Raw genomic sequence first — 72089 nt, 5'->3', positions numbered from 1 at the left:
TTGCTTTATAATGTTGTGTTAGTTTCTGGTGTAGAGCAAAGTGATTCAGTTATATATGTGTGTGTGTGTGTGTGTATATATATATATATATATATATATATATATATATATATATATATTCTTTTCCATTATGGTTTATTATAAGATATTGAATATAATTCCCTGTGCAATACAGTAGGACCTTGTTGTTTACCTAATTTATGTACAGTAGTTTGTATCTGCTAAACCCAGACTCCTAATTTATCCCCCACCTCCCCTTTCCCCTTTGGTAACCACAAGTTTGCTTTCTATGTTTGTGATTCTGTTTCTGTTTTGTAAATAAGTTCATTTTGTATCATATTTTGGATTCCACATATAAGTGATATCATATGATATATGTCTTTCTCTGACTGACTTACTTCACTTAGTATGGTCATCTCTAGGTCCGTCCATGTTGTTGCAAATGGCAATATTTCATTCTTTTTAATGGCTGAGTAATAGTCCACATTATATATATATATATATATATATATATATATATATATATATATATATATATATATATATCTCACATATTCTTTTCTTCTTTATCCATTCATCTGTTGGTGGACATTTAGGTTACTTCTTTGTCTTGGCTATTGTAAATAGTGCTGCTATGAACATTGGGATGCATGTATCTTTTTGAATTATAGTTTTCTCCAGATATATGCCCAGGACTGGGATAGCTGGTAACTCTATATGGTAACTCTATTTTTAGTTTTTAAAGGAACATCCATACTGTTTACCATAGTGGCTGTACCAATCTACATTCCCAACAACAGTGTAGGAGGGTTTGCTTTTCTCTACACCTTCTCTAGTATTTATTGATTTATTTATTTAAAGAATTAATTATTTTTTTTGATTAATTTTATTGTTTTATTTATTTACCTTTTGGCTGCGTTGGTTCTTTGTTGCTGCATGCGGGCTTTCTCGAGCTGTGGTGAGTGGGTGCTACTCTTTGTTTTGGTGCACAGGCTTCTCATTGTAGTGGCCTCTCTTGTTGCAGAGCATGGGTTCTAGGTGCGCGGGATTCAGTAGTTGTGGCACGTGGGCTCAGTAGTTGTGTCTCACATGCTCTAGAGCACAGGCTCAGTAGTTGTGGCATGTGGGTTTAATTGCTCTGTGGCATGTGGGATCTTCCCAGACCAGGGCTTGAACCTGTGTCCCATGCATTTGCAGGCAGATTCTTAACCACTGCACCACCAGAGAAGTCCTCTCCAGTATTTATTATTTGTAGACTTTTTAATAATGGCCATTCTGACTGGTGTGAGGTTATACCTCACTGATGCTTTGATTTGCATTTCTCTAATAATTAGCAACATTGAGCATCTTTTTGTGTGCCTGTTGGCCATCTGGATGTCTTCTTTGGAGAAATGTCTATTTAGGTCTATTTAGGCCCATTTTTTGATTGGGTTGTTTGGTTTTTTGTTATTGAGTTGTATGAGCTGTTTGTCTATTTTGAAAATTAAACACTTGTTGGTCACATCACTGGCAAATATTTTCTCCCAGTTTTATGGTTTCCTTTGCTGTGCAAAAGCTTTCAGTTTGATCAGGTTCCTTTTGTTTATTTTTGCTTTTATTTTTATTGTCTTGAGAGACTGATCTAAGAAAACATTGCTATGATTTATGTCAGAGAATGTTTTGCTTGTGTTGTCTTCTATATTTTTCTGTTTTTCCTAATCTCTTATGTGTCTGCTGGCAAAAATCTGAGGAGAACAGCACATGAGCATTTTAACTGGACCCTTGGTTCTGAGCAAAGTTGGCTTCCCCATGCACTAATCTCTGTACTTTAGCCCACAGAGACCAGCATTAGGCATGGCTTTGAATTCTGGTAATGACATATTTCAGCTGATTTGTCAACCAGAACTGTTTGTCAGTGGCCAGCCTCTGTAAGTGGCATAAGGAATCCAGTAAAACAGAACCTTAAATCAGAACGGTAATGATTCATGAAATGTAAAACAAACCTTAAATCTAAAGGGTACTTGAGTACCATCTCTTGGCCATGAGGCCACATACTACAAACTAAGGCAAAAACTGAAAACCTGGAGCGGCCTGATGTATGAGAATAGGAAAGTTGTCCACAGCCCCAAATAAATGGCAGACCACACAATTCTGCCTCCAGAATGGTTAATAAAGGTGTGTGGAGGCTCTTCTCCAAAGATGGCCTTCCAATGAGGCATGCCTCCCTTGACAGACTTTCTGGCAGGTGGGTGTGCCAACAGATGGGTGTTCAGGCACACAGATGTCCAGATGTTACTGGCAATCTTGGATCTACATGCCCTCCATGTAGCAAAGACAATCTACTGACACTGGTTGTAGTGAAGGAAAGTAAAGTGCTTATTGCAAGGCACCAAGCAAAGACAAAGGACAGTTCTTGCTCAAAAGACCAGAACTCCCTAATGGCATTCAGGGAAGTGTTTTTAAAGGCAACATTAGGGTTGTGGGTTTCAGGGTGTCTGATCAGCTCATGGACACTCTTCTGACTGGTTGGTGGTGAGGTAACAGGGTGAAGTTTCAAGAATCTGAATCATCAACCTCTGGTCCCAATGAGTTCAGAGTCTGTGTACTTGTGGTCAGCAGTTTCCATCTGGTGGGAATCTGGTTTCTGTAAAAACAACTTAGGAATGTGCGTCAGACATTATTATCTATGTCTTTCAGTGAGAAATGGAAGGTCTGGTGGCTCTGCTATATGGCTGATCTATTGTTTAAATTTTTACCAGTTTCCCTGCCTGACAGCTATTCTTTGTTTCTACATGTTCACATTTTCCTAATCATTAACTCTTGAGCCAGCTTTTGAGACTCAGGGGAGCCTGAAGCAAAGCCTTTTACTTAAGAGAGCCGGAGCACGGGGTGGTGGGCTTGTATACCTGAGAGGGTCCTAAAGAGTCCTGCTTGGTATAACAGACAGACAGATGTTCAGACTGATTTCAACAGATTGACAGATGTTCCGACACACAAGTTTTGGACACACGGACATTCAGAAACACGATTATCAGACACATGGACAGGGGTTCAGACTGACGTTTAAACAGACTCACATTCAGAAAAGTGAACAGATGTTCAGACAGATGGTTGGTTGGACAGATGGATAGATGTTCGGACAGAGAGCCATTTTTGCAGATAAGCATGCAGACAGATGGATGTTCGCACAGACAGACTGAGGTTCGGACAGTGGGTGTTCAGAACAGATGGACATAAGTTAAGAAAGATGGACATACAAACAGATGGACATTGGAACAGATTGATACACATTCAGACAGATGGGCATTCTTAGAGATGGGTGTTCTGACACACAGATGTTCTGAGATGGACTTTCTGAAAAATGGATATTCTGATAGATTCATATTTAGACAGATTAATATTCAGAAAGACATTTTTACAGATGGACATTCAAACACATGGACACACATTCTGACAGAGAACCTTTCTGGCAGACAGACTTTCTGACAGATGGGCATGTGGACAGATGGGTGTTCAGACAGACCAGTGTTCAGATGGATGGATGTCCCCACTAATGGACAGTTAGGCAGATGAACAGTTATTCACAGAGAGGGAAGTTCAGACAAACAATTCTTCTGACAGACATTTCAGCAGACAGGTGTGCTGACAGATGTTTTGTGGCAACCCTGCATGAAGTGAGTCTATCTATGCCATTTTTTCCAATACCAGTTGCTCACTCGGTGTCTCTGTATCACATTTTGCTAATTCTGGCAATATTTCAAACTTTTTCATTATCATTTAATTTGTTATGGTGATCTGTCATCAGTGATCTTTGATATTACTATTGTAATTGTTTTGGGGTGCCAAGAATGGCACCCATACAAGATGGTGAACTTAATTAATAAATGTGTGTGTTCTGACTGATTCACTGACAGGCTGCTCCCCCATCTCTTTCCCTCTCCTTGGGCCTTTCTCTACCTTAAGACACAACAATATTTAAATTAGGTCAATCTAGAGGCCTACAATGACCTCTAAATATTCGAGTGAAAGGAAGAATCACATGTGCCTCACTTTAAATCAAAAGCTAGAAATGATTAAACTTAGGGAGGAAGGCCTATCAAAAGCTCAAATAGGCCAAAATCTAGGCCTCTTATGCCAAACAATTAGCCAAGTAGTGAATGCAAAGGAAAAGTTCTTGAAGGAAAGTAAAAGTGCTACTCCTTTGAACACATGAATGATAAGAAAGTGAAACAAACTTATTGCTGATATGAAAAGAGTGTTAGTGGTCTGGATAGAAGATTAAGCCAGCCACAACTTTGCCTTAAGCCAAAGCCTAGTCCAGAGCAAGGTCCTAACTCTCTTCAATTCTATGAGGGCTTTGAGTAGTGAGGAAGCTACAGAAGAAAAGTCTGAAGCTAGCATAGGTTGATTCATGAGTTTACGGAAAGTAGCTATCTCTACAACATCAAAGTGCAGGGGCTGATGTAGAAGATACAGCAAGTAATCTAGGACATCTAGCTAAGATAATTAATGAAGGTGGCTATATCAAACAACAGATTTTTAATATAGCCTCATACTGGAAGATGATGTCATCTAGGACTTGCATAGCTAGAAAGAAGTCAATGCTTGGCTTTAAGTCTTCAAATGACAGGCTGACTCTCTTATTAGGGGTTAATGCAGCTGGTGATTTGAAGTTGAAGCCAATGCTTAGTTACCATTCTGAAAATCCTAGGGATCTTAGGAATTATGCTATATCTACTCTGCCTGTGTTCTATAAATGAAACAACAAAGCCTGGATGACAGCGCATCTGTTTTCAAATGATTTACTGAATATTCTAAGCCCACTGTTCAGATCTTTCACTCAGAAAAAAAGACTCCTTTCAAAATATTACTGCTCACTGACAATGCACCTGATTACCCAAGAGCTCTGATGGAGATGTACAACAAGATTAATGTTTTCATGGCTGCAACCATTCTGGGTCAAGGAGTAATTTTGACTTTCAAGTCTTCTTATTTAAGAAATACATTTTGGGAATTCCCTGGTGGTCAGTGGTTAGGACTCCATGCTCTCATTGCCAAGGGCCTGGGTTCAGTCCCTTTTTGGGGAACTAAAATCCCACAAGCCATGCAGCACAACAAAAAAAAAGGAAAGAAAGAAACACATTTTGTAAGGCTATAGATGCCATCGGTAGTGATTCCTCTGATGGATCTTGGTGAAGTAAATTTAAGGACATTCGTGATTCATGGGAAGAGGTCAAAATATAAACATTAACAGGAATTTGGAAGAAGCTGATTCTAACCCTCGTGGACGACTTTTTGAGAGGTTCAAGACCTCAGTGGAAGAAGTAACTGCGGATGTGGTGGAAATAGCAAGAAAACTAGCACTACAAGTGGAGCCTGAAGATGTGATCGAATCGCTGCAATCTCATGATAAAACTTAGTGGAGGAGTTGTTTCATACAGATGAGCAAGAAAAGTGGTTTCTTGAGATAGAATCTACTCCTAGTAAAGATGCTATGAAGATTGTTGACATGAAAACAAAGGATTAAGAATATTTCATAAACTTAGTTGATAAAGCAGTGGCAGGGTTTAGAGGATTGACTACAATTTTGAAAGAAGTTCTACTCTTGGTAAAATGCTACCGAAGAGCATTGTATGTTACAGAGAAATCATTCGTGAAAGGAAGTCAATCGATGCCACAAACTTCATTATTATCTTATTTTAAGAAATTGCCACAGCCACCCCAGTCACCTTCAGCAACCACCATGCTGATCAGTCAGCAGCCATCAACAGTGAGGCAAGACCCTCCACCAGCACAAAGATTACAACTAACTTGCTGAAGGCTCAGATGATGGTTAGCAATTTTTAGCAAGAAAGTACATTTAAATTAAGGTATATACATTATTTTTAGACATAATTCTATTACACATTTAATATACTACAGTACAATGTGAATGTCATTTTATATGCACAGGAAAACCAAAAACTTCATGTGACTCTCCTGCATTGTCTGCTTTATTGTGGTGGCCTGGAACTGAACCTACAGTATCTCCACGGTATGCTTGTATTCAGATACAGAGACCTATGTTGAGGCAGATGAATGTTCCAAACGGTGGACAGACATACTAACAGATGGCTGTCCTGACACATGGATGATCAGACAGAAGGACAAACCTCAGATGACTGGATGTTTGGACAGATGGACAGAAGATGTTCTGCCAGACAGATATTCTGCCAGAAAGGCCAAATTACAACTATTTACAGAGAATCGATTGATGAGAATGACCTAAAGACTAGCCAAAAATGATATTCCATAACAAAATATATAAAGAAGGAACCACGATGTGATGGGTAGGAGAGGTGGAGACAAGGTATGGTCAAGATCCACAACCAACAAACTGGAGGATAATCATAATTGCAGAGGGTCTCTCAAAGGAGTGAGGGGTCCAAGCCCCACATTAGGCTCTTTAGCCTAGGGGTCCTACACCAGGATGATGAGCCCCTAGAATGCCTGACATGGAAGGCCAGTGAGGCTTGTGTATGGAAGAGTTGGAGAGCTGTAGGAAACAGAGACTCTGTTCTTATACAGCGCATGAAAAATCTCACATGCTTCAAGACTAAGTGTGGAGGCAGTAATTTGAAAGGAGAGTGGGTTAAATCCACTTGTTGATATTTGAGAGCCTCCTGGAGAGGCAAGAGGCAACTGGGACTCCCTCGGGGGACACAGACACAGGTGAGAGCCATTTATGGAAGTTCGTTCTACCATGAGGACACTGGTGCAGGCAAACCCCATTTGGAGTCCTCCCTCAGGCCTAATAGTGCTGGGAGCTTACCTGTCCACCAACTGGTTGGCACCAGTCCCAGGACTCCCCAGGCTCAGAATTCAGCCATAAGGGACACAGCCCTGCTCACCAGTGGGCCAGCACCAGTCCTGGGCCTTGTCCCCCAAGGCTCACAGCCAGCTGCTGGGACCCAGCCCCTTCCACCAGTGGGTCACCACAACTCTAGGTCCCCTAGGCCATGCAGCCAGGCACACTGTGAACTGATGCCACCCATCAGCAAGCTGGCGCCTACACACAAAGCAGGGCCTAATAGCTAAGTAAGCCCAGGGGCTAGCCCTGCCTACCAGCATGCCCACAGTTGTCAGCCCCATTACAATAGAAGGGCCCATGCAGCCCACATAGGGGGCACCCCTAGAGCATATAGATCTGATGTCCAGAGGGGAGGGTGCTGCTGGACCCCATAGGACATCTCCTACATAAGGCCACTTCTTCAAGATTGGGAAACATAACTGAACTGCCTAATACACAGAAATAAACACAGAGAATTCAGCAAAATGAGGAGATAGAGGAATGTGTTGTAAACAAAGGAACAAGGCTAAACTGCAGAAGAAGAACTAAGTGAGGTGGAGATAAGCCGTCTACCCAATAAAGAGTTCAAGGAAATAATCCTAAAGATGCTCAACGAACTTGGGAGAAGAATGGAAGAACACAGTGAGAATTTAACAAAGAGTTAGAAAATATAAAGAACCAAATGGAGCTGAATAATACAACAATCAATAAAAAATACACTAGAAGGAAGCAACAATAGATTAGATGATACAGAAGAATGAAGCAGTGAATGGAAGTCAGAATAGTGGAAATCACCCAAGCTGAACAGAAAAAAAGAATTAAAAGAAATAAGGATAGTTTAAGAGACCTCTGAAACAATGTCACATATACTAACATTCACATCATAGGGGTCGTAGAAGGAGAAGAGAGAGAGAAAGGGACTGATAACATATTTGAAGACAAAATAGTTGAAAACTTCCCTAACCTTGGAAAGACAACAGACATCCAGGTCCAGGAAGCACAGAGTTGCAAACAAGATGAACCCAAAGAGAGCCACACCAAGACACTGTAATTAACATGGCAAAAATTAAAGATGAAGAGAGAATCAAGAAAAGCAACTAGATAGCTACAAGGGAACTCCTGTAAGACCACAAGCTGACTTTTCAGCAGAAAGTTTGCAGGGCAGAAAGGAGTGGCATGATATATTTAAGGTGATGAAAGGAAAAAGCCTGTAACCAAGAATACTCTACTTGGCAAGGCTATCATTTAGATTTGAAGGAAAGATAAAGCATATTACAGATGAGCAAAAGCTCAAAGAATTCAGCACCACTAAACTGATTGATAACAATTATTAAAGGGATTTCTCTAAGTGGAAAAGTAAAGATCACAACTAGAAATATTAAAATTATAAAAGGAAAAACCACATTGGTAAAGGCAATATACAGTAAAGGTGTAGATCAACCACTTATAAGGCTAGTAGAAAGGTTAAAAGACAAAAGTAGTAAAATCATCTATACCTATAATAAGTAGTTAAGGGGTACACAAAACAAAATGATGTAAAATATGATGCAGAGAACAGTACATATGGACGAGGGGAGTAAAAATTCAGCATTGTTAAATGTGTTCGAATGTAAGAGATTTTAAGCTTAAAATAATCATATATATATATATATATATATATATATATATATATATATATATATATATATATGTTGTTACATATAAACCTCATGGTAACCACAAACCAAGAATCTATAATAGATACACACACACAAAAGAGAAAGGAATCCAAACATAACACCAAAGATAGTCATCAAATCACAAGGGAAGTGAGGGAAAGAAGAAATAAATGAAAAAGGACTACAAAACAACCCCAAAACAATTAAAATGGCAATGAGTATATACCTATCAATAATTACTTTAAATGTAAATGAATTTTTGCTCCAATCAAAAGACATAGAGTGGCTTGAATGGATAAAAAACAAGACCCATAAATATGCTTCCTACAAGACATTCACTTCAGATCTAAAGTCACACATAGACTAAAAGTGAGAGGATGGAAAAGAGTATTCCTTGCAAATGGAAATGAAAAGAAAGCTGTTGTAGCAATACTTATATAATAAAAATAGAATTTAGAACAAAGACTGTAATCAGAGACAAAGATATTATAAAGATCAGAGCAGAAATAAATGAAATAGAGACTAAAAGACCAGAACAAAACAAAACAAAAAATCAATGAAATGAGAGCTGGTTCTTCAAAAAGATAAGCAAAACTGATAAACCTTTAGCCAGACTCATCAAGAAAAAAAGAGAGAGGATTCAAATTAATAAAATCAGAAATAGAAAAGAAGTTAAAACTGAAACCACAGAAATACGAAGGATCATAATTAACTGCTATGAAAAACTATATGCCAATAAAACGGAAAACCTAGAAGAAAGGGACAAATTACCAAAATGTACAATGTGAAACAGAAAGAAATAGAAAATGTGAACAGACAAATTACTATTAATGAAATTGAAAAAATAAAGAAAAATTAAAAAAACTCCCAACAGGGACTTCCCTGGTGGTGCAGTGGTTAAGAATCCACCTGCCATTGCAGGGGACACAGGTTTGAGCCCTTGTCCAGGAAGATCCCACATGCCGCAGGGCAACTAAACCCGTGTGCCACAACTACTGAGCTTATGCTCTAGAGCCTGGGAAGCACAACTACTGAGCCCACGTACCACAACTACTGAAGCCCATGTGCCTAGAGCCCATGCTCTGCAACAAGAGAAGCCACTGCAATGAGAAGCCCATGCACTGCAATGAAGAGTAGCTCGTGCTCGTCACAACTAGAGAAAGCCCGCGTGAACCAACGAAGACCCAACACAACTAAGAATAAATAAATAAATAAATAAATAAATAAATAAATAAATAAAGTTTTTTTTTTTAAAAAAACTTCCGACAAACAAATTCTAGGACCAGACGGCTTCACAGGTGAATTCTATGAACCATTTAGAGAAGAGTTAGCACCCATCCTTCTCAAACTATTCCAAAAACCTGCAGAGAAAGGAATTCTTCCAAACCTATTCTATGAGGCCAGCATCACCCTGATACCAAAACAGAAAAAGGTATCACACACAAAAAAAGAAAATTAGAGGCCAGTATCACTGATAAACATAGATGCAAAAATACTCAAAAAATATTAGCAAGCTAAATCCAACAATACATCAGATGGATCATACACCATAATCAAGTGGGATTTATCCCAGGGATACAAGGATTTTTAACATCCACAAATCAATGTGATGTACCACATTAACAAGCTGAAGAATAAAGAACTCATGATCATCTCAATAGATGCAGGTATAGCTTTTGACAAAATTCAAAATCTGTGTATTATAAAAACTCCCCACAAAGTGGGTATAGAGGGAATATAATTCAACATAATAAAGGCCATACTTAAAAATTATGTATTATATAACATACTACTCAAGGGTGAAAAACTGAAAGCATTTCCTCTAAGGTCAGGAATAAGACAAGGATGTCCACTCTCACCACTTTATTCAACATAGTTTTGGAAGTCCTAGCCACAGCAATCAGAGAAGAAAAAGAAATAAAAGGAATACAAACTGGAAAGGAAGAAGTCAAACTGTCACTGTTTGCAGATGACATGATACTAAACATAGAAAATCCTAAAGAAGGCAGCAGAAAACTACTAGAGCTCATCAATGAATTCGGTAAAGTTGCAGGATACAAAATTAACATACAGATATCTCTTGCATTCTTACGCACTAACAATGAAAGATCACAAAGAGAAATTAAAGAAACAATCCTATTTACCATTGCATCAAAAAGAATAAAATACCTAGGAATAAACCTACCTCAGGAGGCAAAAGACCTGCACTCAGAAAACTATAAGATGAAAGGAATCAAAGATGACACAAACAGATGGAGAGATATACCATGTTTTTGGGTCGGAAGAATCAACATTGTGAAAATGACTACACTACCCAACACAATCTACAGATTCAATGCAATACCTATCAAATTATCAATGGCATTTTTTACAGAATTAGAACAAAAACTTTTACAATTTTTAATGGAAACACAAAAGACCCTGAATAGCCAAAGCAATCTTGAGAAAGAAAAACGGAGCTGGAGGAATCAGGCTCCCTGACTTCAGACTATACTACAAAGCTACAGTAATCAAGACAGTATGGTACTGGCACAAAAACAGAAATATAGATCAATGGAACAGGATAGAAAGCCCAGAGATAAACTCACACACATATGGCCACCTTATCTTTGATAAAGGAGTCAAGAATACACAATGGAGAAAAGACTCCTCTTCAATAAGTGGTGCTGGGGAAACTGGACAGCTACATGTAAAAGAATGGAATTAGAACATTTTCTCACACCATGCACAAAAATAAACTCAAAATGGATTAGAGACCTAAATATAAGGCTATAAAACTCTTAGAGGAAAACATAGGCAGAACACTCTCTGACATAAATTGCAGCAATATCTTTCTTGATCCACCTCCTAGAGTAGTGAAAATAAAAACAAAAATAAACAAAGGGGACCTAATTAAACTTAAAAGCTTTAGCACAGCAAAGGAAACCATAAACAAAATGAAAAGATAACCCACAGAATGGGAGAAAATATTTGCTAATGAAGTGACTGTCAAGGGATTAATCTCCAAAATATACAAACAGCTCATGCAGGTCTATGTCAAAAAAACAAACAACCCAATCACAAAATAGGCAGAAGTCGTAAATAGACATTTCTCCAAAGAAGACATACAGGTGGCCAAAAACCACATGAAAAGATGTTCAACGTCACTAATTCTAAGAGAAATGCAAGTCAAAACTACAATGAGGAACTAATGAGAACCTGCAGTAAAGCACAGGGAACTCTACACTTCTACTGTGTACAGTAGAAACTAACACAACATTGTAAAACAACTATACCCCAATTGAGAAAGAAAGCTACAATGGGGTGTCCTCTCACACCAGTCAGAATTGCCATCATCAAAAAGTCTACAAACAACAAATGCTGGAAAGGTTGTGGAGAAAAGGGCACCCTCCTACACTGTTGGTGGGAATGTAAAGTGGTACAACCATTATGGAGAACAGTATGGAGGTTCTTTAAAAAACTAAATATAGAACTACCATATGATCCAGAAATCCCACCCCTGGGCATATATCTGGAGAAAACCATAATTTGAAATGTTACATGCACCCCAATATTCATTGTAGCACTATTTACAATAGCCAAGACATGGAAGCAATCTAAATGTCCATCGACAGAGGAGTGCATAAGAAGATAGGGTATGTGTATATATATATATATATATATATATATATATATATATATATACACAATGGAATATTACTCAGCCATGAAAAAGAATAAAATAATGTCTTTTGCAGCAACATGGATGGACTTCGAGATTGTCATACTGAGTGAAGTAAGTCAGAGAGAGAAAGACAAATATCATATGATAGTGCTTATATGTGGATCTAAAAAATGGTACAAAGGAACTCATTTACAAAACAGAAATAGAGTCACAGATGTAGAAAACAAACATATGGTTACCAGGGGGAAATGGGGGAGGGGACAAATTGGGAATTGGGATCGACACATACATAGTACTATATATAAAATAGATAACTAATAAGGGCCTACTATATAGCACAGAGAACTCTACTCAGTACTCTGTTATGACCTATATGGGAAAAGAATCTAAAAAAGAGCAGATATATGTGTAACTGATTCACTTTGCTGTACAGCAGAAAGTAACACAACATTTTACGTCAACTATACGCCAATAAAAAATTTAAAAAAAACAAACAAATTGACAAAAAAAGTTTCTTGTTGGAGAACATTCCAAGGACAGGTGGTGCCTAGGTCCTGAAGTGGTATGAAGATGATCTGTTCAATGTATAGAAAGAAACCTAGAGGCAAAGGGCAATGAGGATTTAAAAAAATTAGAGTTATGTCTTATTTTTTCCCTGAATTCTGTTAAAAGATGGACAAATAAATTATTTCCCCAAGTTCAATGGTTGTTTTGGGGGCTCACCATATATAAAGGTTCATGATGACAACCTTCTTCCTCTGAGCTATTATACATGAATTTTTAAAAAATAATTAAAATCGACAGCATTTGTCCCAGTTCAAAAATAAAATCCTTCAGTTCCAACAATAACAAGAATAAATTAATCAATAGAAGCATATCCAGAGAAGACACTGATGACCAAATTAGACAAGAGCCTTATATATCAGTTATAAATATACTATTTCCTTTGTACAAGATAGAGGAAATTATGAGCATAAGTCAGGTGCTCCTGAGACACATCCTAGAATCTAGGGCATCTTGACTCCCCTGACTGGTTTCTGGGGGAATGTGGGGTAAGAGGTGCCCTTGGCTTCTGGGTCATCATGCCAACAGGGCATCATGGTATTCCACTGAGACTCCTGGAGACTTCCATGCCCTCAAACAGTGTGAAGTTGTTGCTAGCATCCTGTGGCAGATGGGGAACAGGGAGAGGGGGGATGAGGGTTAGGGTCATTCCGTCCCAGGAAGCTCCCTGCCCATAGATGAAAACCCCAGTGGCAGCCCCCAGAGCCCTTGGTGAGCCTGGGTCTGCTTCTTCGGTCTGCTCTCTGGAGGAGAGCCACTGAAGGTCTTGGCATCCTTGGGGGATCTGGAGCTCTTGGGAATCTTCCTCAGGGCACAATGGCTCCCTTCAGCACCAAGAGTTAGTCCCATGGGGAAGGGCCACTGAGCCCAGGTTGGAGTGCTACAACCACATCCTGGTATGCCAGTGACTACACCTTCCTAAGTGGCCTATCAACGTGTCCTTGGTACACACCCAAGGGACCTGGCAGAGCCCCAGCAATCACCTGGGATTTCCCAAACAAGCCCAAAGTCTCGACCTCCTCGAAGGATTTTTCACCTTCAGGACTAGTGAATGGAGCCCTATAGTTGGCCACACATTCAAGTGAAGTTCTCACAAAGCTCATAATCTCCCCCTGAAAAGCAATATTGGACCAGTGATACAATTCTCATATATTTTTTGCCTTATATTCTTTATTGTTAGGAAAGTGAAAATCAAGTGACATGTTTGTGTGTGTGCATGTGTGTGTGTGTGAATGACAGTAAAAGTTGTTTAAGAGGAAGACTTGTGAAAGTGGGATCGACACAGAGGAGAAGTGTTTTGTTTTTGACAAATATCTCCTACGACATGTGCAGAAAGCAATGAAGGAGACACAGAGATAATAACATATATCTATGTTATGATGGTCAAAGAAACTGAAGGAAGAAGCACCTGCTGCAACTTTGCCAGGAGGGACAGGACGCCCAGTAATGCTCAATCAAAGGACGATGATGCCTGTAAAAATTAATAAACAGGGGAATTCCCTAATGGTCCAGTGGTAAAGAATCCCCCTTGCAATGAAGGGGACACAGGTTTGATCCCTGCTTGAGGAACTGGGATCCCAGACACTGCGTGGCAACTAAGCCTGCATGCCACAACTACTGAGCTCGTGCACCTCAACGAGAGCCAGCATGCCGCAAACTACAGAGCCCACATTCCCTGGAGCCCAACTAGAGAGAGAAAACCCGCACCCCACAACTAGAGAGAAACCTGCGCACCACAACGAAGAGCCCGTACACCACGTCGAAAGATCCCGCGTGCCCCAAGCAAAGATCCCACGTGCCACAACTAAGGCCCAACGTAGCCAAAAATAAACAAATCTTAAAAAAAATTAATAAACAGAAACCTCAACTAAAATAGAGCCAGGAGGCCAGAAGGGGAAGCTCTCACACTCTACAACCATAGTGGAACCCCAAAGGAAGAAGACTTCCTCCTCTTGTCTGGCAAGAGCTCAGCCAACGAACGATTGTCACAATTCAGTAAATGAGAAGCCACTAGACTCTTAATTCTCAATTCCTCTAAGGAACTCTTTGTTTACTAAAACCCTCCCAACTTCCTTTCCCCCTCTCTCCTTATGTGAAAGACTTGCATGTGACTTGCCATGGTTGCAGACGCCAAATTGCAGTTCTTTGATGATCATGAGTAAACCCATTTTTGCTGGAGAAATAACTTGCCGTCTATTTTAGGTCAACAATTTTGGCCCACACAGGGACCCAGAGAAGACCCCCGACAACTGGAAGGTGGGCAAGCAAACAAGTGTGATACCAACACTAACCTCATTGATGCTTGCTGGGACCCTGGGGTTTGAGGGTAAGTCTTTCTCCTGGATCTGAGCTTCTGCCCTCTTTACTTTGAGGATCTCCAGGTTTTATTCAGGATCTATATTAAGGCTTTGTCCTCTCTGATTAAAGCCTTGTTTATTTGGCACATTGACCCGGCTCTTTTGCAATCAGGCTGCTCCAACTGGAATTCCCTTGCCTTCAGCCTGATTCCCATTGGAACAGGGGCTCTTCTGTTGGATCTGTGCTGTTAAGCAGTTGGCCTGAGTCTTTCAGAGCTAGGCCGTGCCCTTGGAACTGGCTGGTGTTAGGCCTACAGGCTGTTTGAGCTGTTAGGGTTTTTTGTAATTTATCCTTCTATTCTAGAGAAAGACCTCTGGGAAATAGGATCCCAGTTATCTAAACATTTTGAAGGAGCATTCCCCCCCACCCCTCAACCACAGGGGCCCTGGCTGATTTTATGTTTAAAATCTGTGGTCCTTCCTCATGTGCATTTCTAGGTGGACCTGAGGCAGGAGATAGATGGGCCCCAGGCCACACATTTACAACTAGCCTCCTGTACATATTTCTTGAGGCAGGGTAGAGATGGGCTCCAGATTAGACATTTACAGCCAGCCTCCTGTTTATACTTCAAGATAGAAATAACAACAGGAATAGGCTAAGCACTGCCTGGGCAAAAGATCAAGAGGTCACATATTTCTCATCCTTGGGGTCAGGGAGATCTTGACTGCACATGCGCAGATAGGATCCTCGGGGGTCAAAAAGGGAGGGGACACAAGACTATACTAAGTTTTACTAACTTCCCAAAGGTCCTTGTGCTAAAATCCATCTTGGCTAAAGTATGCGTGTGCACATAGGGGTGCACATAGGGGTGGGCCCTGAGTCAAAGGACAAAGCAAGATGATTGGCCAGAGAAAAACAAAGACCTGGAAGACTGCCCCCTTACAAATGATTTAAACTTCCCAGAGGCGTGACTTTTCTCTGAACTCAACCTGGCCTGTGTTGGCATGTACTCTGCTTTTCTAATATATGCCTACTTTCCTCTCTACCTTCTGTCTCCTTGTCAAAATTTTTTTCAAGGCAGACAAGAAATGGGGCTCAGAAGTTATCCGCTGGCCCTCCTGATCTAGTGCTTAAGATCTGGCACTCTCACTGCTGCAATCAGGGTTCAATCATGGTCTTGCTTCCAGCTGCTGCTCACTGCACTCTGAAATTAGACTAACCTAACCAAAGGCAATTACGGGAAACCTTTGAAATCCCCAAACTTACCTTTCTTAAAACCCCACTGAACAACCTTACCTATAAAACTTCTAAAACTGAACAAAACACTTATTTTTATTGGTATTTTGAGGCTTCCAAATGTTAGCAGGAGCCTAAAATTGCCTCTCTGCAAAATAAGATTTTAAGGTTAATTGAGGCAAACAAATGATTAAAGAAGGAAAAAATAGCTTCTGAAGCCTCACGTTCTTCTTCTGCAGCCTCTTTGTCTCAGGCTCTGCCTTTAGCGCCATCTTGTTTCCCTCCTCTGGGACCTTGTGCTCAGGCCCTGCCTTCAGGGCCATCTTTTTCCTTCCCCTTTATACTGCCTATTCCTCCTCTGTACCCTCAGTTCCTCCACACTAACTCCCTCGCTGAACTTCCCTTTCCCCCTGAAAATCTCCTCACCCCATTTTCCTCTGAATCTATCAGAACCTGTCCCTTTAGAATTGAGCTTTCTGAGGATCCAGAGGTTAAACCCTTAACTTTAAATATTCCTTGGGCTAAAACTGAACTGCGAGCCATAGTTAAAGAGTGTCCCAAAGTAACCAAAGATCCTCACAGATTTGCTGAGGAATTTCATATAACAATCTTACCAATCTTGTGCTCTGACTTACATCAGCTAGGTCATATGCTTGTTGGTGAAGGCCAGGCCCAGCATTGGATGAAAATTGCTGACTGGGAAAGTCCTGAAAGGTCTCTAGAATTAAAAGCAGGAGAGCAACCTGCTAACTTATATGCTCAGGCCAAGGCAATTTCTAGGTGACTTCATTGGGCAATTCCTAGGGCTTTTCCAAAGCCTATTGATTGGAATAAAATGCAGGCTTACACACACAAATCTGATGAATCTGTTCATAGCTATTACAATCAACTTCAGATTATTTTAAAGAAAATTCTGGTCTTCCTTCTGATGTTGATCCCACCCAGGTAGATTTAACTCTGTTTATTAATGGTCTGAACCAGGGTCTTTCCTTTCTAGTAAAAAAGAACAGGATGGAATAGGAAATGATGTCCACTCCAGATTTAGTTAATCTTACAAACCAGCTCTCTCACACTCTAGATGAGTCACCTAAAAGGAAAACTGCCAAAATTCTTAATCGTAAACTTCAGCAAATAAAGTTCCCTAAATGAAACAAAAACCCTCCTAGTTTCTGCTATTAGAGCAAAGAGCCAGGGCACTGGAAAAGAGATTGTTACACATACAAGCCCTTCAGTCACCATCAGCCCTCTAACCAGGCTTTCCAACTTCCTCCCAATTCCCAGTTGTGGGGCTCCAAGGAACTACAGGGGCTCTTCCCAATCCTCCCTCTTAATCAGCTTGGAGAAACATTCCTTCAGATTTGGGATGGGTCTCTTCTCATCCTAACTGACACTGCAGCCACCCTCTCGGTGCTCAACCCCACTACTATAAAGCAGCCCCTGCCTCGGAGTACTAATACAGTTCAAACAGTGGGCATCTTTAATGAACCTCAAGAGGTTCCTGCCTGTGAACTGATTCCCTTTCGTTTAGGCCCTTTGAGAAACGCACACTCTTTTCTCCTTAGTTCCTCTGCCGCTATCCATTTATATTAGGCTGAGACTTCTTACAGAAGCATCATGCTAAAATTTCTCTCCCCTGAAAGGGGAAAATAATTTTGGAATTTGATAGTAGTTATCAAAGCAGCCAACCAGATGAATTAAATGACTCTGACATCTTTTATCAGCTCTGTCTCTGAGCTGATTCTGGAAACTCTGATCCTTTGTCCCTATTGAATCCACAACCACCTCCCTTATAGGCAAAATCTCCAGCTGATATTGGCAAAATTCACAGTGCATCAATTCAAATAGATCCCTCAAAACCTCTTCCAGAATTAATCAACATGCTATAAGTAAAGAAGCCTTTCATGGCATAAAACCCATAATAGGACATTACAAGTCTCAAAGACTCTATTTCTTGTAAGAGTTCCTGCAATACCCTTATTTTACTAATGAAGAAACCCAAGGGCCGAGGGTGGAGGTTTGTTCAGGACTTCAGAGCAATAAACAACATTGTCATCCCTCCACACCCTGTTGCTCCTAATCCTCATATTTCACTAACATCCATTCCCACTGGATGTAAATTTTTTATTGTCATTTGATTTATGAAGTACATTCTTTAGTATTCCAGTTGATGAAGATGGACTATTGTCTATCGTTTTTGCCTTCACTTGGAAGAAAAACAATTCACCGTGACAGTAATGACTCAGGGTTTTACTGAGCTCTTATTTCTCAAAACTTCTCAAGGCTGATCTGGATAATGTAAAGTTCCCAGAAGTTCTATTTTGTTGCAACATGTGGATGATTTGCTTCTTTGCTCTCCTCAGACCGCTTCACAGGAAGACAGCACCCACTTCCTAAAGCTTTTAGTCTTAAAGGGACACAAGGTTGCCAAGGAAATATTGCCATTTGCCCAAACCCAGGTTTGAGATTTAGGGCATCTGATATCAGAACAAAAGCTATACCTAGTTCCAGATAGCTTTCATGGTGTCCTGAGTTTCCCAAAACCCCAATCTAAGCATTGACTGCAAGGTTTTCTCAGGCTAGTCAGTTATTGCTGAAAGTCTATTCCAAAGTTCTCTATTTTTTAAATTAAATTTAATTAGTTATTTTATACAGCAGGTTCTTAGTAGTCAAATTTCTCTCTTAAAGCCAAACCTCTGTGTGTCTTACTCAACAACAACAACTCTGACCCAGTTTTATGGGAAGAGCCAAACAGCATAAACAAACTTTCAGGCCTTAAATGAGAGCTTGAGAAACCCACCTGCCCTTGGGAATCCCAGTTATCAGATCCTCTTTTCCTTTTTTGTATATGAAAAGGAAGGGAATGCCCTTGGGATACCACTGACCCATAGGGTATTATAGCCAGCAGGTGGACCCTGTGGCACACCTTAGAGCCATTACAGCCACTGCCCTTTTGGTTGAGGCCGCCAAGAAAATCATTGTGGGATTCCCTTTAATCATCCTTGTACCTCATGCAGTAGAAACCCTCCTGAATTCTCATCACACTCAACATTTCTCAGTTAGCCACCTCACCTCCTATGAAGTCCTTTTGTTAACTGCTCCTCATATAACTCTTTTATGTTGTAATAACCTTAGCACTACTACTCTTTTCCCGTCCATCACCAATGAAGTCCCTCACAACTGCTTAACGCTGAAGGATCTCCTCTTTCTCTTTTTTTAGAAATTTATTTTATTTATTTATTTATTTTTGGCTGCATTGGGTCTTCGTTGTTGTGAAAGGGCTTTCTCTAGTTGCGGCGAGCGGGGGCTATTCTTTGATGCGGTGCACGGGCTTATCATTGTGCTGGCTTCTCTTGTGAAGCACGGGCTCTAGGAGCATGGGCTTCAGTAGTTGTGGCACACGGGCTCAGTAGTTGTGGCTCGCTGGCTCTAAAGCACAGGCTCAGTAGTTGTGGCACACAGGCTTAGCTGCTCTGTGGCATGTGGGATCTTCCTGGACCAGGGCTCGAACCCATGTTGCCTGCATTGGCAGGCAGCCTCTTAACTACTGCACCACCAGGGAAGCCCTGAAGAACCTCCTCTTGACTTCACTTGATGATTTGCAGGAAATTCCTTTGGGTAACAGTGGTTTCTCATGGTTCACCCATGGTTCTTATTTAAAAGGTGACAGTGGCAAATATCGTGCTGGGTATTCTACTGCAACTTCCTTTGAGGTGGTTGAGGCAGCATCTTTACTTATGGGTAATTCAGCCTAATAGGCCTACACAGGCTTGAGCTCTTACCCAGGCCTGTACTTTAGCCAAGGGCAAAACTGCCAATACTTATACTGATAGTAGATATGCTTTTGGTGTAGCTCATGCTTTTGGAATGTGGTAGAAGCAACATGGTTGCCTTACTTCCAGCTGAAATAAAATTGAAAATGGCCCCTATGTTTAGGTGTTATTGGATGCAACACTTTTACCTGCCACTTTAGCCATTAAGATTTCAGGACATTCTAAACTTGACTCTCTAGAAGCTAAGGGAAATTTATCTTACTGACATTTCCACAAGGAATGCTGCTATTAAAGGGACCAAAAACAGCCAAACCTCTGTCATGGTCCAAAGGGATAGTTCCCCAAATGATAACTGAGGAAAACTGGACCAGAGAATTTCAACAATTGGCCTGAAAAAAGGAAAAACAAGACTGGAAATTCAATATTTTTTTTTTTTTGATAACAAGAGAATGCTCTGGTTTGGACCAAATAACAACCCACTCTTACTGAAGACTCTAAAATTCCCACCCTGACTGGACCTGTACATCATCTGGTGACCTGAAAATAAAGATTTCCCAGAATTGAAGCAGATGATGTCTGAGTTCTACTTCTCTCACTATTTGGGGAACTTGCATGTGACTTGCCATGGTTGCAGACTCTGAACTGTAATTCTCTGCTGAATAAACCTATTTTTTTTCTGGAGAAATATCTGGCAGTCTATTTGTTTTCAGTCAACACAATTTGGTGACATTTAGTACAATCACTTTTGCACAACCCTCACCGCTATGTAGCCCCAGAACATTTTCATCATCCCCCAAAGAAAACCCTGTACCAATGAAGCAATCACTCCTCATTCATCTGTTCCCCAGCACTGGAAACCATTAATCTACTGTCTCTTGGATTTGCCTATTCTGGATATTTCACATAAATGGAATCATACGTGGTCTTGTGTCTGGCTTCCTTCACTTAGCATAATGTTTACAAGATTCATCCATGTTGTGGCATGTATCAGCATTTTATTCCTTTTTCTTGCTGAATAATATTTCATTGTATGGATATACTACCTTTTGTTTATCCATTCATTGAGTGATGGATACTGCATTATTTCCATCCTTTGGCTATTGTGAATAGTGCTTCTATGAACAGTAGTGAACAGGTTTTTATGTGAACAAATGTTTTCAATTCTCTTGGGTATATACCTAGGAGTTGAATTTCTTGGTCTATGGTAATTCTGTATTTAACACCACCAAACTGTTTCCCACAGCAGCTGCACCATTTAACATTCCCACCATTAATGCCGAAGGGTTCATATATCCTTACCAAGGTTCTCCATATCCTTACCAACATTTGTTATTAAAAATAATAGCCATCCTAATGGGTGTGATATGATATCTCGTTGTGGTTTTGATTTGCATTTCTTGCATTATGACTAATGATGTCAGACATCTTTTCATTTGGTTATTAGCTATTTGTATATCTTCCTTAGGAAAATGTCTATTCAATTACTTTGCCCCTTTTTAATTGGATTATGTTTTTTACTTGGATTGTGTCAAATTATGAGTTAAAAAAATATTTCAGACATGAGGCTTTTAGAAAATATTTGCAAATATCTTCTTCCATTCTGTGAGTTGTCTTTTAATTCTGTTGATAGTGTCTTTTGATACACAAAATTTTAATTTTTCTTTTTAAGTTTTAATTTTGATTGAATTTGTTTGCTTGTGTTTTGTGTCATATCTATGAAAATGTTGCCCTATTCAAGCTCATGCAGAGTTTCACCTATGTTTCCTTCTAAGAATTTTATAGTTTTTAAAATAGTTTTAGCACTTACATTTAGGTTTTGATTCATTTGGAGTTAATTTTTGTATGTGTTGTGAGGTATGGGTCAGATACGTTCTTTTGCATGTGGATATCCAGTAGTCTCAGCACGAGTCATTGAAGAGACTATATTTTCCCCCATTGAATGGTCTTTTTAGTCTTGTCAAAAATCTATTGACCATAGATACGTAGGCTCTCAATTTGATTTCACTGAGCTATACGTTTTTCTATATGCCAATACCACATTGTTTTGATTCCTGTAGCTTTGTAGTAAGTTTTGAACTTGGGAAGTGTTCTTCTTCCAAATGTGTTCTTCTTCTAAATTATTTCCACTATGTGGGATCCCTTGCAATTGCATATGAATTTTAGGATCTGCTTTTCCACTTCTGCAAAAACGCTATTGGAATTTTGATAGTGATTTGCATTGAATTTGTAAATCATTTTGGTAGTATTGTCATTTTAACTATGTCTTCCAATCCATGACTATCAAATATCTTCCCATTTATTTAGGTCTAGGTCTAAGTCTTCTTTAATATATTTCAACATTGCTTTGTAGTTTTCAGTGTGCAAGTCTTGGACCTAATTGGTTAAATTTCTCCTTAAGTATGTTATCATTTTTGATGCTATTATACATGAAATTGCTTTAATTTCCTTTTAAATTTTCTATTATTAGCATATAGAAATAAAACTGATTTTTACATGTTGACCTTATATCCTGAAATACTGCTAAACTCATTTATGAATTCTAATTGAATTTTGGTAGTTGTTCAGCTTTTCTATATATAAAGTCATGTCATTTGCAAATTGAGAAATTCTTCCTTTCTAATTGGGATGCCTTTTATTTCTTTTCCTTGCCTAACTGCTCTGACTACAACTTCCAGTACAGTGTTGAATAGAAGTGGCAAAATCAGGCACCCTTCTCTTGCTCCTAATCTTAGGGGGAAAGCTGTCAGTGTTTCACTATTCAATATGATGTTAGCTGTGGATTTTTCATCACTGTACTTTATCATGTTAAGGAAATTCCCTTCTATTCCTGAATTGTTCAGTAATTTTACATGACTGGATTTTGCATTTTGTGAAATGTTTTTCCTGCATCAAGATGGTTGTGTGTGTGTGTGTGTGTGTGTTTTGCTCTCATTCTACTAATGCAATGTATTATATTGATTGCTTTTTTTATGCTGTACACATCTTCAATTTCTGGGATAAAGCCCACATGGTCATGGTGCTTTATCCCGCTAGATTTATGTTAATTTGGCTAGGAGTTAGGCAGCCATAGGTGCCAGAGACTTCAAATTCCTCTAGTATCCTTGTTTTTGTCTCCACTATTGACAAAACACTAAACACTCCCTAAACACTCCTCCTCAAGGAGAGTCTGTATCTCTCTTTCTGCTGTAATCCAGTGTTGTTGGTATGTTGGCAAGCTGTGGGGTAAGGGTGGGAGTAGGGATGGGGGAGGAGGATTCTATAATCTTCCAATTAAATCTCAGTCTTAGTAGGCCTATGTCTAGGGCAAATGTTTATCGGGTGGTATAGCTTTTTCCCAAGTTCCTTGCCCTATACTCCCTCCTCTAGTTGCAGCATTCCCAATCTTTTTCCTTGAATCCCCCCCAACCCCATCTATTTGACTGTTTTCTCCTCCTTAGTGAGACAGGAAGGTTAAAGGGGGCTAAAGTGGGAGGAGTGTCCTTACCTCAGCTACCATAAGACTCTAGAAACTCTTTTCCCCAGGAGAGTAGGCATTTTTGGTGGAGAAGACTCTGGGTGTATTTTACAATGGTTATTCTTCTTCCACCAGAGCCCTGAGGGAATATTTCTCAGGTTGCCACCATGCAAATCCAACCGGGTTTCTGGATCTAATGACAATGGAAATGTGGGGGACTCTTAAGGCTGTGGCCCCCCAGGAGTTTCTCACTCTCAAGACAGTCCACACAACCTTCAGCAATTTATCAAAATGAGCATTTAAATCTTTCTACCAGTTTATGGCTTCAGTAATTTCTGTTCCAGGTAAGCAGATCTTGGATGTATCTTTCTGGATATGCCTGTCTCTCCAGATTTCAGTGTTGCAATTTGCCCACCAACCTCAGTTCTCAGGAAGATAAAAGAAAAGTCACTGATTTTCAGCCTGCCCCAATTTTTCTTCTTGTAAGGATACAAGCGATCACTTGCAAGCTGTTTACATGTCATAGCTGAAACAGGAATTCCAAACAAGTTTTGGAATGCTAGAAAGTTGAAGATTATGAAATGCAAACAAAATCACAAAAATTCTTTAACTGCTCAAATGTTTAAATGCTGAAGTAATGCAACAGCTTCACAATAAGTACTCCAGTGTCAACAGAAAGAATATCAGGTGTTGTCTGTGCAGAATTATGCAGAAATGTTGAGTATGGGCAAGATAGCCAACACCCTGCATAGAATCCATTGCACTTTGATTCAACTTTGAATAAATTGTTTGCACTTTTGCACATCCACCATAATTTGCATTTGTATTATCTCTATGGAAAGCAGTACACTTCTCATGAACTCAATAAGCGAGCAGCAGCCTTCTAAGCAAGCCTTTTTCACGACAAAAACATACAAGCAAAGGGATTTATTTTTCAGTATTGTGATTACTTGCAACTTGGGCTGTGTTGTAAAAAGACAAGGCATTTTAGATCTTTAATAATCTCTGTAATAGTAAATAGAGCTATTACATTGTTTTATTGTTACAGCATTTTATCCTGGCACTTAAAATTTTTTTGCAATTTTAGGATCAGAAAATACTCCTGATATGTTTGATCAGTCATTTGTGCTGAAAAGATTGATAATGATGATACACAAGGTGGACGGTCATTACAACTTCTGCTGTGATTATTTTATTTTCATCCGAATTTGTTTTAATTAGAAAATGTATTTTATCTGTTTATAGCTGAGATAATCCTATATCTCTTAGGTTTAGCTGTTAATAGATACTGGTTTATAAATGACTTTCTATCACTTTTTCATATTGAATGAACAGTTTCATGCTGTGGAAAAGGTTTCAAAAGGATTTTTTCCCTCATTTAGTACATAACCAATGTTCTGAAAATGAATCATGAATTTACATTTGCATTTGGGATTCAAATACTAGATGATAGCAAACACCACAGAAATTGAAAATATTGAATTTGATAGTCTCATGGCATCATGATTATGTTTGTCACTCACGAGGCTAAAGTTATAACAGTAAATTGGGGTTGAACTGTAGAAGTTGTTACCAACTAACAATAAACTGAACTTTGAGATGTGATGCGGAAAAGCTGGACATCATGTATGGCTGCAAGCGAGAGCTGTATTCGCAAGGAAGAACCTTCCCAAAGAAAGCCACAGCTCATCTCATACAAGGTTTTGGGAAGCTTCGTTCAAGGATTGGTGGATTTTCAGAAGCAGGGGTGTGTATTGATTGACAGACTTTCAATTATGTTAGTGTGATCACTGAAATAAGGCTGTTATTGACTGGCAAACTTTCAGAAGTATGGTCACTAGACTGAGGTATCTGCTGACTGACTTGTCTACAGGCACGGGATAGTAACAAATTGGCTGACTTTCAGAAGCTGCAGTCTCTTTAACTTGCTAACTGTCAGAAGCATGGCCACTGTTGATTTTCAGAGCATGTGTACTGATCCAAAGTAATCTCTAATTAATGGTGATTACTTGCTTACAACTTGAGACTGTGACAAAAAGAAGTCTTTTCCTTTCTTTAATATGGAAAAGAAGACTCTCAATTCTTATTTACCTTCTCCTACACCCACCCCGCCCCCCCAACTTTGGTCTTTCCTCCGCCAAAAATATGAGAGAGACTATAAGGGATTGTTTCGGTCTTTGTGGAGATACAATTTTCAGCTAGCATTGCCACCTAAGTCATTTAAGTGCCAATTACTGAAGCAGAAAAATAGTTTCAACTGCTCGATTTTCATTACTGGGAAAAAGCACAACTTATTACAATAAGGGTGACCTGACAAAATCAATACAGGATGCAGTTCAAAGTCATTCAATACGAGACATATCCAGTATACACAGGATACCTGGCAACCCTACCTTCGAGTCAGCTTAGCCTTCTCATTCACCAACCTCATCTCTTTGCTTGTGAACACCATGTCTGGTTTCTAATCCATTATCTTGTCTCCTGTTCTCCATATATGCTATCCCTGCTTGAGTTTGGACTCTCATTCACCTATCACTTGAATTACCATAGCCCAGATTTCTAGGCATCAGTCTATACAGCTTTAATACATACTAAACACACCCTCTATACATCGTTGCCAGAACAATGTTCCTTACTTAACATTTTTAACTGACTCCATCAATTTCAGGATAAAATCCAAACTTCTTTTCATGGCAAATAGGCCCTTTGTGTTCTGGCCTCTGCCTTCTACTCAGACTTTAACATCTGCCATTCTCCTGCTCATTAGTTCTATACTTGAGTTTCCATAAAGGTGTCATGCTATTACTCACCTCTACCTCTCCTATTTGGAATGCTTATCTCATCCTCTGGAGAGTTCTTATTATTCTTTCAAAACCTGGCTCAGGCATCATTGCCTCTGGAAAGCTTTCTCTGATGTCACCACGTTTCCTTGGTTACATTCAGTCTCTCCTTCATCACGTCCACATCTCTACAACTTTCTTGCACTGCAACATATTGTCACAACCTATCTATCTGCCTGTTAAAACAACCACACTTACATACAGTGACATAATAATTTGCTTTACTCATCTGATAGTCCTCCATCCCCTTTCCTCCATTCATGGCTTCTTGAAGGCCTGTGACTTTTTTCTTAAAATTCCCAGTGTGCAGCATAGTACATGTCCCAAAGCTGGGACTCAAACAACCAACCAACCAAACTACTGAGTTGCTTATAAATTACTCCTTTTGTTTTCTTAAAATTGTTTGACACTAGAGAACACCAAGTAGGAAAAACATACTCTTTATTTCATGAAGTGATTGATGTACCTTCCAATATTTTGGCACATATGCTAGATTCATTAAACTACTTTTGACAGCCCCTTCTGCTGTGAATTTAGAATATATGTTATTAAATATATATGTATAATATATATTAAATATAATTTAATAGCTTTAAACTTGAAAACTGCTTCTTTTTCCATTTAATATACTTAAGATGACAGCTCACAGTATATAGCATGTATAATTTCATAATAAATGACTTCAGAGCAAAAAAAATAATTCTGAGAACAGAATTAAAAATTGTGTAGAAAATTTCCAATTCACAGCAATTACTAGAAGAACAAAGGAAGAGAACAGACTTTTATTTCTACTTTTAAATGAAATCCAGGCACAAAGTTTGACATCAAGTCAGGAAAAGGACAAACCCCAGAAAGTCAGAGGTAGTTTACAATTCATTTGTAACTTTCATTTGGTCCTTTTCTCTAAAAATGTATAATTTCTTTGACCACATCTTTTATATACTATTACAATGTCAGTTATTTTTAAAAAAGTATTAAGTTTACAGTTTAACAGGAAATCCAGTGCACACTTCCCCTCATCACCCAGATGTTTACAACAATGACATATGATATGCAGCATGCGATGCTCTAGAGAAAACAATTACTTTACAAATGCCCAAAGTCAAGGTCTCCAGTCCGGAATTCTTCATTTTAGGTTATTATAAAGTGTCTGATAGGACTGAACAATTTCCACTTTTCTCATTATCTATTACATAGGTTTATCCTTGGAATTTATTATTTGATGACTAAATCATAGAATGGCTTTTCATATCCATTACATTTATTACATCACTTTCATGTATTCTGATGAGCTTTGGTTTCAGAATGTCACACATGCAAACCTACTTTCTAGGGCTTCTCTTCAATATGAATTTTATGATGATTAGTAAGAGATGACCTGTGATTGAAAAGTTTCCCACATGTATTACATTCATAGGGTTTCTCTCCAGTATGAATTCTCTGATGGGCAATACGTGATGAGCTTTGTCTAAAAGTTTTCCCGCATGTATTACATTTGAAGGGTTTCTCTCCTGTATGAATCCTTCGATGTTGAATAAGAGCTGATCTTTGGCCAAAAGATATCCCACATTCTTCACATCGATATGGTTTCTCTCCTGTGTGAATTCTCTGATGATTACTAAGGGATGAGTTACACCTGGATGTTTTCCCACACTCATTACATTTATAGGGTCTTTCTCCAGTATGCATTCTCTGATGTTGAATGAGAGCTGAACTTTGTCTGAAGGCTTTCCCACACACTTTACATTTACATGGTTTCTCTCCAGTATGAATTCTTTCATGAATAATAAGTGTTGAGTGGGAACTTAAGGCTTTACCACATTCATTACAATTATAAAACTTCTCACCAGGAAGAATTAGTCAGTGTCTGTTAAGTCGTGAAATAGAAGTGAAACCTTTTCCACATTCATTACATCTATAAGGCTTTTCTCCAGTGTGAATTCTTTCCTGTTGAATAAGAGATGCACTCTGACTGAAGGCTCTCCCACATTCACTACATTTAAAAGGTTTCTCTCCTGTGTGTATCCTCTGATGATAACGAAGGGATGAACTAGACTTAAAGGTATTGCCACATTCATTACATAAATAGGACTTCTTTCTGGAATTCATTCTCTGACATCCAGGAAGGGATGTGTTGCAACTAGATGCCTTCCTACCTGGATTATATTTATAGAGGTTTTCTCCAGCATGGATTTTTTGATGTATAAAAAGGCCTGACCTTCTGCTCAAGGATTTACCACATTCTTTACATCTATAGGATTTCTCCACAGTGTGTGTTCTTAGGGGTTTATAAAGGGATGTACTGAGAGTGAAGGCTTTCCCACATTCTTTACATATATAGGGTTTCTCTCCAGTATGAGTTATTGGATGTTGAATAAGAGCTGAACTTTCGTTAAAGGCTTTCGAACAGTCTTTACATTTAAACAATTTCTCTCCACTATGGTTTATCTCATGTTTATGAAGGGATGAAGTATTAATGAAAGTTTTCTCACACATACTACATTTATAATGTTTCCCGGCTGTGTTGATTTTTTGTTGATTAAATAAATTGGAATTCTGTTTGAAGCTGTTTCCTTGTATTTCACATTTTGGTGGGGTGTTTTCTCTGGGAACCATCTGTTGCCTAACAAGGACTGACTTTGGGCTGAAGTTTTGGCCAAATTCAGTATTTTTATGTTTTCTTTCTACAGTGAGGATTTTTTTGTGAGCGACTGAAACTATCTGAACACTTTCTTTTTTCTTCTGCTTTTTCTCCAATCTGTCTTCATATTTGCAGGGGTTTTCTAATTTGAAGTCCCAGGGTCCATTCCTTTTGGATCTTTTCATTATCAGCTCCTGAAATGAAGAACCTTGTGTTTGAGTTGACTTTGTGGTTTTATAACTGTTCTTCCATCCTGGAAGGGAAAGAAAAAACTGAAGATGTTCCATGTGATACAGCATTTGGCTACTGAGACTAAATGTATAGACTGAATATTGATGGTATTTAAATAAGGTCTTGGTATATGGCCAAAAACAGTAAGAAGAAAAACTTAGGAGATTTAAGCAGTACAGAGAATCAATCAACATGAGTTGAGAACAACAGGGTGGAGAAAAGATTAAACAAACCCATTTAAAGAGGGTGAGTGTAAGAGTGATCAGAAGAATTGGCTAATGGAAAATGGAGAAGAGGGATTCAAAGGGGAGCCATGAATTGGAAAAGGCAGCCTGGGATCAGAGTCCAAAGCCTATGATAGAATCCTAAATTATCTTCATGACATTTTTCTTCTTTGTGTAATCATTCCTAATCTGGAAAGTCTTCATCCCTTTTCCCTCATGCCAAATTCCTTTGTATCCTTCAGATTCAGTTCAAAAGTTAACTCTGAGTCCCTTCTTGACTGTGAGTTTCCACAGAGCATTCCTGTTATTATAGGCACTCACCACAGTGTTAAAAATATATATCTATATATTCTATATATGTAATTATATTTATCTATATCTAAATATTTTCACTTTCCTTTTCTACCCTAATGTTCTCTGCAAGCAGATTAGCATGCCCTATCCACCTACAGATCCTCCTAATGGCATCTGAATTATACACAAAATGTTTGTTTTGTTAACCTTCCTTAATAACTTATATATACCTAATTTGAACAATGTCAAATAATCTCAATTATTTATATATTAATTTCATACACACACACACACACACACACACACACACAGAGGATTCAAGACTTGCATGAGAAGTTGCCTTCCAGGACAGTACATTATACAAGCAGAGGGAGGGTTTCAGAGCCAGTTCAAACAGGAAGTAATTACTGAATTAATCTACAGAGGTGCCAACAGGTAGGCATGAAGCCAAAAGTTGCAAGATAAGAAAGCAGCCTTGCTCATTTATCAAGCAGGAGATGCTATGCAAGCAGCATAGAAAAGAGTCAAAGATCAATAAGACAGGAATAAACATAAAATGGTAAAAAGGGCTAACATGATAAGGTGGTAAAAAACAGAATTAAATTCAATAAATTTTAAAGTTGGGTAAGGACACAATTCATTGAATATTAAATTCTGGTGGGGAATAGGTATACATATATTTTGGCATTTTCTCCTGGGCTAGAGTAACCATTTAAAGGGCTCCTTTGCAACTCACTGTATTTTGAGATTCCTATCTGACATTCACTTTCTCACCTGTTTACAGATTCTCTCTGCTTGGTGAACATAATATATTCTGCTTTTCTCTTTTCTTCTACCAGTGTTAACTTCTCAGTTTCCTTCATGGGTAACTTTCTATTTCCACTTTAAAACTGCTTTCCCTAGGGTTTGGGATTTTTTCCCCCATTCTACACACCCTCTCTGACTAATTTTAAATGCACCCATCTTTACTATTTTTTTAAGGCACTGATATTTGCCAAGCCGAGCAAGTGAGAATAACACTCATTTTAAAATACATATATAGGTAAGTATCAATAAATCACTCATTAAATTAGGAACCACATCTTCTGGAAGAGACCATAATGTGCATTTTGGGTAATAGCTCTTTTTCACTTAGCCAATCACAAAACCTATCTGCTCTCTAATCTTTACTATTTGTTGTAACAGAAAGAGGAGTTTTTTTTTTTTATTTTCTGTTCAACACCTTTCAATTTCCTTATCCATCTAAGTCTTGCTTAAGTGATCCAAATTTCAATAACATTATTTGGGCACAAGTGTGGGAGGCAGTGGTAAAAATGGAGTACTTTCCCTGTGAACATCAGTCATTGGTTCTAGGTTACTACACAAGCTGGAAAGAAAATAGCAAGATTCCAAAATTTTGGATTGTAGTTTATAAGGCAAAGTTAGAGACCCTGCCTTAGGTCTGTATGTAAAGACTGCAGTTTTACAACCAACAACTTTACTAGAGCCCTGAGCACTGGGCTCGGGTACCTAAATGGTACTCTGTTTCTTATGCTTTACTGTTCCACCACAGACTCCTAACTAGTCTCCCCACCTCAAATCTTGCTGTCAATTCAGTCTCCACACTGTAGCCACAGTAATCTTTCTAAAATCCACATCTTACCATGTTGCAAACTTCTGTAAGATCCTCCAAATTATCTTCAATGATTTGTATATAAGTACGGTCCAGAGTACTTAACATGGTCAACAAGGTGTTTCATGATCTGACCTTCATTCACCTCGGTACTCATCTCCCTCCCCTGGTTTCTTGCCATGTATACTGAACTACATGCAGTTTCTGGAGCACTACATGTTTTTTTTCTTATTTTGTTATATTTGCATATGCTGGAGACATCCTTTCCATTCACAAATATTTATTAACTGCCTACTATGGACCAGGTAATGATCCACAACTGCTGAGCCTGTGCACCTGGAGCCCGTGCTCCACAACAAGGGAAGACATCACAATGAGAAGTCCGCGCACCGCAACAAAGAACCCCCGCTTGCTGCAACTAGAGAAAGCCCGTGCGCAGCAATGAAGACCCAACACAGCCAAAAAAGAAAAAGAAGCTGAAGAACTGAAAAAATCACTTAGGCATTGTAATACTAGAGGGCAAGAAAAGGAAGAAAAGCAGAAGAGTATGGTGGTCCAGAAGCCAAAGGAAGAAAGTACTCCAGTGAGGAGGCAATGATCAACTTTGTTAAACAATTTAAGAATTAAAAACTTAACCCTGGTTGTGCCAAGATGGAGACTGTCTGGGATTTAATAACTGCTTTTCATGGACTAGTAAGGAAGAAAGCCCTACTGGAGTGCACAGAAGAAACAATGGGAGGTGAGAACATGGAGACATCAAGTATAGAAATGCTTTTGAAAAGTTCTGTTTAAAGGAGAATAGAGAAACAGGACATGGGGAGTTTTTATTTTTTAATGCAAGTAATTATAGCTACAAGGGTCCATACCAATACTGGGAAACTCACCTCAACTCTACTTCAAGTGCCAATGCCTTAGTCCAGAATGGGACTAATAACTTAAAACAGTCATGTTTCCCAAGGAAGGGGACATCAGTCCTGGATTATGGACATCCTAACTGTTCTTTATGGTCTGCTTAAAGTTTTCTGTAGGTCTAAGATATGTCTCCTGAAGTGCAGTTCAACTTTTGCTCTCTCCCAGAATCAAGCCTGGGCCTGAGCTAACTCATGAACAAGGTTATGACTTAGGTCAGAAGTTTAGAGAACAGGTGATTTTGCCAATGACCACCACCCTGACTAGTTCCTGTCATTAGGTCTAGTTTCTCCTCCCTTGGTGCTTATGAAACTCTGTGAGTCTCTCTTCAACCTTCTCTCCCTAGATGATTTCATCCACTCCCACACCTCCTATTTGAATGACTATCCTGAGCCTCAAAACACTTTACAGAGGTATTTCCAGCTGCCTGCTAGACTCTTCATTGGAGGATTTTTCTTCAAATTCAGCTTGTCCAAATCCGAATCCAGTGCATTCCTTTCAAACTCTTTTTGTGTTTCCAAGTTCTGAATTATATCATAACTTCTTCAGCTCCTTTGCCATCAATTCTTAGTTTCATCTCAGAAGCTTCTCTCCCCTGCATTCCAAGTCTAGTCAGTCATCAAATTCCCTTGAATCTCTTCACTAAGATGTCTCTAACAACCATCATTAATACATCCAAGTTCAGGATCTCCTTACTCAATAGTGACTATTGCTATTGACCTTCAAGTTGATCCTCTGACCTGTTTCTCACCTTTCAAGTATTACTTCCCACTGAACTTATTAACCTTCTTACTATATAGAACTCCTCTTATTATTTCAAAAAGCACTGACTGCTCCTTATTTAATTCATTCATCAAATACTTAAAAAGCACCTACAACATGTCAGGCTCTATCTTAGGCATGTGATCCACAAGACATTCCAGATCTGGTAATGAAAAGAAACAGTTAACTTCTTTAAGGAGCTCCCAGTTTGGCATTAGAGACAAAAAAGGAGAAGTGTGGTAATTTATACAACAAAAACACAAGACAGAAATGGATGAAAATGTGAGCTTACAACAACATCCAAACTACCCTCAGATAGTACCAAGTACAAGCTGGGAAGGCGTACTAGTGGTGGCCAGAATTTGGGGGAAGAAATGTCTAAAATGGGATTTTAAAGGATTAGCCATAGATTAGATGGAGGGATAGTGTGAGGGCTAAAGGCAGCATCAAAATCTTTGAACCCAAGCCAACTTTCCAGACCTATATCCTTCCCACCTTATCCTTCAGGTGGTCAGATTCAAAATTATTCCTATAAAAATGTCACATGCATTTGCAGTCTCGTAAGGTTTTCTAGAGTCAGAGAATTGAGGGAGCTATATGCTGAGAATTACACACAACACCACGATGGGGGCAGAACTACACATCTGTAAATGTATTCCAGAATGCCTGTGTTGGTGAAAAAGAGAAATGCTGTTTTAGAAATTCTGTTGTTGGTAATTCTGATTTTTAAAGCTTTTTATTATGGAAGATGTTCAGCATGTACAAAAGTGGAGTGAATTGTACAATGAATTGCCAAGCCAGCATCAACAATCACTAATGCTGTTTCATCTATTACCTTATTATGGGTTGAATTGCATCACCCAAAAAAGATATGTTGAAGTCCTAATTTCCAATAACTCAGAATATAACCTTATTTGGTAAGGTTAAGTAACTTTGCAGATTCAATCAAGTTGAGATGAGGTGATTAGGGTAGGTTCTAATATGACTGGTGTCTTTATAAAAGGGAAATTTGGACACAGGCAAGCACAGAAAGACCATGTCAAGATACCCCAGGGGAACACCAAGTGACAAGAGAAGCAGAGACTGGAGTGATGCAGCTGCAAGCCAAGGAACAAGGACCACTGGCCACATCCAGAAGGTAGGGAGAGGCAAGGAAGGATTCTACCTGGACTTTCAGAGGGAGAATCGCCCCACAAAACTGTGAGACAATAAATTTCTGTTGTTTAAAGCCACACAGTTTGTGGCACTTTGTTGGAGCAGGCTGAGAAAATTAATACAACTCCCTTACGTCTCTTTCATTAGCATATGCTAAAGTACGCTAATTCTGTATTATATCATTTCATCAATAATACTTCAGAACACATTTCTCAAAGATAAGAACTCTATTTGTAAACATAAACACATATTTTTATTATAACCACCAAAATCAACATTATTGTTTGAAGTTATTTTTGCCTGTAAGGTATTAATTACATGTTCTTCACCCAATTCCAATGTGGTGGTGGGGGGGGCGGTTTCCACATCAATAATAAGCAATTCTTGGATACCAACTGGGTGTCCTCAATTCAGCTCAACTCTGACATTATCTATCTGGAGATAGCATCATATCCCACAGGTTAAGGGTTCAGTCCTACAAGACTGCCCCCTGCCTCCCTCAGACACCAGTTACAAACCCAGGTTATCATCTGTACTTCTGACCAACTGGCTATAAATCAGAGGTTCCCACGACCCCCTTCTTACGTTTGGTTAATTTGCTACAGTGGCTCATGGAACTCAGAGAAACATTCTGCTTACTAGATCACCAGTTAATTATAAGAGGATATAACTTGGGAACAGCCAGATGGAAGAGATGCACAGGTCAATGTATGGGGAAAGGGAATGGAATTTCTAAGCCCTCTCTAAGTACACCACACTCCCCAGATCTCCACATATTCACCAACCCAGAAGCTTTCTGAATCTGTCCTTTTGGGTTTTTATGGAGGCGCCATTATACAGGCATGATTGATTAAATCATTGGCCACTGGCAACTAATTCAACCTCCAGTCCCCCTCCCCTCCCTGGAGGTCAACTTTCAAACCTCTAATCACATGATTGGTTATGGCAACCAGGCCCCATCTTAAGATAGGGTCCAAAAGAAACCGCATTAACATAACAAAGACACCTTTGTGGCTCTCATCACCTAGGAATTCCCAGGGTTTTAGGAGCTCTGTACCAAATATATATTACTTATTATAAACCACAATATTTATATAAATCACTAAGGATCTTTATTCAAGCTGCTGTGATTTAAAAGCATTTGAGATAATTTTTCTCTGTGACTAAGCCAACAACCTGAAACACAATTAGGCTCATTTGTTTCATTTTGCTTTCAATATTTATGGAACACTTTTTCATTTTTGTTTAATCTTGTTTTATAATTTAAATTTTTTTTTTTTTTTTGCGGTACTTGGGCCTCTCACTGTTTTGGCCTCTCCCGCTGTGGAGCACAGGCTCTGGACACACAGGCTCAGTGGCCATGGCTCACGGCCCAGTCGTTCTGTGGCATGTGGTTATCTTCCCGGACCGGGGCACGAACCCCTGCATCGGCAGGCGGACTCTCAACCACTGCGCCACCAGGGAAGCCCTATAAAACAGTTTTATGGTTCCAAAGTCAACATTATAAAAACAAGGTACCTTAAAAAAATTCTACATTCTATCCTTGTTCTCTCAATCCTTTTTCTTTTTCTTCCTTCACCTTATAGGTAACCATTTTTATAGATCTGCTTTTATCCTTTTTTTTTTGGCTTCTCTATTTTTTTTTAATATAAGCAAATATACACTTTGTCTTTTTTGGTATCTCCTCCTTCCTTTGATAAAACTCCTATTCTCACTGTTCTGTTCTGCACTTTCCCCTACTTAGTAATATTATCACCCCACAGTGGAATTTACAGAATTCTTCCTCATTCTTATTTACAGTGAGAATTCCACCATGAGAATGTCCCTCAGCTTATTCAACCAGATTCCTTTGATGGACAGTTGGATTAACTCTAACTGTAATACACCAGGACATCATATGGGTACACGATAAAGGTACAGCTTTAAACCAATATCCATATTGCTAATTAGAAACCACAGCATTTATAAAATTCTAGCCCAAACTGGACCCAATGGGCTAACATTATCCAAAGCCACATACAACCAAAATCACCTCTTCTGCCAGCCAAGAAGAGAGCTAGCTGAAGGCCGTAGAACTACTCCTTAGAATGAGGAAGCTCTTTATGTACTGACATGGAAAGAGTTTCAATATATATCAAGAGAAAGGGGCAGAATAATGTGTGCTGTATAATATAATTTGAGTGGACAGAGAAAAACAAGAAATATTTGTTTATATTTGCATAGAAGAGCTCTCCAGCTACTGCCTCCTTGTCACATCTCACCTTGTCGTATCCCACACATATTTATCTCCTCCTGCTCACTCACCCCTCATGGGCTCCATTCTGGCTTCTGTCCTTACCACTACTCTAAGGCAACCATGACCTTCATGTGACAAAGGCAAGATGCTCTCTTCAGTCCCCACCTAACTTACCTCTCAGCAGCATCTGATAGTGACCCCTCATTTTCCTTCAGATGCTCACTACCTAAGCTACAGTGACCCTGAACTTGCCTCAAATTCTTCTCATGTTCCACCAGCTTCAATCTCCTTTGTGTGCTCATTTTCCTCTACCTGATCTTTAATCCTTGGAGTTCCGTAGGTTTGAGTGCTAGGCCCCTGATTCTTTTCACTCTGTACCCTTTCCACAGGCCAGCTTCATCTATAAACATACTCTAGGCAAGACTTCTCTACTCTCCATACCTAATTATACAAAACCCAGCTCAAAACAGCAACTTGAGTGTCTCAAAGACAGCTCAACTGAATTTATGATTATTTCCTCCCCCAACCTGTATAACCTTTCTGTCTCTGTAATTGGCACCAGTTCTGAATCAAAACTTTAAAAGGCATCCTTCACACCTCTCCCTCTGCTAATCAATTACCAAGACTTGTTTATTCTGCCATCTAAATATGTCTCAAGTTCATCTACTTTTCCCTACCTCTACTGATACCATCCTTTATGAGACTTGACTTCAATGACACTAGACTCCCGTGTTTCCTTCTATAGTACACCTTACCCTTGTCTTCCCTATGGGTTCATTTCTCTCTGCCTAGCCATGAAATGCCAGAGTTCCTCAAGATTGAGTCCTAGGCTCTTTCTTGCTCTTGCTGTACTCTGAATCCACTCCACAGGCTAACTCAAACTCAACCACTCTTTCAATTATCTTTAGTGACAGGGTCTCCCAAATTTACATTTAATGCCCAGGGTATATTATAAGGGGTGGAACTCCAAATCAAACAGGCTATTTGACATCTCCACTTGAATAACTGGGTCAACCAAAGACAATTTAAGTCATCCAAAACCATATTTATACCATCCCCCAATTCTGATCTCCTAGCACCACTATCTCAGTGAATGATATCACTGTCCATCCCAGAACAAACCACAAACCAAGCACGCATCCTTGACAACTCCATCTCCTCTATCTTCCATATCTAAACCATCTCCAAGTCCTGTTGCTTTTATCTGCCAAATATCTCTGCAACTGGTTCCCTTTTTTCGGTCTCCATCACGACTACCTAACCAAGTCATTCATACATTCACTAACTGGAAGCTGACTCTGACCAGACACTATTTTAGGTACTGGGGACATGGGAACAAATGAAACAGACAACCCAGCATGAGGGAATTTACAATCCAGAGGAAGAGCTGATAATAAATAAATATGTACTATTTGGCAGTAATAAGTACTCTGAGAGAAAATGAAGCATGGTGAGGGGATAAAGAATGTGGAGGACAAAGGACCTGTGTCCTGTGGAGGACAAAGAACAAAGGATGAGCTGTGTCTAACTGACAAAGTGCCATCTGAGCAGAAACCTGTATAGTGTGAGGAAGTGAGTCAAGTGGGCTCCTGGCCATCACGAAGAATGGTCCAGGAGAGGAAAAAGCAAGTGCAGAGGCCCTGAGGTGGGAGCCTGCTTGGCCTTCCTGATGAACTACAAGGAGGCCAGGGTGATTAGAGTTCTCCAATGAAGGGCAGAGAGGAAGGAGGTGAAGGCGAAGAGGTAGCTGGGGCCAGACCACAAAGGCCTCTGAGGGCCACGCTGGGGGCTTTGGATTGTGTTCTATGTGATAGAAGCCACTAGAGGTTTTGAGCATGCGAGTGAGATGACCTGATCTATCTTTTAAATAGACCATTCTGGCAGCTACGAGGACAGTAGATGTTGGTGGCAGAAGAGGAGCGCAGGGGATGAGAACAAGACTAAATCAAACATAGTAAACAGGGCTACAGAGCATTTGGGCTCAACTTTCACCTTGTAAGAAATTCACTCCTTAAAATCACTGCATGATATTTAATTAGGCTGCCGCTATAACCCCTACAGCACCTTTCTGCAAATTAGAAAAAGACCCCTATTCTCTGTGCAGATGAAGCCCCAGCAAGTCTCAGTGAGTCGAAGGCAGTCCACAAGCAACCCCTTAGCTGACCACCCTTCCAGGTTCAGTCTGCCCTGAATTCTTGCATAAATATAACAAAGGAAGAGAAAAAGACAAAGAAAGAAAAACACCTTTTCATTGGAGGTAACTGTTTACCTAGATCATCCCTGGATTTTAAACTTTTTGAATAAAAGAATATTTTCATGTTAGGTGTAAATCAAACTCATGAGACGTTCAAGTTGATTGAATCACATTATGCTTATTTTATATATATATATAACTTATATACATAATATGCCAGAATAGTGATTAGACTTTGGACTCATTTCTTAAGTAAGAGACTCAGATGAGACGTGTACCCTTTGAGCCATTTCCTCCCATCTCTCAACATGAAACATACAGATCCAGGGATGACAGTTTGTTTTCCCTTTTTGTCTTGTTTTTCCTATTTGTGAGGAGTCTTGAAGTGAAAATTATATTTTAAAAACACACTTGGAGGCAATTAGAGGTTCTAGGAGTCCTACCCTGGAAGCATAAGCTTTTCTGTCACCGGTTGTTCAAAGGGTTGGTTTTTGGTTTTGGTCTACAGTTAATGATCAAGGTACTTCCAAGAACATCCAGGTCCCTCACCTAAGCTCACAGGGGAGTGAGCTCCCCTTGGAAGGGAAACTGTTCCAAGGGCACTTTAGTCCAGGCAAATGGGAGACTCGCCAGGGGTGCAGGAGAGACACAACCACACGCCAGCACACCCAGGACGCCCCATCTCACTGTCTCCTTTGACCAAAGAGAGGAGGTTCATCCCATCAAGAGAAATGCACACACTGATTGGCTCTGATGGCCTTACTTCCTCCAGACACCCACTCAGAGTTTTCCTTTGGGGACAGTTTCCCAACTCTGAGAAGGACTTGACATCACCACTAGGTGTCTTCAGGGTCTCTCTGGACAGCTTTCAACTCCAGTCATACTTTCTATTCAGTTTAATCCAACTAACATTTCACTCAGGAAGGGGGACTCCTCATGGATCAGAGGCTCCCGAGGCGAATGGAAAGGGAACAATTCTTCCATCTCTTCCTTTGATCTTCCACGCCATACTCAGTCCACACCTGACGCCCCTCCTAAACTCTCCACTGGTTTCCTGCTGCCTGTGTTCTCTGTTTACTTTGTGGTGGTCTCTAGCAGTTCCCACAAAATTAGAATATTTCTCCCAAGTGACAGTTAAAAGATAAAAGGAGAGATAAGTGTGGTTCCCACCTCAAAAGATCTCACATTATACGGGGAAGAACGAGCTCTACTAAAGGTGTGGGTGCTTTAGGGATCGAGACAGCCTGTCCCACAGCCCTTCTGCTGGGCCCGCATTGTGAGGGGTCATCACTGACTCATCTGGACCCGACAGCAACCTCAGACAAGTCCTACTACGTCTATGCCAGGTGGCTCCACATTGGTTGCAGGCTGATCCTTGCACAATATAAACCTGGGCCCGTGGCCAGGGTACTTCAACTCCTCAGAGGCTGTGCCTGGCTCTCAGGTCCCGGCTCCCTCTCCCTGCTCCCGTCTCCACACACCGGCTTCCTTTGTCTGGACTCTCGGACGTGCTCTTCCTGTGCCTGAACGCTTCTCACAATGTGGGATCCGGCCCTTCCTCGGGAAGCCTTGCCCACAGCACTCCTCCTGTTCCACGTTCTCACAGCACCTGCGGCTCTTCCCCCGAGGTCCTCACCGGAGGCTGTCATTCCACAGCCCTGTGTGCGATTAGCCTCCACCTCCACTGAGCTCCGCCAGGGCAGGACCTGCATCCTTCTGTCCAAGGTTGCACTGCTGTTTATCACGGGACAGGGAAGCAGTGAGCGAGGCTTAGAACCTGGCTCCCCCAGAGCCCTGGCCTCCCCAAGTCAACAGCTCTCAGTCCTCAACTTCCATGACAGCCCAATCTGCCAGTTTTCTCCTCTGGTGACTTCTTCTCAGGCTCAGCCACAGATTCTTCCTTCTTAACCCACCTCATAAAACTGAGGTTTCCTGGGACTCTGTCCTCTCCTCCGGTCCCTCATCTGCTCAGCTCAAGGCTTCAAATGCCACCTTTGCACTCATGGCTCCCTGACCTCCCTGTTGAGTTCTGACCCTGTTTACCTTCTACAGCTGTCCACTGGTGACCTCTACCCATATTTCACTAACATTTCAAATGAAACCCATCCCACACCGAACCTGTCCTATACCCTTAATAAAGGGACCTCTCCTCTTTCCTGAACTCACTGCACATGCCTTCCTCCAGGTAATGTCTTGCCTACATTATGGAATAATCTCCAGAAGGTTCCCACCTCTAGTTTTTCCTCACTTCAAATCTAGGACCAACAGTGTTTCCAAAGTAACCATTCTTATTTAATTGAAACTGTGTAATAAGGACTCATGAATATATTCTCTGTGAAAATTTTAATAACATTGCATGTAACTAAAGTCCCCTTTCATCAATGCCCATTCTCAGTCCCAATCCAAATGTAACTAGTTACCAGCTTAGGTGTCCCCCGACCTTTCTCTTGGCACTTACACGCACATAATGCATATAGACAAACACCCACGTAATTTTCTTTACACATAAATGGCGATATGTCATAATAATGCACCGTAACTTGCTTTAGTCCTTCACGTAGCTTGGAGCTCTGCCCACACCAGGGCTGCTGCTTTCTGACTGTGGTGCTGTGTGCCAGTGTAGGGACCCACCTCAGCTTCTTTAGCCTTTACTGAAGGACGTTTAAAGTATCTCAGACTCAGACTATTTTTTCTAAAATATCAACAACCATACAACTCTTCTGCTTGAAACTCTTCAATTATTTCCAGTCATCCATGGACAGTTCCCATCCCTAAGAACTGTACCAAAGCACTTCATAGTGTGGCCCCCACCTGGCTCTCTAATCTCATTTCCTTCCTCATCTCTTTCTTTTCCCATATACCCTGAGCTTCAGTCTGAATGAATTATCTGCAGTTCCTTAAATGCACTAAGTTTGCTGAATGAATGCATGACAATGTAGCCCTCCTCTGAAACAACAGGAAATCACAAGAGAAAAGATCCTGAGAGATTCACTTGTGCAGTAATTATCAGAGAAGAAGAGGAAGCTTGTGACTAGGGGCCTTAGCATCCCTTCTCCAAAACTTCTTCAGGACTGAGAACCTGCAGAAAATTCCCCAACCAACATCTCCGAGTTGCACATGCACTCACTTACCAGACTGCTGCCTGCAGAGATTCCGCACCCACTCACCTAGAGAGGAGCCTCCAGGGCTTTCTTTCTCTACCTTCCAGGGATCTTCTCCTTGCTGCAACAGGGAGATCACCTCAGGTTTGGAAAATGGGAGTCCTGCTCATAGACCAAAAAGAAGAAAAAAAAAGAAAAAGAAAAAAAAGACTTGATTTTGCCTTGACACAAAGAGGTATCTGAGATCTGAGCGGAAAACTCAAAGGATGATACAGAGAACTTCTGTGGGATGCTCCAGTTGTGCCCCCACAATGTGAGGGGTGTGTTAGGGTAAAAGCAAGGGGCAATGTAACATTTAGTTGTATGTTAGTGAAGTATGATAAACATGCAGACTTGATTAACAGGGTGCTAATAGCTTTCTATACAAGAGGGAATATGTATATACTGTTAAATGTATGTTAAATGTACAGATTCAATTAATATTTGTAACAGGTATCTGTGGAAAGGATTATGTACCAAGTAGCTTGTTTAAAATGAGAAAACACTATCTGACTCCCTTTGAAAGATGGCAGCAGTCAGCAAACTATGGGTCATAGGCCAAATCTAGGCCACTGTCTGTTTATGCATGGCCCTTGAGCAAAGAATGGTTCAAAAAAAAAAAAGAAAAGGAATACGTTACAGAGACTATATGTGGCCCACAAAGCTGAAAATATTTACTCCCTGGCCCTTTACAGAAAAAGTTTGCTGACCCCTGTAAAAGAGAATTGAAAAAAGCCAGTGTTGGGTCAAAGAAAAAGGTTGAGGGATGCTCTCTGTTAAGAGATGAGCAAACACATCATAGTTCAGTCATAGTGGGAAAATGTTGCCTGCAGTGAGGGAATTTCTAATGTGCAGCTCTGTAGATTGTCCCATCCATGGGGCAATTCCATACCTACGAGGGAGAAAAAGGTTTTCAGGTTTATTTATGGAAATCCAGTTTGCACAGTGCTAAGGCAAAACTCAGCTAAAGTTTTTAATGACCCAGGGCTTTTACCCAGGAAATCAGATGCTGAGGTATCCCAATTTCTGAACTCTGTATCTACAGGGAAAATTTCCTTACCCAATGAGACAAGGTTACTATAGTTCTCCAGCATCACATCTTGGTACAAGTTTCTCTGAGAAGGAGCCAGCTTTCTCCACTCATCCCGTGTAAAGAACACAGCCACATCTTCAAACGTCACTGACACCTGTAGAGACAAGCATCTCAGCTCACCCAGGACCACCCAGCACACAGGGTGAAAAAGGCGGCAGTGGGGAGTAGACGGGCTACCATGAAATGCTTCTATATTATTCTAGGTTCTGAAGGTTCCAGGTCATTTGCTTAATGAACAACTGACCAATGACAAATAGATACTGAGTAGCAGGAAGTATGAACCAGGCTCCGAGTTAACTGCTACAAGAGATGGGTGGAGGTATTAAGGCCATTAGTGGGAGTGTTAATTAGAATAATCTTCCTGTTGGCAATTTGATAACATACATTAGAAGCTTTAAAATGTGCATACTCTTTAACTCTCCAATTACTATATTTGTTTGATAATGAACACTGAACAAAAATGCACATGCAAGGACATTTATCATGGTGTTAGTAACAGCAAAGAAATGGAAACAACCTCAATAATCACTGAGGGAGCTAGTTTAAATAACTGAAGGCACTCTGTGCTCCCTAAAGCTTGAGGACAGTAATAATGGAAATTAAAATAGCTATAATTTATTGAATGCTTTTTTCAGGCTAAGTACTATTCTTAGAGCTTTATATTAACCTTTAGTGTATATCTTTATTTTATCTTCACAACAACCCTATGAAGAAGGTACTATTATTGTGTCCATTTTACACAAGAGAAAACAAAGAGAAATTTATCCAAGTCACACAGCTGGTATGAAGGGAAAACTCACTCCTCCTGCATGTCTCCGCTACTCTTAATACAACACTACTTCACTTCTGACACCAGATGTGGGGGGTTTTCCACACACCAAGCAATTGTGGGACACCAGCTGGGTGTCCTACAATTAAACTCAATTCTGACACCTGAAGATAGTGTCAGATTCCCACAAGACTGGCCCCCTTTCAATGTCAATCACAAGTCCAGGTTGTTACCTGTGCTGCTGACTGACTGGCTCTAAATTGGAGGTTTCTACAACCCTCTCCTCAGGTTTGATTAATTTGCCAGAGTGGCTCACAGAACTCAGGAAAACATTTACTTACTAGATTACTGGTTGATTATAAAAGAAGATATAGGAACTGGCAGGTGAAAGAGCGGCACAGGGAAGGGGTGCACAGCTTCCATGCTCTCTCAGGATTCACCATTCTCTCTGACTCTCTACATGTTCACCAACCTGGAAGAACTCTGAACTCTTCTGGGTTTCTATGGAGGTTCATTACATAGGCACGATTGATTAAATCACTGACCATTGGCGACTGATGCAACTTTCATCTCCTAGGGTGGTGACAGATGGATAAGAGGGGTTATTGGGGGGCAGGACTGAAAATTCCAACACTTTAATCAAGGTTGATTCCCCTGGCAATTAGCCCGCATCCTTAGGTGGGGTACAAAAGTAACCTCATTAACATAAACTCTGGTGTGGATACAAAACACACCCATTGTGCCTTCATTGCTCTGAAGTAATTTCAGGGATAAAAAGCATATATTACTAACCACTTGGGAAATCACAAGGGTTTTGGAAATTATGTGCCAGGAACAGGGACAAAGACCAAATATATATTTCGTATTATAAATCACAATATCACAGCTGGTCAGTGGTAGAGGTAGAATTCCAATCCAAGGAACTGCCTCTCAACGCCTATCTCATAGGCTTAAGTAATAAATGATAATCCATACAATGGAGGTAAAGAGTAGTGATGGTAGCAAAACACTGTGAACGCACTTAATGCCAATATACTCAAAAATGGATAAAGTGGTAAGTTTAATGTTATGTATATTTTATCAAAATAAAAAGCTAAAATGATAAAATAAAAAATACATACATACATATGTACACATGTACATCAATAAATAATAAATAAGTAAAGGTACACAGACAATTATTCCGAGGGCTGCATACCAAAGGTATGACCATGATTATCTCAAGATGTTGGGGTAAGACTGATTTTACGTTTTTATTCTCTGAGATTTTTAACATTAACATGCAGTGCATGTATAATAAGATAATTTATTGGCACATGGCAGGGAATACAAGAAATGATCTTTGCCCTCAAAAGAATTTACAATCCAACTGGCAGACAAGAAAAACGCGTGAAACAATTTGAACAAGAAAAGTGTCGCTGGACAGGACCATATACTATTTCCTCGTTCAGTCCTCATTTTAGAGATGAGAAACACAAGGTCCAGGGCAGTTAAGACACCAGGTCACATACTTTACCAATGGCAGAGACAAGACGATAACTGAAGTTTTCTTTTAACCCAGCACTTGGTGGGTATATTCTCTCTCTGGTCTTAAACGTCCTGTCACTGAGTTTTACACACAATTCCACATAGTACTGATGTATCGGCAGCAGGTGAGGTTAGGGAGAAATGTCACATAGGACTCACAAGCAGGGATGGAGAAGATTCTGGGTAAGAGAGCAGCCTGGCTCTGTTGGAATGGAATGGGAAGGGCTTAGAAAAAAGTAGCCCAAATATGCAGAGGCAGGTCCTAGCCACAGTCTCAGAAGATCAACCACTACCACATTTCATGGGTCCAAAAGATACACAACATCACATTGCAGAGAACTCTGGTCATTTGGGAGCCAGGCCTGCCCTGTGTTCTGAAAGATGTACCAGACGAAAGGCTGGATGATAACTAACATGAACTTAGAGGCCAGACATACCTAGGTTTGATTTCAGGTTGCCTGACTTCGTTGAGCCTCAGTTTCAAGTGTAAAATGGGGGTAATAACTTCTGCTTCTCTATGAGAGTGAGAACAAAGGTGAAGCCCTCAGGATATTCCCCAGCAACGTTAACTACTATTGTTAGATGAGGATGAGTAAAGGAAGGATACTGTATAGTCATTTCTATCTACCAACAGTAGATAGATAGACATCATGAACTAGAATAATATCGTTTAGCTACCACAACCACCACATATTGAACATCTACTATGTGCCCGGCCCTGATAAGAATGCTTTCCATGCACTAACTCCCAGGATCCTCTCATCTACCCTTTGAGGTAGGCCCAGTTGTTGTATTCACTTTACAGGTGAAGAAACTGAGGCACAGAGAGGAAAGAAACTGAGGCACAGAGAGGTGGAGTTTTTTGCCCAAGACCCATTAAAAGCAACAGAGGAGATGGGCACAAACCTGGCCATCTGGCTCAAAAGCCCCACTGAGGAATCACTGTATACACTGCCTCTCCACTACCAATATCCCATGAAACTCTCACTGCTGCTTCCTGAGGAGTCTTCTCTCTGCTCTTGGAGTCAAGAGACCTCTCCATCTACGTCCCCACCAGCATGGCTATCCTTTGTTCACACAGTGGCTCACCTGGATGGGTTCCCACCCTCATTCTCACAACATAAAGTTGAAAATGGCAGGTCAACATCAGTTTTCAAGAGAGTGACAGAAGCAAGGCACATGATCCAGAAAGTTAAGATGGAGAAAAACTAAGAACTATGGACTGGGAAAAGCCTGGCGAAGGTATCATGAGGATTTCTCAGGGGCGGAAAGAAAAAGAAAAGCATTCTGGCCAAGGGTAGGGAGGGGGACACGACTGAGCAAAGGAGACAGGCCAGAAAGGAACTCTGCCAAGTGTGCATGTTTGTTTGTTCTGACCCCAAGTGGTATAAGACATGTGGCATCTTACCTATCAATTCAGTAATCATACAGTGAATTGAGATTAATGAATAAAAGAGTGTCTATTAGAAAAAAAAAGAGAAACACAAGCCATGGATTGGGGGGTTGGAGGCAAGCATTCCCTATGCAATCCACCATCCACCAGGGTGGACCAACTCTTCCAAGGCAGAAGGACATGGGCTCCAAATCCTGGTGAAGACTGTATTGGGGAGAAAACTTCAGTTTGTGGGTAAAATAACAAAAAAAAAAACCCCATCTATCTCTAAGACCTGAGATGGCAATGAACTCACCTGAGACCTTGCTTCCCTCTGTTCAGGAGCCATGTCCTCTTTCTGGGCAGTTTCACCTTAGGATGGGAGAAGTCTCCAGAAGCCAGATCTGAGAGAAGAAAAAGGGAACCAGGAGGAAGCCCCTTCTGCTTTCTAGACCTCAGAATCAGCAGCTCTGAAACCTTTATACCACTTGAAAATGATGCCAAGTGCCCCCAGAGAAGGAAGTCAGAAGGAACGAGGGCTAGACAGGACCAGAGAGAAGGGCTGGGTCATCCTGGTCCAGGCCCAGCTCTTTCCCTGGCTCAGAGGAAAAGTCCTAGGACTCTATCAGCAGTAGCAGCAACTCCCTGAGCCTCACCGCGTGCCAGGCACTACCTATCAATACATCGAGTCCCACAGCACAGTTGGCATTGTCAGCACCCCATTTTATAGATCAGGAAACTGAGGGCAGAGTGGGAGCAACTTGTCCCAGTCCACACAGCCAGGGAGGGTGGCACCAGGGTTCCAGGCACCGCGGGCTCCAGAGCACCTGCTCTAACCTCCCTGCGTGCATGTGACAACTTTTCTCCACCTCAAGCATTCCCACCCAATTCCTCCCCCTCCTGTCAAGGAAACAATTTCCAGATTTCTAGAGAAAGCTGCTTCGGAAAGGGAAAACATCAGCTCTCCTATGGCGGGGAGGGGCTGCTGTCTTGAGGAAAGGGCTCATTAAACCAAAGACCTGGGTCCAGTCCTGGCTCTGCCACTGGGGGAAGCTGGCGACTCACTTCTCGCGTAAAACAAGCCTGTCACTCGGGAGTGCAGGGGTGATGGTAAGGGGAGGAAATAATTTTCTCACGTTCACTGCCAGCCTGAAACAAATTCAAATGCCGGCAGGCGCTGAGCAGGTAGCGCGCTGGGAACTGGTCGGGAAGAAGCAGGAGGGTGGCTGGGTCCAGCCAATGGGGACGATGTGTCCGACCTGTCTCGTTCAGGGGCACGTCAGTGGGATGGCTGGGGGCGGCAGGCGAACAGAGCCAGGGGTACCCGGCTCTCGGCCCGCCGGCGCCCATAAAGACCCGGCTCGCGTCTCTTGGGCCTGTGCCCCATGCCCCGGTGACGGATCCTCCCGAAGCCCGGTCCTCCCTCCCGCATCCTGCCTACCCCCCGCCGCTCACCTCGCCCAGGCATCGGGGGTTCCGCGGGCCGCAGGCTGGAGGCTCCGGAACTGCCACGGCCGGACAGAAGCTTCCGCTGGGGACTCCACGCGGTGCCGCCCTGGCGGACCTCTGGCGGGTAATCAGCTCAAGCCAACGGCAAACGCCCGACGCCCGACGCCCCACGTAGGTCCGGGAGGGGCGGGGCAGGGACAGTCGCGAGCCCCTCTGGGAAATGTAGTCCATGCGAGAACAAAAAATTCTGGGAAATGTAGTTCTTCGAGCTTGTCTGCGAGGAGAGCCCTGGCTGAGCCTATCACTTGTCCAGACCCCATTCTGGGTTCGTGGTCGAGCTCCTTGGGCTGCTGGCTCCTGGGTTCCCGGTTCTTGCAGGAGGAAACCGAGGTTCCTACAGGGCAGTGACTTGTAGCTCTGCATGTGCGTAAATGAGAGCAAGGCAAGTAGACAACCGCCAAGAACAAACCTATTTCCCCGTAAGTCTTTCAACAAGAGTGTATGGAGGACTTCCCTGGTGACTAAGTGGTTGAGAATCCGCCTGCCAATGCAAGGAACACGGGTTCGAGTCCTGGTCCCAGAAGACCCCACATGCCTTGGAGCAACTAAACCTGTGTGCCAGAACTACTGAGCCTGTGCTTTAGAGCTGGTGAGCCACAGCTACTGAGCCCATGTGCCACAACTACTGAAGCCTGTGCACCTAGAGCCCATGCTCGGCAAGAAAGAGAAGCCACCTCAATGAGAAGCCCACGAACCTCAACGAAGAGTAGCCCCCCTCACACCACAACTAGAGAAAGCCTGTGAGCAGCAACGAAGACCCAACGCAGCCAAAAATAAAGAAAGAAATTTATATTCGAAAAAAAATGTATGGATCACCTGCTATGTGCCAAGCCCCATTGTAAAGGATTTGAAAAACCTCAGTGGGCAAAAGAGAGATCGTTGCTCTGGAGAACAGTTTTGGGAGGTGGGGGTGGGGGAAGGAGGTAGAGAGCAGACAATAAGCCATGAATATCATTATATAACATTTTAGGAGATAAGTGTTATGAGAAAAAGTGAAAGAAGAGCAGTGTGGTGGGGATTTGGGGCTCATTTTGGAAAGTGAGTAGGGTGGCTCCTCGCAGGCCTCACTGAGAGAGTGAGAATGGAGGGAAGAGTCAGAGGCAGTGCAGGAGAGGAGGGCCATTTCAGGCACCGAGAAACCAACAAATTTTTTTTTGGGTAAAGAAACACATGGCCCATTTAGAAGGTTTGATAAATAAAATAAAGAAAGATGCACTTGATGCCACCACACAAAAAGAAATGGTTAACATTTTGGTGAACATCGTTTAGCAGCCCTTTGAACTCCATATTAATCTCTCTGATAGTCACACCAATCTGTTTTTAACAAAATGGAATATTGCAGATAGCAATTGTAACCTATGTTGGTTACAATTATGTGTGGGTTTTTTCCCCACTTAAGAATATGCCTTGAATATTTGAACTTGCCAATAAATATTATCCGTCAGTAGTGTTTTCAGTGACTTCAGTACAAACCATTGCATTTAAATAAATTCTTTTGTTAAACATATTTAAACTTATTTATTTAAATGTATTTACCTAATATTTTACCCCTACTGTTAGTTATATTTCTTCTAGTTTTTTGCTCCATTAATATCCTTGTAGCTATATCTTGTAAAATTATTTTTATTTATTTATTTATTTATTTATTTTTGGCTGTGTTGGGTCTTTGTTTCTGTGCGAGGGCTTTCTCTACTTGCGGTGAGTGGGGACCACTCTTCATTGCGGTGCGCGGGCCTCTCACTCTCTCGGCCTCTCTTGTTGCAGAGCACAGGCTCCAGACGCACAGGCTCAGTAGTTGTGGCTCAAGGTCCCTGTCGCTCCGTGGCATGTGGGAACCTCCCAGACCAGGGCTCGAACCCGTGTCCCCTGCGTTGGCAGGCAGATTCTCAACCACTGCTCCACCAGGGAAGCTCGAAAATTCTTTTCTTTTTTTTTTTTTTTTTTTTGCGGTACACGGGCCTCTCAGTATTGTGGCCTCTCCCGTTGCGGAGCACAGGCTCCGGACGCGCAGGCTCAGTGGCCATGGCTCACGGGCCTAGCCACTCTGCGGCATGTGGGATCTTCCCAGACCGGGGCATGAACCCATGTCCCCTGCATCAGCAGGCGGACTCTCAACCACTGCGCCACCAGGGAAGCCCGAAAATTACTTTTTAGTTTAAATTCCCTGAAGTTGAATTGCTGGATCAAGGACTGGTAGAATTCTAAGTACATTGACTAGTTGCCTTCCAGGAAGATTTTACAATTTATATTTCCATAAGCAGTTTCTGACACCCATGCCCACTCTGGGTTTTTTCTTTTTAACGATTTAAAAAATGTTCTTTTTTTATTTAATAGAGCAAAATTTTTATATTTAATTTGAAATTAAATATAATATCATATTTATTGAACCATTCAGATATATTAATTGCCTGTATATGTACTTTGCCCATTTCCTATTGAAATGTTAAAACTTTTGGTATCATTTTGAAATACTGTATATGCACAATTTTTTAAAGAGAAAAGTGCTTTGTTGTTTATCCTGTCTATGAAAATAATGCATTCATTGTTAAAAAAATTTACACACAGTATATGGAATGAAGAAACATGTAATAAAGAAATAAATCCAACAGAAACATTGGTTACATGTTTATATGCTATTCATATATGCTGTTGTATGTGCATATACACATTTGTGAGTATGAAACAAAAATAGAATCATATTTCTCATACTTTTAAAAATGTGAAATATACATACAGAAAGGCAATTAGAACATATAATCCAGTGTAACACATGGTTATAAAGAGATCACCCCTGTAAACATCTATACAACTTGAGAGGTAGCCCCTTACTAACACTCAGTACCTTCTTCCTAATCACTAATCAGCTACTATCATGACTTTTGAGATAGACCTTTTTGTGCTTTTCTTTATGGTTTTACTACCTACTCATACATCCTTACGTAATAGTTTTACTTGTTTTTAACTTTATAAAATAGAGTCATATAGTCATATTTTTTGTGTGCTTTGGTCTCCAAACATTTTGTCAGATTTATCCCCATTATTGCAGGTAGCTTTAATTATTATACTGTCAATGGACATTTGTGTTGTCTCCAAGTTTTATCTTTTAGGAACCGTGATAAAACCAATTTAGTAATATGTTATTGGTAGAATCTAGGTGATGGTATATGGGCGTTCACTGTAAAATTCTTTCAACTTTACTTTGTATTTGAAAATTTTCATAATAAAATGTTGAGGAAAACTCCATACCTGGGGTTTGACCCAAAATGGAGTAGCCCCATTCCTCCCATGTCATCCCTTTTACAATTAAAAATCCATGGACATAACACAACAAACAAGCACAGGAAGACTCTGAAATGTGGAAGGAAGAAGGCAAACTGAGAACTTTAGAGCTAGGGAAGGACATGTGGTAAATTCCCTTGTTTTCCTTACCACCTCCTGTATGTCTCAGCTAGGGTGTCGCAGAAGCTTACAAGCCAGAACCAACAACAGACCCAGACAAGAAAAAAAAAACTCTAAGAAAAGCCTATTTCCCTTAGTTGAAACTGGGGAAAATGGTGGCCTAACACAGAGAACTTTTTTGGTAATACCCACCTTACTGTAACCAAACACCAGTGGGAAACCACCCCCCACTCATCTGAACTGTGGAAGCCAAAGGAAGCAGCATGTTTTTCTCAAATGGAAAGAAAAGGAACTGTCAACCATGAATTCTATATCTGGTGAAAATACAATTCAGGAGTAAAAGGGAAATAAAGACATTCTCAGACAAAGGATAACCAAGAGTATTCATTGCTAGCAGAACTACCCTTAAAGAATAACTAAAGGAAGTATTCTAAACAAAGTAAATGATAACAGAAGAAGTCTTGGAACTGTAGAGAGAACAAAAAGAACATCAGAGTGGGTAAAAATAGGGATACCTAAAATAGACTCTCCTAACTATGAGTTTCTTAAAAGAGAAGTGATGGTTGAAGTAAAATGATAGCACGATTGGTGCCCAATGTATACAGAGGAAAGACTTAAGACAATTATATTTTAAAAAGTGGGGAGACAGAGGGACCTCAGTGGAATTGAGGTTTCTGTACTTTGCTAAGTTATGTGTGTATACCTAGAGGAACCACTAAAAAATTATGCAAAATGATATACTGAAGAAGACTATATAAATCAAGGTGGAAGTCTAAAAAATGTTTAAGTAACATACGAGAAGGCCAGAGAAGAGAAGCAGAACAAGAAACATGAAACAGAAAACAAGGTTAAACAAAATCCTTTCTCTCTCGTTAACCAAATGACTCATGATAGACTATCTCAAGCTTTATTTGTTTGTTTTTCATTTTCAAGTAAGAGTAATAGTAGCTTTAAAAAACATGCTGCTGTAATAAACCAGTCACAGAAAGACAAATACTCTATTATTCTACTTATATGAGGTTATTTGAATAGTCAGAATCATGGAAACAGAAAGCAGAATGGTGGTTGCCTGGGGCTGGGGGGGGAGGTGCTGTGGGGAGTTATTGTTTAATTGGTACAGAGTTTTAGATTTACAAGATGAAGAGTTCTGGAGATGGATGGTGGTGATGGTTGCACAAGACTGTGGATATATTTAATACCACTGAACTGTACACTTGAAAATGGTTAAGATGGTAAATTTTATGTGTATTTTACCACAATAAAATTTCTTGGAAAAAAATGCTGCTGTACATACTCTGTACATGCTGATGTACCTCTTCATGAGTTTTTCTAGAGTTTGCAGGTACCTGTGGTTAATTAAGACTTTCCCAAGAGTGCATAGTTACTGATAGTTGTAAGGGAATGAATGTCTAGGCCACAATTTCCATTTGTGTTCTCTTGAGCAAGGAAGGTTCTCTCCTCTTTTCATTCCCTTCAAATAACCCTCTTCCCACTCACCAGAGGACTCTTAAAATGGTGCAGTGCCCAATGGTGTCAAACTCTCTGGAGTACCACAGTCTAGGACTACTGAAACGAGTCTTTTCTAGGAAGACTTCTTTTCTGATTCATGAAAGACCCCACACATGGGGCATCCCCGTCGTTAGTCACATTTCTGTTAGAAATGGGGTATATAGGCCCTTAGCAGTCTCTGAGACCAGATACTTCTACAATTTGAGAGTCGTGGTAGTTTCACTGTCCCTTCTCATCTAGTCAACAAACTGTCAAATAATGTACTGCTTTCAAGAAAGAGTGTATGGTGAGAACAATGCAATTAAGGCACTGGTAAAGAAAATATTGAATGATTAAAACGCCACACACACACACCACACACACACTTATTTTTTTAAAGCAAGCACCGTTCTGCAAGAGATGATGTGAAAAGTACTTCAAAATGGATGCCAACCAGAGAAACTTACTGGGCTTACTCACTGACGTCAACTTTGTCTTCAGCTCTGCTCCATATTCATCCACAGGAGGGCGCATTAAATGTCCAACCTGTATTTTTTCTAACACCACCAAGCTGTTAACTCAATTGTGACACAGGCTACCTGGAGATGATATCAGATGCCACAAGTTAAGGCTTCAGTCGTACAAGATTGTCCACCACCCCAAATTCCACCCCCACTTCAGACACCAATCTCAAGTTCAGGTTGTTACCTGTGACTCTGACCTACTGGCTATAAATCAGGGGTTTATGCACCCCCCTCCTCAAGTTTGATTAATTTTCTACAGCTGCTCACAGAATTCAGGAAAACATTTTGCTTACCAAATCACCAGTTTACTATAAAAGGATATAACACAGAAACAGCCCAATGGAAGAGAGGCATAGGACAAGGTATGGAGAAAGGATGCAGAGTTTTCTTGCTCTCTCTCAGCACCTCTCTCCCAGCACCTCCACAAGTTCACCAACCTGGACGCTCTGAACCCCAGTCATTTTGAGATTTTATAGAGGCTTCATTACATAGGCATGATTGATGAAATCATTGGTCATTGATGATTGAACTCAATCTCCAGCTCTCCAGCCCCTCTTCCCTCCCTTGATATTGGGGAGCAGGGATGGGGCTACTTCAACCCTCTAATAACATGGGTTGTTCCCTGGCAACCTGCCCCCATCTTTAGGTGTTTTCCAAAAATTAGTTCATTAACATAAGGTCTGGTGTGGTTGACAAGAGCTTGTTATGAATATCAAAAGACACATTTATCTCTCTTACCACTTAGGAAATCCCAAGGGTTTTGGGAGCTCTGTGCCAGAAACTGGTTGAAGATCATATATATATTTCTTATTATAAATCACAATATCACAAACTGGCCAAAACAACAACTTGAAACAGTCATGTTAATGAAGCTTCTTGTCTTTTCATTTATTCTCTTTTTTAAATGCAGATTTGTAAGTGTACATTTTCGTCAAATTTGATAAATTTGTTTGACCCCAAATAAAACATGGAACATTCTCATTATCCCAGAAAGTTCCCTCAAACTACTTCCCACTCAAAACCACCCACCCAGAAGCAACCACTCTTCTGATACCTTTTGCTGTATATTAGTTTTGCCAGTTCTAAAACTTCATATAAATGGAATCTTATAGTATGTACTTTTTTGTGTCTCACTTCTCTCCCTCAACATATTATTTATGAGATTAATTTATTATGGTCTGTGTATCGATACTTCTTTTCATTACTGTGTAGTATTTTTTCTTTTTTAAAAAATACCCAATATCAATAGAATTTACATTCTTTTAAAAATATTTATTTCATTAATTTTATTTTTTGCTTCATCGGGTCTTAGTTGTGGCATGTGGGCTCTTCATTGCGGTATGTGGGCTCCTCTCTAGTTGCTGTGTGCAGGCTCTCTTAGTTGTGGCGTGCAGGCTCAGTAGTTGCACTGCACGGGCTTAGTTGCCCTGCTGAATGTGGAATCTTAGTTCTCCATCCAGGGATCAAACCCACATCTCCCACATTGTAAGGTGGATTCTTAACCACTAGACCACCAGGGAAGTCCCACTGTGTAGTATTTCATTGCACAAATGTACCACAGTATTTATGCATTCACCTGTTGATGCACGCTTGGATTGTTTCTAAGTTATTATGAAGAAAGCTGCCATGAACATTGGTGCACAAGTCTTTTGGTGGGCATCGATTTATTTCTCTTGAGTAAATACCTAAGGCTAGAACAACTGGTTGTGGGGTAGGTGTATTACTCTGCTTGGGCTGCCATAACAAAATACACAGACTGGGTGGTTTAAACAACAGAAATTTATTTCTCACTGTTCTTGAGGCTAAAAAGTCCTGGGAAGTCTGATCTGAGAAGTGTAAGGTTAAGGCACCAGCAAGGTAGGGTTTATTCTGAGGCCTCTTCTCTTGGCTTGTAGGCAGCTGCCATCTTGCTGTGTGCTCACATGATCTCTTTGTGAGTGCAGGAAAGAGAGAGAGAGCAAGCTCCCTAGTGTCTCTTCTTATAAGGGCCCTAATCCCATCATGAGGGCCCCACCCTCATGACCTCAACTAGCCCTGATTACTTCCCAAAGCCTCATTTTCAAATGCCATCCACTGGGGGTTAGGACTTCAACATGTGCATTTTGGGAGGAACACAAACATTCAGTCCATAACAGAAGGTGACGTTTAACTTTATAACAAACTATTAAATAGCTTTCCAAAGTGGTTTTATCATTTTACACTCCCAGGAGCAATGTAGGAGAGTTCCCACATGTTCACTAACACTTGGCACTGTCATCTCTTTCATTTTAGCCTTTTATTGAGTGTATAATGGCATCTCATTGTACTTTCAATTCGTATTTCCCAGAAGACTAATGATTTTGAGACCCTTTTCAGGTGCTCATGGGTCATTTGTATATGTTCTTTTGTGAAGTATCAGCTCAAGTCTCTTTCAAGTCACTATCACAGTTTTCAAGGTCTCTGTGAAATATGATTTACTTGATACCAAAGGATACAAGCAGATCTGAAGGGAGTCAGGAATTGCAGTGATGTGGGATGTCCTCCATCGGAGCTATTTTTCTTATTCTCCCAAACATAAATTAAATTTTACTAAACCTCTAGATGCTTTAAACTATCCCTTAGCCTTTTGGTCACAGTAACTGCTCCTAAACATTCCTTGGTGAATTTAGGAGTGCCAAACAATGGTTCTGTAGGTAGGGAATGCCTCTGAAAGGACTGGCTGAATTTCATCAAACTCAGATTGATAAAATTCATATCAAAACTGATATAAAACTCAGTTCAGTTATTTCATGCTGTTAAGAACTTTTATCCTGGGCTTCCCTGGTAGAACAGTGGTTAAGAATCCGCCTGCCAATGCAAGGGACACGGGTTCCAGCCCTGGTCCGGGAAGATCCCACAGGCCACGGAGCAACTAAATCTGTGCGCCACAACTACTGAGCCTGCACTCTAGAGCCCACAAGCCACAACTACTGAAGCCCGCATGCCTAGAGCCCGTGCTCCGCAACGAGAGAAACCACCACAATGAGAAGCCAGCGCACTGCCACGAAGAGTAGCCCCCAGTCGCTGCAACTAGAGAAAGCCTGCAGACAGCAATGAAGACCCAGCACAGCCAAAAATAAATAAAATAAAATAAATTAATTAAAAAAAGGAATTTATCCTGAGCACAGACTCTACATTCTCGCTATATGCTATGTTCATCATTGCTCAGCTGTGTACCAGAGCCGTGGCACAGCTCTGTGTCTTCAGATGACCCCAGTTGGAAGCACACTGCTTGCTCTACCACCAGTAGACTTCAGGGGTCACACTGCACGTCATCCCCATGGCTCCAGTCCTTACATCATCTTTACAATTTTTCCTATAAGCGGTTTAATTAATGAATTGTCTAATACATAACAACATGCATGTGTAATCAGTACTGCATATCATTATACCTATACCAATTAATAACATTGAAACCCAAATCTAATCTTGTCCTATAGGACTCAAATCATTGGCTAGGTTTAAGGAGCACATATTTTGAAACATTTAAAATTGATCCAGTTCTAACAAGTAATCCACACTTATTCTATTCTCATTCACATCATTTATGACATTACATTAATACTTTCTTTCATTTCTTGGCTCAGCAATACATCAGCCCAAGAAATATGACTTAGCAAATTGTGGCATATTAATCTCTTGCTAGCATAGAATATATTTTGTAAAGATTTCAAGATACCCCTTACAGATTTTCTCCTGTGTCTAAAGCACTATGCTCATAAGGCATGTGATTCTGTGTGTTCTCAAGGCCTCCAGACACCAGGTAACAATGGCCCACACAGAAGGACAAATCTGAGAATAGTCTTTAAGTTGAAGTGAGCATTTTCTGTCCCAAGAGGTAAAGGTGAAAAATTATGATTAATAAACGTACCCATGCATCTTAACATACAGAAAAATTTAGATCTTATACCTTCTATCCAAGAATATATAGCTAAGATTAGATAGGTGTAACTTTGGGGCCATTATCCTCCACATCCTCCAAGTATCCAGAAGTATCTTCTGGCCCAGCAGCCATAATTTCAGCTGGCTTCACACCATTTTATTGTTTCATTTATGTTTTGAATAGATACAAGGAGTGCAGTGTGACAGCTGGTCTTTGTCAGATATTTCCCTTCAGTGGGAGTGGTCTTTCCAGAGGTGCATACAACTATTCAGCAGCTGTCTCCTCAGATGTTTCAAATGATAGCTCAGGTACAAGGAAGCAAGACTCATGATGGCTTTGAAGCCCTAAGCCCTATCAGATCTAATGTATCTTGTAACAGCCTATGAGAACAGCTGAGTTTCCAAGGTTCCTGCAAGGGACTTGCCCAGTGTAAATACACTTTACCAATCAGGAGTCATTTTTATCTTAAGCAATGTTGCCTCATCATGCAGCTGATGAATCTTTTGAGCATGTTACCAAGGCAGTCAGAAACATAAATAAGATTGTTCAGAAACACAGTTGACATACTTCCTTGGGTGGTTACCAGGAGAACAGAACTAAAATGCTATTCCAAGGTCAAATTCTTTCACAGAGAAAGAGAAAGGATTTCCTTATCTTATTACCTATCACCCATCCCCTTGTTCTTTGGTTAATTGGTTTTTTTTTCATTAAACTGTATTTTGAGATCATTACTGATTCACATGCAGTTGTCAGAAATAACACACAGGGCTCCTGTGTATACTTTACCATTTTCCCAGTGGCAACATCTTGCAAAACTATAGTACAATAATGTGCTTGTTAGCTTTTTTAATACAGAAAAGAAGAGAGGTTAGTATATACCTGGTCACCAGGACTTATATTGTAAAATGGGCCATTAACAACCAATTTATTTATTAAATAATTAGGTGATTTTTTTGATCAAAATAACTTTTTAGTGTCCATAGAATTTTTATAGGAAATTTTCTACCAAATAATAGTATGACAGTATTTAACACACCAAACAGTGTTATTTGACAGAGTTAACAGTATCTCTTTCACCCTCTCAGCAAGTGTCTCTTTTAGGCATCTCAAACTTAGTATGTTTTAAATTGGATGTTTTATCTTCTCTCCCAAACCAGTTTTACCAACATTTTTAGTAGACTTTACTTTTTTAGATCAGTGTTAGCTTCACAGAAGAACTGAGCAGAAGTTACAGAGAGCTCCCATAGACCTCCTACCTTACCCACATACACAGCTTCCCTCACTATTTTTTTTTATATACTGCAGGTTCTTATTAGTCATCCATTTCATACACATCAGTGTATACATGTCAATCCCAATCTCCCAATTCGTCACCTCAACCCTGCCCACTGCCACTTTCCTCCCCTAGTGTCCATACATCTGTTCTCCACATGTGTCTCAATTTCTGCCCTGCAAACCAGTCCATCTGTACCATTTTTCTAGGTTCCACATACATGCGTTAATATGTGATATTTGTTTTTCTCTTTCTGACTTACTTCACTCTGTATGACAGTCTCTAGATTCATCCATGTCTCCACAAATGACCCAATTACGTTCCTTTTTATGGCTGAGAAATATTCCATTGTATATATGTACCACATGTTCTTTATCCATTCATCTGTCAATGGGCATTTAGGTTGCTTCCATGACCTGGCTATTGTAAATAGTGCTGCAGTGAACATTGGGGTGCGGTGCATGTGTCTTTTTGAATATGGTTTTCTCAGGGTATGTGCCCAGTAGTGGGACTGCTGGGTCATATCATAATTCTATGTTTGGTTTTTTTTTTTACATCTTTATTGGATTATAATTGCTTTACAATAGTGTGTTAGTTTCTGCTTTATAACAAAAAGAATCAGTTATACATATACATATGTTCCCATATCTCTTCCCTCTTGCATCTCCCTCCCTCCCACCCTCCCTATCCGACTGCTCTAGGTGGTCACAGACCACCGAGCTGACTTCCTTGTGCTATGAGGCTGCTTCCCACTATCTATTTTACATTTGGTAGTGTATATATGTCCATGCCACTCTCTCACTTTGTCACAGCTTACCCTTCCCCCTCCCCATATCCTCAAGTCCATTCTCTAGTAGGTCTGTGTCTTTATTCCCATCTTACCCCTATGTTCTTCATGACATTTATTTCTTAGATTACATATATATATGTGTTAGCATACGGTATTTGTCTTTCTCTTTCTGACTTACTTCACTCTGTATGACAGACTCTAGATCCATGCACCTCACTACAAATAAGTCAATTTCATTTCTTTTTATGGCTGAGTAATATTCCATTGTATATATGTACCACATCTTCTTTATCTATTCATCTGATGATGGACACTTAGGTTGTTTCCATCTCCTGGCTATTGTAAATAGAACTACAATGAACATTTTGGTACATGACTCTTTTTGAATTACAGTTTTCTCAGGGTATATGTCCAGTAATGGGATTGCTGGGTCATATGGTAGTTCTATTTGTAGTTTTTTAAGGAAGCTACATACTGTTCTCCATAGTGGCTGTATCAATTTATATTCCCACAAGCAGTGCAAGAGTGTTCCCTTTTCTCCACACCCTCTCCAGTATTTATTGTTTCTAGACTTTTTGATGATGGCCATTCTGACCAGAGTGAGATGATACCTCATTGTAGTTTTGATTTGCATATCTCTAATGAATAATGATGTTGAGCATTCTTTCATGTGTTTGTTGGCAATCTGTATGTCTTTGGAGAAATGTCGATTCAAGTCTTCTGCCCATTTTTGGATTGGGTTGTTTGCTTTTTGGTTATTGAGCTGCATGAGCTGCTTGTAAATTTTGGAGATTAATCCAACTGACAAAGTTGCTTCATTTGCAAATATTTTTTCCCATTCTGAAGGTTGTCTTATTTATGGTTTCCTTTGCTGTGCAAAGTTTTGAAGTTTCATCAGGTCCCATTTGTTTATTTTTGTTTTTATTTCCATTTCTCTAGGAGGTGGGTCCAAAAGGATCTTGCTGTGATTTATGTCATAGAGTGTTCTGCCTATGTTTTCCTCTAAGAGTTTGATAGTTTCTGGCCTTACATTTAGATCTTTAATCCATTTTGAGCTTATTTTTGTGTATGGTGTTAGGGAGTGTTCTAATCTTACTTTTACATGTACCTGTCCAGTTTTCCCAGCACCAATTATTGAAGAGGCTGTCCTTTCTCCACTGTACATTCCTGCCTCCTTTATCAAAGATAAGTTGACCATATGTGTGTGAGTTTATCTCTGGGCTTTCTATCCTGTTCCATTGATCTATATTTCTGTTTTGTTCCAGTACCATGCTGTCTTGATTACTGTAGCTTTGTTGTATAGTCTGAAGTCAGGGAACCTGATTCCTCCAGCTCCGTTTTTCATTCTTAAGATTGCTTTGGCTATTCTGGGTCTTTTGTGTTTCCATACAAATTGTGAATTTTTTTATTCTAGTTCTGTGAAAATTGCCAGTGGTAGTTTGATAGGGATTGCATTGAATCTGTAGATTGCTTTGGGTGGAAGAGTCATTTTCACAATGTTGGTTCTTCCAATCCAAGAACATGGGTATATCTCTCCATCTATTTGTATCAACTTTAATTTCTTTCATCAGTGTCTTATAATTTTCTGCATACAGGTCTTTTGTCTCCTTAGGTAAGTTTATTCCTAGATATTTTTTTCTTTTTGTTGCAATGGTAAATGGGAGTGTTTTCTTAATTTCACTTTCAGATTTTTCATCATTAGTGTACAGGAATGCCAGAGATTTCTGTGCATTAATTTTGTATCCTGCTACTTTACCAAATTCATTGTTTAGCTCTAGTAGTTTTCTGGTAGCATCTTTAGGATTCTCTATGTAGAGTACATTATCATCTGCAAACAGTGACAGCTTTACTTCTTCTTTTCTGATTTGGATTCCTTTTATTTCGTTTTCTTCTCTGACTGCTGTGGCTAAAACTTCCAAAACTATGTTGAATAAGAGTGGTGAGAGTGGGCAACCTTGTCTTGTTCCTAATCTTAGGGAAATGGTTTCAGTTTTTCACCCTTGAGGACGATGTTGGCTGTGGGTTTGTCATATATGGCCTTTATTATGTTGAGGAAAGTTCCCTCTATGCCTACTTTCTGCAGCATTTTTATCATAAATGGGTGGTAAAATTTAAGTTAAAACATGCATAAGCCCTCTGACTTCCCCCATGCCTGAATATGTGCATATTTTCCATCATTTCCCCTTTTGATTTCAAATCTTGATAGAAAGCAATGATGCTCAAAATATCCATCCCTCAATGCTGGGGTGCTGGCTCCTACCTCAGGTTCAGATCATGTCCCTCGCTGTTAGGTCTCCTTTATATTCACCTATTCATTCACATTGGAGGAAAACTAATCTGATCTCAGGAACAGGCTCAGAGATATGTTAATGAGGAAACACTATATATGCTATACGTTTTATCACTTACACTCAATTGTCACACAAGCATTGCACATGTGCTATTAGCAGCAGACTTAAAGCAAGCAGTGTCACATTTCATGAGTAGTCATAATCTGTGAAAATTTCGCTAGATAATTTTCTTTCCATTCAGAACATCAGGGCAATAACATCAGACACAATAACTGTCATAATTACAGACCTTATCTAACAGAACTAGAATTTAACATGCCTAAAATATAGTCTTTTTTCTCTCTGAAATAACCCTCATCTCCACCAAACACAGCAAATCAAAACTAGTTTGTTTGTAATTGATCATATCAGCTCCTTCAAACAGGCTGAGGTAGAAGTCCTCAGAAGTCTCAGACTGAATTCCCCAAAGGCCTCTCAAGGCCAGGAACACCATGACAAAAGCCTGCCATAAGCCTCCACCTCAGTGGATTTCTGTCTTCTAGAGGTATCCCAAATATCAAGATTCATGCACATGCCAGGAGACAGTCTTTCCCATTCACCTGATAAGGCTGCTCAGAAACCAAGAGTCCCAGGTTTTGGAGGGACTGGGTAGAGAGAAAAGAAAAATGTTTCAATTCTACCCTCAGAAGTAGTTTACCCAATTGCTGTAAGTCACAACTAACTTGAGGGGAAGGGCATCCCTGTATCTGGAAAACACAGATCAAAACTTTCCAGACAAAACCCATAAATATTATAACCATATTCACCAGTTCACTCAGTAACCAATCCTTCCATTAACTTTTTAAGAAGCCATCAGGTTTTCCTTTAGGATTATTTAAGTTCTTACCCAGTTCTGAACTGTAATCTGAAATTTATCAGAGACCTGTTATTGTCAAAAGGTCGTTCCTATGAATCTGGAAGATGAAGCACTTTTGCAAAAGCATCAGAGTACAACAATAACTGTCTACAAAAGACAAAAGACTTAAAAAGTCACAGTTAAACATATTATCACAATGTATGTGATAAAGAATCTTGGTTATAGTAACTAGAATTATGACTGATTATAATCTTAACCCTTAAAAACCTTAATCTCTCGCAAAAACCAAGAAACAATTGTGCATTTCCTGGTTGGAAAGCTTAATGCTTTAGTCTTATTCTCCTAAGCAGGCAAAAGCAGTTAAACTTAGACCTGCCCAGGAATTAATGTTCCATTATTTTACCTTTTTTGAAATGACTTAGTCAATGAATTCTCTTCATGTAACTTAGTTTAGTTTCAAGTTACAAAAATCTTGAGAGACTATTTTAGATACACATTCCCAAAGCATAATTATTCCAATAAAGATTTTTAAAAACCTTGCTCCTTTTTGTTCATTTACTCTTAGAGATCACATATGATTAGATTAAAGTTCCTGAGAACCCAGGTAGATCATATACATCTCAAAGGTACAGGAAGAGAGATACCAATTCCTTCCAGAGAGCTAGCTTAACCAATTACAGAAGGCTCACTTTGATACAATAGCAGATCCATGAGGGGCCATTGTTCTCCAGATCTCTTGGCAGCCCACATTCATCATGCACAGCCACTACAGGGTCCCACATACTAGTAGACATCCACTGCAATACTACCCCTGCAACTTTCAGGATTACCCCCTCAACTTTTGGACCCCACGTGTGAATGGCCGGCCACCCCGGGATAAAACCCACAACTTTCAGGCCCCACAAGCTAGTGGACAACCCCTGCAACATTCCATTCCCCATCCTGTATTTCCCAACATCTCAGTGCTCACAAGAGTTTCCTTGTTCTCCTGGCTGGCTCTGCCAACTGTTGGGCTGCACCCAGCAGGCCTCTAAGGCCTACATTTGCCCAGTTTAAGACCAAAGAAGAAGCCTGGAGTCAGCAACAGAGACATCAGTGGCTTAATGGATGGTAGGGGGTGTAGATTGCCAGTTATAGAGGGAATTACATCAGTTTGGCGCATTAGTTACCAGGACCCATACTACCCCTTTGATAAGGACAATCACTAGCCTGGGCCTGGGGCAAGCATGTAGGAAGTTCAGTCGTGTGAGTAGGGTATAGGGGAAGCAGGCAATGGTTGAGCAGGGGATGTTCAGAGAGGAAGAGAACCCCTATCCTGAGTGGCCTGACCATATAAATGTCATCAGTAGTATACCATGTCCCTGTTCTCTCCTTCCTGATCCTCTCCTCCCCACTTCATGTAGTAAAGTCAGAGTAATTTATTTACCTATTTGGCTTTGAATGATTTCTTTACCAAAATATTATATTAGATATGATTTCTTGAGACTACTTTTGGCTTCATTATGACAATTTTTAAGGATATAAGCTGAATTTATTTACGATAGAAATTTCTTGAAACAACTGGATCACTAGGCAGTTCTTTGGTCTTTTTAAGTTCTATAGGGAGTTTGTGTTGTAATCATGGCTTTGTATTGTGGGATTTGATCTGCATCATCAAGTCTGAATTCTTAAGGGACATCTGCAGTTACTTTCATGCAACAAAGATAACCTCACATCCTTCTTGGCAAATATATCCATCCACAATACAGGGGCAAGTTTGTGCCTTTATATCAGTTGTATGTCACATTTAGAAATCATGATGAACCTGAACCAGTAGTTTTTGATGAGCAACAGGATATGCTTGAAGTTTAGAATGAATAAAAGGTGGCCTGTTTTGACGGTGGGCTTGGCAATACACTGTGTACCTCTGTGTGGCTCACAAATGAAAAGTTAATCTAGAAAACCAGATTCATTTGGAATCAGATTTCATAAGTTAGACATAGCCAGCTTTCAATATTCAAGTGACAAAAGGTCAATGCCGAGAACAAAGTCATCTACTAGAAGGCCAATTGACAATGTGATAGATAAAGTTCATATAAAGCCTAGCTTTCTGCCCTCAAGCACAAGGAGACAAGATATTACAGGCAGAACACTAAGAATATCTACTAGGCTACAATATCCGGGGAATAGCAGGAAGGGCTTCTTCAGCTCATGAGAGATGGTGCTGGACTCTGATGGAAACCGTGGCCTTGGAACAGACACTTGAAGGACAAGTTAGAGGAAAATGATTCCATGAAACTTGAAAATACCTCCAATGGCCGTGACATGGAGCAATCCTTGCTCCCTCCAGGGAGAACAGTATCTGGGGAAATGTGCCAGGAAGAAGGATGAGCCTTTATTCCAACATCATTGAGGTGAAGGCAAACTTTTCCCTCCATATGTTTTTTGTTTGTTTGTTTTTGTTGATTTTTAAACATCTTTATTGGAGTATAACTCCGTTACAATAGTGTGTTAGTTTCTGCATTATAACAAAATGAATCAGTTATACATATACATATGTTCCCATATCTCTTTGCTCTTGAATCTCCCTCCCTCCCACCCACCCTATCCCACGCCTCTAGGTGGTTTGTGTCCAAATGGTTTGTTTTTTTTTTTTTTTTTTTTTGGCGGTATGCGGGCCTCTCACTGTTGTGGCCTCTCCCGTTGCGGAGCACAGGCTCCGGATGCGCAGGCCCAGCGGCCATGGCTCACGGGCCCAGCCGCTCCGCGGCATATGGGATCCTCCCAGACCGGGGCACGAACCCGTATCCCCTGCATCGGCAGGCGGACTCTCAACCACTGCGCCACCAGGGAGGCCCCCAAATGGTTTTAATTGGCTCACAAAGAGCTGTTCCTGTTGGCTAACTAGTGCTAGATGGAAGTTGCCTGTGGGGAAGTGGGGGTGGTGTCTTTAGGGAGTCCCAGCTGCAGAGAAGAGGCTCCTGGCAGAGGCCTGGCCTCTGCTAACTCAGGCCCTGGAGGGTGAATTCCCAGACACAATCCTGATTTCCTGGCTGCTCCCAGGGGGGACTCTGCCAGCCTGGCACTGCTTTGCTTCTATGGGCAGAGGTCCCTCGAAGCCCTGCATGAGGCTGAGCTTTGATTTATGACCACTTCATGTCATGTGTGACTCTCACATGCAGGAAACAACAGAGGCTGATTCTACCTGGACCTTAGAGTAAACCCCTTTTCTTATTTCCCCTTCATTCCCCTTAAGTGGTTGAAGTAATGCAAGGAGCCAGTGAAGATGGAGTTGAAGGTGGCCCTCAGAAGTAGGAGGTTTAAAGACTCGAGGCTCTGGTAGAATTAAACAGCATATAACCTCACACCACAGCCAGTCTGAGCAAGACAGAGGCCTTTCCTCTTTCTGCTAACACCACACTGCTGAGATTTCTTTTCCCCTTCAGACAGGATCTTCTGTCTGGTGAATGATGATTTCTCCCTTGAGATGAACGAGTGGGGACCATGTAGATAGAGAGTGATTTTCCCTTTGACTTTGTACCCTATTGTAAGTTCACTGATTTCTCTCTATCCTCATGCTCCTTCTCACAGCCAACTTTTGACTGACAGTTGAGGGAGAGATGGATGAGCAATAAAACTATATCCCAAACATGGCTCTTTTCATTCAACCCTGCTGCTTCTTTGGGTCCCAGAATGCAGTGAAATCTTTCTGTGTTCTGGAGTAAGCTTCTCAGTACTTTAGTTCCCTAGATTTAAATTTTTACCCTTCTGATTTTTTTTGTGTCTAGGAATGTTCACTTCCCAGTTTACCATTAGACTTGCCTACCACATCATCAGTGATTTTTCAATACATGATTATTTGGGATGAACAAAAACTCTACCGAGCATTGTATGGGATGTGCCCATGCATAATCTATGGTATTTTATCAAAGTGAATATGTAATGTAATAACCAGAGGAGACATGTATGCAGATATGGGTAATGCAAGGAAGAATATGATGAGACCAAAATGAGTCATGTAACCTTAAACACCAACATTAGTCCATGTTATTATATCTCAAACATTTGCACTAAACTACTTCTAAAATAAAACTTAACAGTTCAGAACACTACATTGATTTTGTCACATGTAGTCAGGTTCCCACTGGCACCAACATACATTTGGGAGTTCATTTACTACATCAAAGAAGAACTATGTTGTGTGCTCAGTACATGTCTGTGAGATGTAATTAGTAAAGGAGTTAAGGGGAATGCACAATTATTAGAGTCTTTAAAAATCAAGGGAGGGCTTTCCTGGTGGCACAGTGTTTGGGAGTCTGCCTGCCGATGCAGGGGACACGGGTTCGTGCCCTGGTCCAGGAAGATCCCACATGCCGAGGAGCGGCTGGGCCCGTGAGCCATGGCTGCTGAGCCTGCGCGTCCAGAGCCTGTGCTCCACAACGGGAGAGGCCACAACTGTGAGCGGCCCGTGTACCACAAAAAAAAAAAAAAATCAAGGGAGTTTTTCAGCAGACGAATGAAAGAAAGAGGAAGAGAATTAGGAGAAAGTCATGGAACATATAATTATGTGAGTTGATGACAAACAAAGTTGTAAGTATGGCTCGGGGCCGAGTCATCTTGGGCTTGTATTTGAAGGTAATACTTGGATTTATCCTGGCCTCTTCAATATTTCTATAAGGAGTGGCTGACAGGATGTCATCAATGTTTTAGGAGGATTAAACTGATCCTGTGTGCAGGACAAATATGTGTAGGGGGAAGCAGGAGGCAGTCAGAACCACGATAAGCCTGTTGCTGTGCTCATGGTAAGAGCTGGTCAGTGTTGGGACCAAGTGGGAAAGAAGGTGATAGTGAGGACAATGAGTACTGATTTTTCACGAGAGTAGAGAAGATTGAGAAAGGAGAGAAGGCCAATGAGGAATTGAAGGCTTTTGAAGAATGACCACTGGAGATTTAGGTGAGTGCTCCCTGGACACCAGGGAAGACGAGGTGGGAACCCTCAGGTGTAGAGTAGGAAAAGAGGCAAGGGCTCCTAGAAACTTTCCCCATGGATTGGAACAAACTCTGGACTTGGAGTCAGAAGTTCTGGGTTCTAATCCAAATCCTGTAATTAATTCATGTTTTCATGTTCCTAAGTTGTTATAGGAACTCTGGACAGTTTAGCATTAAGGGAATCTCTGCTTCTCTTAGCCCATCTAAATTTGAAGGGATACCGAGATTTATATGAGGAATTCTAGCTACTGTCTGAGGCTCGCCACCTTCTGATACCCATCCCTGACACCCATGCCAGGCAATAAACCACCAAGAAGTTAGATTGGTTGTGGGGGAAGAAGAATAGTGCAGGGCTAGGTTCTGAGCTGTGAGAGGAGAGGGTAGGAATTGAGCCTAAGACAGAGGAAAAGTTAACTAATTCAGTAATGACCAAAAACCCTGAAAGTAACAGCACCATTTGTAACCAATAATTGCTGGTTGTACAGCCCTGGAAAAGGTAACTTTTCTGTGACTCAGTAAATTGGGGATAATTTACCATCTCCTAATGTGAGGCCATAGAGGACAGGTGACACTGAGGAGAGCCAACTCTAAAGTTTTCTGAAATTCTCAGACCATATAGTAGCCACTGTCTCATAGGGTTGCTGGACCCAATCCTGTCTTTTCCTGAATTTTTGTTGTCTGTAAAATAAGTGTTTTTAAATCACACCTTTTTATACATAACTAATGGTTTTATGACTTATGAGCACCTATCAGCCTCATATTTAAAAGTATGACCATGATCACATATCATTAATTACAGGAATAGTCATGGGTAAATTTACACTTATAGGGACTCAGTTTCTTGGTCTGTAAAATGAAAAAATGTATGCTATCCAAGAGTCCTCTCAGTTCTAAAAGTTTTAAATTATAGAATATGAAATTAGTTTCCTTAAAGCTCCCTTCATGTCATGATTTCTCAAGCTGTAGATGAAGAGATTGATGAGAGGAGTCACCACTGTGAAGATGACAATAGTCACCACATCTTGCACTGAGTACGAGGATGAAGGGTGCTTATAGACCCCCAGGATTGCCCCATAGAACAGGGAGACCACAGTGAGGTGGGATCCACACGTGGACAGGGCTTTCCTTATTCCATGGGCAGATGGCAACTTCAGTACATTAGAGAAGATGGAATCATATAAAATGATGATACATGTAAATGGTGTCATAAATACCAGTTCACCCACAGTGAATACCATCAGGTCATTGATAAAGGTATTCAAACAAGAAAGTTTTAGAATAGGATAAGGGTCACAGAAAAAGTTATACACAGCATTGTTGGAACAAAATGTGAGTTGCACCATGAGAAGAGTCTGTAGGAGAGCATGCAGATTTGTACTGAGCCGAGATGCAGCCACCAGAAGGACACAGAGTTTGGGCCTCATGATCATGGTGTAGTGGAGTGGGCAACAGATGGCAGTATAATCATCATAGGCCATCACACTCAGGAGGAACCCATCTATGTTGATGAAAATGATGAAGAAGTAGATCTGGGTCGTACATTCCATGTAAGAGATAGACTTACTTCACAGTATGGGATTCACCAGCTTCTTGGGGATTGTGACTGATGAAAAGCAGATGTTGACACAGGAGAGTTTGGCCAAGAATAAGGACATGGGTGTTTGGAGATGACTGTCACAGCTGATAGCCAAGACAATGAGAAAGTTCCCAATGAGGGTGACCAGGTACATCCACAAGAACAGCCCAAAGAGAACCTCCTCCTGCTCTGACTGCCCAGAGAGTCCCAGGAGAATGAATTCTGTGACTCCAGTCTGGTTGTCTCTGCCCATGTCTGCAGGGGAGAAGATGTGGTCAAAAGTAAAAGGAAATATTTATTTAATTAGGCTCCATACATTGTTTAGAGATTACAAGTTTTTAATGATACCAGATCCAAAATGTATTTCTTAATTAATAACACTTCAAATATAAAAGTAGATGAGATTGATAATGTCATCATTTGAGCAAATTTTTTATGATACTGTTTTGTCATTGAGAATTAATTCACATTAGATAATTCTATGAAGCGAGTTTTAATGAAATAAATAGCTGGTTAATTTCTATAATTTTAATTTGTGTTTAATTATCTTTGATTTCATGCAGCTTAATTCATACTTCACTAACAGTTAATGAATATCTGGTATATACAAGTTATTTTCACATACACAATTTCTCTTAATCCATATCATTCATATATATACATATTTTGGCCGCCTCACATGGCTTGTGGGATCTCAGTTCCCTGACCATGTACGGAACGTGGGTCACAGCAGTAAAAGCCTAGAATCCTAACCACTAGGCCACCAGGAACTTCTGTAATCCATCATTCATAAGTGAGGACCCTGAGAGGAAGAATCAGAAATGAAGAACCTGGGATTCAGAGAAATTAGGTGATGACAGATTAGATTGAAAGAAAGCATAACATTTATAGTCTTGAAACAGCTGAAATGCCCTTTTCTTTATATTCCTCCCTAGTTTTACTTCCAAGTTTCAATTATCAACCATTTACTGAGACTATAACCAAGTGCCAGGCAGTGTCTTCCTGCTTTACATACATTTCTTACAGATTTAAAATATGTAAATTTAAAAAATAACAAGCTTCTTTAAGCAGAACAGAAAAATGAAGCAATGAGATTTAGTTATTTGTTTAAAGTCATAAGTTCTTTTACCCGAATAACTTTATACAACTCACTCAAATTCATTCTGGATCTCTCTCATTTTCTCAGGATTATACTAATTCTAGGCACTGAAGGATCTGCCTGGCAGTTTTCCCTCAACATTGTAACTGGAGAGCATCAAAATGTCATTGCAGTAGCTCACAAATGTTGGCTTGGATGAGCTAAGCATGCTAGAGAGTTTGCTATGTACGGCATTCTGTGAAAAGACTTCTTTTCTCCCTGTGCTGGCCAAAACAGGATCACTGGTATTTGGTATTATTTTTGAAGAGGAAAAGGAGATTCATAGAGAAAGTCAAGTTATGGGGGCATATCCAAGTGATAATCCCAGCCTTAAGGAATTAATGCAGGCAGAAAGAGTCAGATAGAGAATTTTGAATATGTAAGAATTCACAGTATTCGAATAGTAAAGAGGAGAGGAGATGGCATTTCAGGGGAGGAGATTTACAGGTTAAATGTCTTGACTGACTGGGATAAAGGATGTCACAGGCAATACTTTTAGGAGAGTGGTTGCTGGATGTATATAGTATGGTGACTATAAAATATCCAGCATTTTGAGAGTTAAATTAGTAAAACCAACGTAAAATTCTGAGATCTGAAGCCATTTTCTCATAAATTATATCAGAATTAAAAGGTAGAAAGGCAGTAGTTGGCAGTACCCAGAGCTATTGAAAGAAAGTACTTCAGGAAAAGGATGTAGAATGTAGAAGTGGGGGTACAGGGGTTGCATCAAGGAAAAACCAAAACAATATTTGTGCAGACTTTTTCATTGTGCTCCAAAGAGTAGATGTTGATATTAGGGTCTTAATTGTAAGCTATTTCCCATAATGGAAATGGTAGTAGAAGGTGAAAGAAGTATAGCAGGATGGTGTAGGGTTTTTCCTATTGTCTGGGAACTGGCAAAGGCAAAAACAGGTGTACAGGCTCTAAATAACCCAGACTCTATGTCGAGAGATCTGCCAGCATTAAGGTTAGCCACTTCCTGTCAATGTTTGCTGGAATAGTCCTACCAGGAGTACAATCAACGTTGGCCCCAACCCCCAAGTCAATATGGTAAGAGGGCCTGGTTTCATACATTAGTCCCTTGTGAATCTCTTTAGTTTGTGACTGTCTCTGAGACATCTCATGTTTTGCAGCATTGAGTGTTTGTGTTCATGGACCTTAAAACTGAGTATGCTTAGTGCTTGGACCGAAGCTCAAGCTGACCCCCTCTGTGGGGTTCCATGTGGCATCCAAGCAACCTCCCTCTGAGACACTTCTGTAATGTGGTCATAGACCACAGTGAAGGTACACAAGGAAGCAACTAATAAAACGGTGGAGCTTAAGGGCAGAATAGGAGGGTCTTGAATGTCTGACAGAAGAGTCTCTTTTGTGAGGAAAGAGGGTGGCTCTTGGCTCTGAGCTTTTGGCCAGAATTTCTAAGAGCCTGACGCCACTGATCTTAGCACTGCTGCCCTTAGTTACCTCTTTCGTTTCCCACTGCTTAATTTTCTATTTCCACCTTGGAAACATGCTTGCTCTATTCTGCAATGGGCAGTACATCCTGAAAGAGGAAAGGCTTGTACATGTTAAACCAGGTGACGTTTCCCGTTTGAACTTGGTGAGATGCTGAAGCATTTAGTGTGTGTTTCTCCAAATGTAAATGTATGTGTTTTTGTCTGTGTGAATCTGTCTCTGTGGGAGATAACTGTGTCCTCACCTGCTTTCCCAGATTTTCTTACCTGGCTGTTCTGCTGCTGTGAGAGGCTATCATGGGACCCCTGTCTCCACTGGCTGCTTGCCTGACCCTGAATCATGAGAAAGTCACAGCTAGTGGGGGAGTCAGAAAGATTTTCTCCCTGGAGGAGAACACTTAGATTCAGACAGGTGGATTCCCCACAGCTCCTCATTAAAGGCACACATACTAAGTGTTCTTTGTTCCTATCCTC

At 40.5% G+C, this 72089-nt stretch overlaps 1 protein-coding gene and 1 pseudogene across 2 annotated transcripts; both read right to left on the bottom strand.

Moving 5' to 3' along the window:
- Positions 1–28152: 28152 nt before the first annotated feature.
- On the bottom strand, positions 28153–46800 carry LOC309805261 (uncharacterized protein; the record flags this gene model as incomplete). The annotated part of the gene is made up of 4 exons (XM_082623194.1): positions 28153–29186; positions 41682–41813; positions 42751–42877; positions 46768–46800. The coding sequence occupies 4 exons, from the start codon at positions 46798–46800 to the stop codon at positions 28153–28155; spliced, it is 1326 nt and encodes a 441-aa protein (XP_082479320.1).
- Positions 46801–68349: 21549 nt separating this feature from the next.
- Positions 68350–69279, bottom strand: LOC309805260 (olfactory receptor 1f45-like; annotated as a pseudogene). The gene has a single exon. The product of its transcript is annotated as an olfactory receptor 1f45-like (transcript).
- Positions 69280–72089: the final 2810 nt, after the last annotated feature.

Source organism: Mesoplodon mirus (assembly GCF_964341445.2).
Source record: "Mesoplodon mirus genome assembly, chromosome: 5".
Classification (NCBI taxonomy): Eukaryota; Metazoa; Chordata; class Mammalia; order Artiodactyla; family Ziphiidae; genus Mesoplodon; species Mesoplodon mirus.
The sequence above is the reverse complement of the archived record's forward strand: the minus strand, read 5'-3'. Positions and strand labels throughout refer to the sequence as shown.